We start from the raw sequence: 72,089 nt of genomic DNA on the forward strand, positions 1-72,089 counted from the left end.
TAACATCAAAGGCCATTCGTGCGGGATACTATTGGCCAACAGTAAGGGAAGACTGCACGAGGTACGCACAGCAGTGCAAGCAGTGTCAGCATTATGCTGACTGGCACAAGGCACCGCCAAATGAGCTCAGGTCGATTTACAGCCCTTGGCCTTTCCATACATGGGGAATCGACATCCTGGGGCCTTTTCCTTTGGCGATAAGCCAGATGAAGTACCTCGTGGTCGCCATAGAATACTTCACGAAGTAGATAGAAGCTAAGCCAGTGGCGTAGATCACGGCCCACAAGATCCAGCACTTCGTGTGGAAGAATATAGTGTGCCGCTTCGGGGTTCTGAAGCGCTTGGTGTCTGACAACGGCACACAGTTTGCAAGCTAACACCTGGGTAAGCTATGCTCATAGGTTGGAATAAAGCAGGTGTTCGCATCAGTTGAGCACCCCCAGACGAATGGGCAGGTCGAGTCTGCCAACAGAGTCCTGCTCAGAGGTCTGAAGAGAAGACTTGAGAAGGCCAAAGGAACCTAGGCAGAGGAGGTTCCTAGAATAGTGTAGGCTTACCACACCACCCCTAGTCCACCATCAGAGAGACACCCTTCAGCTTGGTGTATGGGTCGGACACGATGATTTCAGTAGAGATCCAAGAGAGCTCACCACGTTTCTAGAACTTCGTGGCTGAAGAATCCAACGAAGAAAGAAAGGTGAACCTGGACCTACTAGATGAAGTCAAGGAGGAAACAAGAATCAAAGCTGAAGCGTTGAAGAGAAGGGTGGAGTACAAGTACAACTCGAAGCTGAAGCCTCGCCAGTTCTAGGTCACCCACATGGTAATGCGGAAGGCCCACCCATATCAGCTAGAGAACAAGTTGTCCCCCAAGTGGACTGGTCCTTTCAGAGTGGCAGAGGCCTTTGGGAATGGAGCATACAGGCTTGAGACACTGGAAGGAGGCACGATTCCTCGTACATGGAATGCGGCTAACCTCAAGTTTTACTTTAGTTGAACAGTAACATTGTACATGGTTCTTAGAGGACGCTCTTTTTCCCTTATAAGGGTTTTTTAATGAGGTCACCCAATAAATTTCGATTAAAATATTTTCTCCAATTTTTGTTCAATTCAGATACGAACCTGTTCCCATGCGTTAGATGTCTCGAGTGTGGGAAAGGTAAGTTCGCAGAGAATACTTCCCCCCTCGAGTGAGAGCATTAAGGTCGAACGAAGTGGTTCACCAGTTAAATCCTCCTTCACCTTTGAGTGAAGACGAGGTCAGATACGAACTTGTTCCCTTGCGTTAGAGGTCTCGATTGTGGGAAAGGTATGTTCGCAGAGAACACTTGCCCCCTCGAGTGAGAGCGTTAAGGTCGAACGAAGTGGTTCACTAGGTAAATCCTCCTTCACCTTTAAGTGAAGACGAGGTCAAATACGAACATGTTCCCTTGCGTTAGAGGTCTCGAGAGGGGAAAGGTAGGTTCGTAGAGATCACCTCCCCCCCTCGAGTGAGAACGCCAAGGTCAAACGAAATAGTTCATCAATGAAATCCTCCTTCATGAGGTCAATACAAGTTAGTATGCAAACCCCTGATACCCAACGGAGAGTATGCGGTAGAATGGGGCAGGGAAGCGTGCTACCCAAGGTTCAAACGTTTGTCGAAAAACGTTGTTAGAAGCATCAGCGTAAAGTGCAACAGTTAATGACCAGAGACAAAGAACGCAAGTTAAGCGGAATAGAAGAGCAACATTCAAACAGATCAAGATCAAGGAAGTTGAAGCAATTAAAAAATTTGGGGCATCTAAACAAAAAATCAAATGATGCATTCATAGATAAAAGAGGAATTGTTCGTTGGGAAACCAAATACAGCTTATGATGGTGGCGCCCTGGGCACAATCTACCCATCCACAACACGATTCGATGTCGCGAAGGGTGAGGCGTCCATCTCAGGGTGCGCACAGGCAACCTAAGCAAGGGCGTCCTCGAACCCCGCAGCATATGCATCGGCCGCGTCCTCAATCAGCTCAGCGTCAGCTTTCTTGAAGTTTTCGGCTTGTTGGGTAAGCTCCGCCTCCACACGGCCAAGCTGCACCTCCCGGTTGGTGGCCCTTTCTTTAAGCTTTGCCATCTTGGCCTTCGTTGCCACTGCCTCTTCCTCAAGCTCCACCACTCTAGTGGGCAGAGGCAAGACCCTCGACTCAAGATCGGTGTAATCTTGACCTTTGTTGTAAAGCCTTTTCTTGGTCTCCCTTTCAGACTGGCGGAGGCTGCTCAGTTCCTACTCCAAAGCGGTTTCGCGATTGGTGAAGACTTCGACCAGTTGAGCCAGTTGTTCTTTCTTTTTCTCCTCCGCCAGAGTTAAGTCCTCTTTAGCCTTTGCCTCCACCAAGGGTAGTTGCTACTTCATTACCTCAGCCCTATTGATGTGAGCGTTTGCTTGGGCAAGGAGCTCGCCGAAGCCAAGGCCCAAGTGTTCCCTGGCCACATCCTCGTCCGCCTCCAGCGCTGCCCCTCATTGAAACCCTTTGAGGGCATGCTGAAGGATAGCAGGAAGCTCGGGTGCAGGTGAGGTTTGCCCAGGAGCACTCTCACCACCACCTTCGAGTGTGAGGAGGCCAAGAGGTGAAAAAGCACTTGGTGGGTGCTCCCCGAAAGAAGTAAGGCGGCCAGCAGTGGTAAAGTGAGAGGTCTTGATATGATTCCACTAGCCAAATAGAGATGATTCTTTGACATTCTATGGAATCAACTTGAGTTGGAGATAGCTTAGGCACTTTTAATAGAATTGGATCAAGGTTCTATGTTTCAAGAACTCACCAAAACTTGCACCAAACACCAAACTCACATGGAAGTTCCATCTATTGCCAATTGAACCGATTAAAATGTGTATAAAAACAAAAGCACCGTTTAAAAAGCTCAAGAACAGAATTGAACCGAACAAAACAACTGGAAATGAGGAAGAAACAAATGGAAACAGCCAAGGAGAAGATGAATCGAAGCAAATTCAGAAACAAACTAAAATACCGAATGAAAATGCTAGAAAAGTAAACTAAGACATGTTTTAGCTTCAAATGAACTAGGAGACGAAAGAAAGAAGAACTTATGGAGATGAAGGATTTGGTTTGATGATCACGCCACTTGGATGGTGAAGGCTCCAAGATAAGTGAGCTAGTGCCGCCACTTAAGAGAACCAAATGCACTCAAGATAAGACAAGGTGAAGGAGAAGACAAGTTCTCACAATTCTCTCTCAAATTGAGTAGAGTTTCTCTATTACCAATTTCAAATCTGAATTTTAAAAGAGCCCACACCTCTATTTATAGTGTGAGGGTGCTGGAAAATAGGTGGGAAAATTCAAATAAAACTCATTTGAAATTCCCACCAAAACCAAGTCACATGGGAGGTGTGACCTTTTTCTACTATGACACCTCCTAAAAACTACACCTACACCTATTCTCCTAAGTCACATGGACAATGTGACTTTCTTTTACATTTTCACACTCCTTTATTTAATATCCACACCTCCTACCACTATACAAGAGTAATTCACATGATGCTCTTTTATTTAATGCTTGGCCTTGCCCCTCATGGGATGGACTTGGGCTTTTTGGGCTTTGGCCTTCTTGAGCTTGGGCTTGGGCTTTGGGCTTGGGCCTCATCTTTATTTTATGTCTTCTTTTAATTTTGAGAAGACTAGAAGGAAGAACTTCAAATGTGAGGGTGAATGTCCTCTTCCTTCATTAATAAAAGCCTCCTTTATTTGATTCTCATCAGGTCTCAGCCACCATCGTCCTACGCCTTTTAAAGACAGGCCCTTCCGCGGAGTCCTCGTCAGACTCAATCTCCACCACCCTTTTGCTTTTCTCAAAAGGGGTTGGAGCAGGTCAACCCTACACGACAGCAAGGGGAACCGCAACGATGGGAGCAGAAAGAGCAGGGGAGGGTGCGGGGGTGGCAGAGTTGGGGGCAGGAGGAGCAGAGGCACCCGCGGCCCCAGGCGCCCCTTGGCGACGAGCAAGGGCATCAACTAGCCTCGCCCGTTTTTCCTCGCTCAGCACCATACCTACGCCGATGCCAGAATGTAATGGGTCAGCAAAGCAATATAGAATGCGAGAATAAACGTACAAGCATGAAGAGGCAGAATATATGAAGCATGTTAATAGGCGTAATAAAGTAAGACAAGGGAAGACCGGTACCAATGTAGCCCTTAAGAGCCCGGGCATCCTACTCATGTTTGATTAGCTGGACAGTGTTGAATACTGCCCCCAAACTTTAGAGAACCTCGCATACTTCGCGATCAGGGGGATAGTTCCTCCAAGGTCTTGGGTGTTTTAAGCTTGAATTCCCTCACCCAGTAAAGGGGGAACCCGTCCAAAAGGGTAAGGTCGTGAGCGGTGCAGCACACCCTAAAGAACTTCCCTTTGAAGCCCTTATAGGATTGCTGGAAGAGTGTGAAGAGGATTATCCCTACCACGCCACTAAAACTCACCCAGAGGTTCTTCCCGGGTACCATCAATATTATTACTACCAACAACACTGATGGTACCATCAGTATTATTACTACCAACAATACTGATGGTACCATCGTATTATTACTACCAACAACATTGATGGTAACATCAGTATTATTACTACCAAGAACACTGATGGTACCATCAGTATTATTACTACCAACAACAATGATGGTACCATGAGTATTATTACTACCAACAACACTGATGGTACCATCACTATTATTACTACAAACAACACTGATGGTACCATCAGAATTATTACTACCAACAACACTGATGGTACCATCGTATTATTATTACCAACTACACTGATGGTACCATCAGTATTACCACTACAAACAACACTGATGGTACCATCAGTATTATTACTACCAACAACACTGATGGTACCATCAATATTATTACTACCAAGAACACTGATGGTACCATCAGTATTATTACTACCAACAACACTGACGGTACCATCAGGATTATTACTACCAACATCACTGATGGTACCATCAGTATTACCACTACAAACAACACTAATGGTACCATCAGTATTATTACTACCAACAACACTGATGGTACCATTAGTATTATTACTACCAACAACACTGATTAACTTGCGGAAGCTTGTGGAAGAGATGAAGCAAGGCCTTCCTAGGAAGTATGGGTGCCTTGAAGGTGCATGAGAGTGGGGAATTGGGGAGGTTCGGCCAGCCCCTTTGAAGGATGAAGTGAAGATTAAAACCTAGATGCTAGGCAAAGAGTAGTCTATGGCACAAATTTGGCAGCATAAGAATACTCTATTCAATCTTGAAATACATGAGGTTGGCTCCTCCTTTTATAGGCTAAGGAGGACCTGAAATGATGAGCAAATGCAAACCAAATGAAATGCAAAAGAGTAGCACATGGAACACATGGCACATGGGTGCACATGGCCTCCTAACTTGCACATGGACGTCCTAGATTAGTGGAGAGCTTCTAGAAACCGTAGCTAATCTAGGTTAACTCCTCCTTAATCCTAATTTGCAGAAATTAACAAAGGTTCCCAAGGCTATGCTATTTACACCACAATTAAGACTAAGCTACACTTTGTTGGGCCTTCTTGGACGTCAACCTTCTTGGATGTCATCTCTCTTAGACGCTTCTTGTGTGGCCTAGACGCTTCTTGTGGGTGCCCTCTATGCAAGGTTGGTCCTAGACACTCTCTTGGTTGCCTTTCATACAAGGTTGGTCCTAGACGCTCTTTTGGGTGCGGGGGCCTCTTCCATCAGATGGTACCATCAGTATTATTACTACCGACAACACTCATGGTACCATCAGTATTATTACTCCCGAACACACTGATGATACCATCAGTATTATTACTCCCGACAACACTGATGGTACCACCAGTATTATTACTACCAACAACACTGATGTTACCATGAGTATTATTACTACCATCAACACTGATGGTACCATCAGTATTATTACTACCAACAACACTAATGGTACCATGAGTATTATTACTACCAACAACACTGATGGTACCATCAGTATTATTACTACCAACAACACTGATGGTACCATCAGTATTATTACTAGCAACAACACTGATGGTACCATCAATATTATTACTACCGACAACACTCATGGTACCATCAGTATTATTACTCTCGACAACACTGATGGTACCATCAGTATTATGACTACCAAGAACATTGATTGTACCATGAGTATTATTACTACCAACAACACTGATGGTACCATCAGTATTATTACTACCATCAACACTGATGGTACCATCAGTATTATTACTACCAACAACATTGATGGTACCATCGATATTGTTACTACCAACAACACTGATGGTACCATCAGTATTATTACTACCAACAACACTCATGGTACCGTCAGTAATATTACTCCCAAAAACACTGATGCTACCATCAGTATTATTACTACCAAGAACATTGATTGTACCATGAGTATTATTACTACCAACAACACTATTGGTACCATCAATATTATTACTACCAACAACACTGATGGTAGCATCAGTATTATTACTAGCAACAACACTGATGGTACCATCAATATTATTACTACCGACAACACTCATGGTACCATCAGTATTATTACTCTCGACAACACTGATGGTACCATCAGTATTATGACTACCCACAACACTGATGGTACCACCAGTATTATTACTACCAACAACACTGATGGTACCATCAGTATTATTACTACCATCAACACTGATGGTACCATCAGTATTATTACTACCAACAACACTGATGGTACCATCAGTATTATTACTACCAACAACATTGATGGTACCATCGATATTGTTACTACCAACAACACTGATGGTACCATCAGTATTATTACTACCAACAACACTGATGGTACCATTAGTATTATTACTACCAACAACATTGATGGTACCATCGATATTGTTACTACCAACAACACTGATGGTACCATCAGTATTATTACTACCAACAACACTCATGGTACCGTTAGTAATATTACTCCCAAAAACACTGATGCTACCATCAGTATTATTACTACCAAGAACACTGATTGTACCATGAGTATTATTACTACCAACAACACTATTGGTACCATCAGTATTATTACTACCAACAACATTAATGGTACCAACAGTATTATTACTACCAACAACACTGATAGAGGATTGTGGCTTAGAGTTGACCATGTTGGTACGTCGGAGAAGATCTTGAACATATTTGGTTTGAGAAAGATGAATGGAATGATCATCACAAGTGACCTCAACTCCTATAAAATAATGTAGAGGCTTGAGATCCTTCAAAGTAAGTGTTTGATAAAAATCTACACTAATAATTTACCCATGACTAAAATATCATTAACATAAATCAAGATAAAAATAATTTCAGCTGCATTAAATCATGTAAACAAAGAATTATCACCTTTAAAAAAAAATCCATTTAAAAAAGAGTGTTAAAAAGTTTTTGAAATCATGAGCAAGGAGCATGGTTAAGATACCATAGAACTTTGTTTAGACAATATACAAAATAAGGATAAGAAGTAATAAAACCTGGAGGTAAATATTATTTTTATAAAGTAAGAGAAAGTAAGTATATTTTTCGGTAAATAAAATGGTTGAGTGTATATTTGGATCTGCTATGGCTAATATTACGAAAGAGCAACCTTTTGTTGACCCAGATCACTCTCTATTCGTAATCGTCTTTTCTAAACCGAGAGTTAAGCATTGAAATCAAAGCAAAACCCACAAACACAGCAGCGGCTCCTCCAACAATTATTGCTGCCAACTTTTCCGTGTTGCCATTTCTTCTTGCCCCTGTATTCATAAATTTCGTATATAATTAATCACTAATCCTCTGTTTCTCTCCGTCTGTGAATATCAACTTAGAAAAAACTAACATCACTAGTAGTCTACTAGATAAAGAAATTAGAAAAAAAAAAGTGATATCAGACGAAGCAGCCGTTTTAATTTGTAACGATTTTTTTTTAAATTTAATATGACGTCACAATAAAATGAATTGTATTTGGAAGAAGGCACGAACCTATTTTTGCTCGAATTCATTTCTCACTTCAAATAAGAAAAATTTTGTTCATAAATTATACTTGGTTCAATAGATTTCTTTCCTAATGTTATTTTTTAATCATTCCGTTCCACTATTTTGCGGAATTTAAAAGGAGGGTGTTTTTTCTCTACCATCAAAGTTTTTCTTGCAGCCCATTAAATACATGAAGAAACTAAAATGTCCTCTCTAATTCGCTCTAATATGTTTCAGAAAATTTATTCCAAAAATATTTTTTGAATTTTTTTTTGGAAATTCTATTCTCTTTAGAAAAAGTTTTTCGAAATATATTTGATGAATTTTAGAAAAGGTGTTCCAAAAGCTTTCGAAAAAAATAATTCAAAAATCATTTAAAAAAAAGGATAAAATCGTTTTATGAAATTATTAGGGTACATAAAGCGTTCTGATAGGCTGGAGGAAGAATCACTCTTAAAAGAATTATATCAAATTTAAAGGTATTGAACCATTATATATTTTCTATAAATGATATTTTGGATTATTTATGCCTTCTATAAGTAATGTATAAAGGATATGTTATCTTGATGTATTTTCTTTAGGTCCTTCCATACCACACACAATATGTATATATATATAGACCTCATTTAATTTTTACTATATTAAATCTCATCTCATTTTAAGATCTTTGAAAGTAATTTTTTTTTTATAAATGAGACTTTAAAACACAAATAAATTTGATTTTTCGATGTGTGAGTAATCACCCGTAAGAACTTATCCGCGGTGTATTAAGCACGATCCCTAGAATACAACAGAAACTTCCAAAAATGTCTGAGAATCAGAACTAGCAAGTTACTCTTTAAAAGAGTAATAATCTAATAGAACTCAATATAATAGTAAAATAAAATAAAATAAAAGAGGAGAGAGAAAGTGAAAAAGGTGAGAGGAAGAAGAAATAGCTTCACGGTGCAGGTGGGTGAAGAAGATGAAAAAGGTGAAAATGAGAGATACATTTTCTGAAGTGGATGGTGATCTCTTTATATAGGGAGAGGAACAACAAAATTTGTTGCAACTTCCAGACCCACGTGCTTCCGTTCAACATCTCAACTACGGCAAGGTTTTAAAATCCCGAAAGACCAGACAGTGCGAGCGTGGAAGCGGACCAACGTTCTTTCGAATGATCAGGCAATGCTTTCCCGATCATGCGGCCACGATCCTGGGTGGAGAGGGCAACGAGCGCAACAATCTCGGTGTAGATACTGTCTTTACTGCTGCACTTCCGAGATCCGAGATCCGAGATCTCCTTTAACAGAATCTAAAAATCTAGGATTTTCCACGCACACTTTGATTTGTTCTACAACCCACTCTATTTTTCGTTTATTATTTTGCAATATCATATTTTGTTTTACAACAATTTTTTAGGTCAAACAATGAAATTTTTTTTTATAGTACAAAAACATTTAAAATATTTTTTTTATCATTTTAAGTATCTTGAAAGTTGTTCTAGAATAAATTTTCCTCTATGCTAGAGATTTTACCCTTTCCTTTAATACAAAATATTGTAAATAATAGATTTGATGTCTAAGATCTTTGTTAAAGATGTATAAATAAAGGTCTTTTTATTATTTATCTTTTAAATTTTTATTTACACTTTTTAAATCACTCACATCTTCTAAAATTACATTACACTACAAATCACCATTATTTTTATATGTAATTAATATTTTAACTTTTTTTATTATTTTAAAACAATATGGAGGCAAGTAGGGGTCATTATGCTGATAAAAAAAGTAGGGTCTTTTTTTCACTCACTTATAAGTAGGGTCTTAATTCCAATTGTTCATTGATGTAAATAATAGCCAACACCTTGAGTACATTGAAACCCTCATATTTAGTTGGACTTATTTCTAATATTTTGTTTTCCAAAAAAATATTGAATTAATACACATATAGAATAGTTAAAAATTATATATATAGAAGAAACAAAACAATAGCGAGAAATATTACAATCCAGAAAAATGAAATAATATATTCAATATTAAATATTTATGGAATAGATTGAGGCCAAATTTATGGTGGAAGTATATTTTTTTATTGTTTATCAATTAGAAATATTTTCTTACCTCGAGATTTAACACACTAAAATTTTGCATATCTAAAAATGTTTGCGTACATAGCTACATTTTATTTAAAATGATTAGGTTAAAGGTTCTAATAGAGAAAAAAAAATGTTAAATCATCCTAATCAATTTTGTAATTACAAAATTGATACTCTAACTATTTACTTCCATCCTAATTTATTTAAGTTTAACTTTATTTAAATATGGATATTTTAAACTTTAACTTTTTTTAAATGATCTCAAATTTTAATTTTTATACCTAAATACTTTAATTTAATTCCATCTCGATCGGTTCTTAAAATTTACTTCATTCATAAAAAGTGAGACAAGCTACTAAAACCAATCTCAGCCGTTTATTTATTTTAAATCTCTATAAATTTGTTGGTTTTATTTTTTAAATTACTTTTCACACCTTAAAAATAATAAAATATAATTATAAGAATAAAATAATTATTCTATTATTTTATTTTTTTAATTATTATCTTTATTATATTTTAATACATGAAAAAATAAAGACAAATATATCTGTTCATTAAAACCAACTACTTTACAACTATTTTTCTTAATAAAATATTTCATTATAATAAAATAATTATTTATGCGTCAATGTTGAAAAGAATAAGCCATATAAATGAATCATTATCCAAAAATGAATTGTAACACAGAAATAAAATAAAAAAACGAGTAGTGAATGATTGCCATTTAAAATACATATATAACTTAAATCTAATTTAAGGTAAATAATTGTAAGAACTACATATAAATTTTAAAGTTAAAAGTCAAGATAATTATATGTAAGTTAATAAAATTTAAGAATAAATTGGAACAAAATAAAAACTTATGATTTCTACTTACGAACAAAGTGAAACTTTATAAAGTGTCCGTTTGATTAATACATAAGGTTTAGGAGAAAAATAGTTAATGTTTTTATTAGACCTATTATTTTTTAGATTATATATATTTACCTGGATAAAATATTAAAAAAAAAATGAATGTGCGGTTTAGGGTTTAACAGTGTTACCTGGGAGAGAGTTACGAAGAATGTGGTAGCTTATGAAACACTTGTGAAGATATATTTGTGCCGAAAGGGAACTACCACATTCTTCCTTACCAACCATCACTGCATCGCTCACGCAATTGCTACAGTCACAAGTCTCCAAATCTCCTTCACACTGTGCCATTATTTTCACCGATTTATAATTCACTGTGTAGAACCCATCACTGTTAAGAATCCCACTTTCCAGTGTCACAAAAGCCTCCTCCATCAACTCTTTGAACTTCACATACTCCGCAACCGGTTTCCCACACTCTTTGTGAAGCAAATTGTTACTTCTAGATTCACCGGCTGTTTCCTCAGTCTCGTAGTGAAAGTAGCAACCGTCAAGTTGTACCCGTGCGGATATGGAATCACTGCACAAGGTGTTTGATATCTGTTGCAGTAAGTTCACGCAGCTGAAACATTCTTCTTTGCTGATATCATCTCTGCATTGGAAAAGGCCTGAAATGGCTGTGTCATCATTAACGGCCTCGGTGGTTCTGAAGAACCTATGTTGGGAGGATTGTGCAATGAGTTGTTGGAATAGAGAGCTGAGTGTTTGAGATAATTGGTGGTTGAACGTTTGGGCTGCACAGGTTTTGTAGACTAATGTGTTGTAATCGGAAAGTGGTTTGGAAGAAGGTAGGAAGAGGAAGAAAGTGAGAGTGAGGAGAATGGTGGAATGGGAAAAGTTCATTTCGGAAGTGATTTTCGGTATAGCATTTGGTGGTTTTGAGACAGTAACTTGGAGAATGGTGTGTTAATTATATGGTGGTGGGGGTTGGGATTTTGATTTGTTTTTCATTCCTAATCCTATCTACCAAACTCAGAAACACTGCATCAAGAAATTAACAAAACACGTCAAAGAATGGGAAATGGGGAAAAATGAAAACACCCCTACCTCAGTTTATTTTACTTTAAACCTTTTGTTACAAGTTATTCTATATACATTGAGCATGCCTACGTATTTCAGGTTGGAAATTTGAAGTTTGCTTGGTATGAAGTTGGTGCAAGTTTACTTTTAATTGTTGCATGCAAACTAACATGCTGCTCTTACTATTATTATTGGTCTTTACAATGTGTATTTTATCAAAAATGTTATGTCAAACAATGAGCAGCTTAGTAAAACAGATTAGTCCTTTATTTAATCCTTAACTTTATCTTTGATTTGCCAGTTGCCAGTTGCCTGAATCACGTCAGCAAACAATGAATAAATAATAAAGAACGTTCACAATTTATGTAGTGAAAAGGAAAATAGGTGAACTACATCCCATTTTTTATTTTTTTTCAAAAAAATAATTTAATGATTATTATGCATTGATAATGTGAAGCAATTTAAAACATCACTGATTATGAGTTAAGATAATTATTGTTAAACTAAATAAAATTGTCATAAATAGTAATTTCTTATCGGATGTGACACGGTAAAATAGTTTATATTTATCATAAGATGTATATTTTACCAATGATTTTTTTTTTAAATTTTATGTGGCTCACTATATCCCTCCTCTTCTCTTATCCGTTTTGTTAAGTATATATAGACTAACTATTAGAAATTATAAGTAAAATAAAATATATAAAAAGAGAATAAAATAAACAATAGGTAACAATGTATTTTACTAAAAGAAACAAAATTACAATACCCTTACATATTTACCGATACATAAGTATGACTTAAATATTTAATTTTTTTGTCATATATATATAAATATTTTTTATTTTAAATTATTTTAAATTTTTTTGAATTTATAATATTTTAATAAATATTAATTTTAGTTTTGAATAATTTTTTTTGGAGATGAAATTTAAATTTTTATATAATTAAAATAATTTAATTATTTAGTTGGTTTAGGGTTAAAAGTGAATTAATATAATTGAATATTTTTAATATTAAAATTATTTAAAGGAAATATTTGAAAAGGTTAAGAAAGAAATAAAAAAAATAGAAAAATAATAACTGAGTAAAGACAATAATATGCATTTAAAAGTAAGTAGAAATGAGTGAGGAAAGAAAATTTGACCAAATTTATAATGTCATTAAATTAAAATGGAGTACAAATGTTTTTGGATAAGTATACAATTGAAAGAAAAAATTATAATTTTGCAAATGTTATATAAAATAAATATTATACACATTTTATATTATAGATGTTAATTTGACATAAACTATTCAATATAAAATTTAATAGATGTATTTAAGAAGTAATTATTGTGGTAATATTTGAAAACAAACTTAAGAAAATAAAAAGGAAAGGTAAAATATTATTTTGGTAACTTATAACAAAATATGATAATCCCATATTATCTCTAATCTATAATGGAGCAATTTATTTTGAACCCGAGATTTCTCTCTAATGTCCATGGTACTTCAAAAGAGGTGACTTCTGAGAAATGAAGCACAAACTAATTTTAAAGATTTATCCACAAAGTTATAATACAAGCATTAACAGTGAGTGTGAGTCAACAATTTATTCTTAATTGTCAGATTAGTACAATACCTAAATTGTCTCAAGCTTCACCACATGTTCTCTACATGCAAATTAAATATATAGTCGAATAATTCTTTAATTATTGGACCTCATTTTCATTCCCTCATGTAGAAACATGTGACTAATCCAGAATACCAATGTGTTTTACCAGCCACCATGTACGACATAACATGCAATAATTGAAAATTTATCCTATATAATAATAGTAATAAAAGAAATAAACAAAAAGAAAACATGAATTCTTATACTCATTGAATCTTACCTCCAAATGAATCACATAATAATCTAGTAAGCTTTGAGTCACGAAATGACACATGTGCATTATTCCCTACAAGTGTGTTAATATACTTTCCCAATGCACTTAAAGGATGGATTGATAGATTTAACTTCTTGTAATGTATGTCCTTTACTTCCTATTAAGTCAACAAAAAATGAAACAATATTCTCATCAAGAAAATATTGTACCACGCAAAACAATTCTGATTGCATAAATAATAGGTCATTTACATTTGGTAATTTTATGTGTGAATTACATCAATCAACACTTAGAACGATTTCATATGATTTCAAAGCATTTGTATATCAAGATATGTTAAATGTAAAGGAAAAAGATGGGAGCCAAACATGGATTGTTTCGTGAAAGTAAAGCCTCTGATAATTTCGTGAAAGTAAAGCCTAAACAGATGAATATGGAGAGATCACAAAACCTCACTTTTGGAATTTGATTTTGGTTTTGGAATTTTATTTTGGGTTGATGCATATTTTTGGAATTGCAGATGGATTGTGGTCTCGGATTTGGAATTTGGTTTGGGATTGCTGACACTTGTGAAAGGTAAATTTAAATTGAAGTTTCAGTTTTTATCTACATTTGAAATTTTGTTTGGTTTATTATTGTTGTGTGGTTTATCATTGTTGATCGAGTTGTTTTGGTTTATGGTTGCCGCTTTGTTGAACTTTTTTTATGGTTGTCGGTTTGTTGAAGTTCAACTAAAAAGAATTAGACAAATTCTTCCTCCACCTAACTTTTTTAACCTTTTTTAACCTGCACCCTACACACATTTAAATTTCTAAAAATGCTCTACATTATGGAATTGAAAATTCAGAAATGGAAATAATACATTCCGAATAAACAAATATAGAAAAGATTATTGTGTTCCAGAAATAAAAATTTAGAATAAAATTTAAAAATTAAAATCACATTCCCAAAAAATAATTATGCAATACAAAAATTTGTTCTGGAAAAGTATCCAAAACATATTCAAAAAAAGGAGATTTGGAAATATATTTTGCTTTAGACCCGATTTTATTGAAGGGCATTTTCATTTTATACTGAATTCGGGTGCAAAAATATGATACAGAAGTAATTGCCAAAGAATTAAGGTGTATGTATGGACGTAAAAGAAACTTGTTTGGTCATGAAACCTATTAAAACTAAAATGATCCTTGGTGCTGGAAAACTAAAAGAAACCTGTTTGGCTGGAAAACTCCAACAAAATGATCAGGATTATTAAATTCTTTTTCAACATGTAATATTTAATGCTTTTATTAACAAAATCCTTGGTATAAATTAAATTGATTTGTATTTCAAAAGCAAGATTGCAATAACTTAATATAAAGATTTTAATCTAACGCAAGACAATCATTTTTAAATTTTACTTAAACGTATTTTAAAAACTAAGCTTAATTTGAATTTTCTACAATGAAGCATATTGAAATTTTGAAAATATATTTTGTAACTGTTAACATTGCGAAACATACTATCCTGAACTTTGAAAACTGAAAGTAATTTAAGTCCATTAACAAAAACAAATGTTTTGAAAAATAGGCCTACTGGAACATTAAAAAAAGTTCAGTGCAGGAACTTATTTTAGAAATTCAAATTATATATATATATATATATATATATATATATATATATATATATTAAAAGAAATTAAAAGCTGTTTGATCTATAAAATAAAAAAGAGTGTCAGATAGCAAAAGTGCTGGACCAATTGAATGAGCCAGACTTTAAAGGCTTCTTTTTCCTGCACCCCTACATTTTTCTTCCTGCACTCCCACAATTTTCTAAATCCCGAAATTGGCCTTAATCTTTTATTTGAAAAAGGACACCGTGGTTACTGGAAATAGGGATATGTAAGTATGCTACGGATTCAGCAATCCAGAACTGAATATATATATTTTTTTTTCTGGATGAGGGGTGTTTTGGAAACAATTTTTGTATAAATTATTGATTTATGGATTGCTAAATCCGGAAGCCTAATTCTATTACGGATTCATGGATCTGAAATGCTTTTTTTTTAAATTACGGATTTTTGAATCTGGAATGCATATTTCTGTTATGGATTGGTGGATCCGGAAAGCTTTTTTTGAATGATGGATTTTTAAATGTGAAATGCATATTTTGAATTACGGATTGGTGGATCCAAAATTTTACCGGAAGTGCCAATCCAAAATTTTTCCAGATTCCATAATCCATAATACAAAAAATAAATACAATTCAAGTGCATTTTAGGGTTTTTAAAAAATAAGAGGGACAATTTAGTCTTTGCAAAACATTATGGGGGTGCAGGAAGAAAATTTAGGGGTGCAGGAAGAAACTGCCGACTTTAAAACGCAGTGCATAATAAGCGTGGTGCTAGAATGAGCCCAGACTTTTGAAAACGTGGTACAAATATATGGACTCTTTCTTCCTGCACCTCCATATCTTCTTCTGGCACCTCCATACACAACATGAAAATACATTTTTATCCTTCTTGTGCCACCCCCATAGAATAACTTTCGGATTATGTAATCCGGAAATGCATTTGAAAAAAGACTTCCGGATTACATAATCCAGAAGTTAAAAAAGACTTCCGGATTATATAATCCGGAAAGTAATCATGCATCTGAAAAAAGACTTCTGGATTATATAATCTGGAAGCTAATTACAAATTTGAAAAATGACTTCCGAATTATGTAATCCGGAATATTACAGAGGGGTATTTTTGGAAATATGAAAATCTATGGAGGTGAGAGAAGAAGGTATGGAGGTGCAGGAAGAAGCAGCCAAATATATGAAGTATGGTGCAGTTGGGAGTGGGAATATCAAAGAGAGAGAGGGCGTATGAAAGGTATAGGTTTAGTTGTGAAAATTCAAGTTAGAAATTATTTTCGTTAATTCTAACCTAACTCACATTTTTTTATTGGATTGAGCTGGTTGACCTAAGGGATTAGGTGAACTTATTAGTTTTATGGCAAATTCTCCATGTACCATATCAATTTCAACCGCTACCAATTTTGTCATTAAAATAACAATTTTTTTTACAAAATGATGAAAATGACCTTAAATAAAAGAAGGATGTGTATAAAAAAAAATACTTCTAGAACCCTTTTTTGAAATATATTTTCAAATTTAGAATTCTGGAAATTCTTTTCCAGAATACATTTTTAAATTTTGTATTATGAATTTTTTTCTAGAATATATTTTTGGATTTGGATTTTTTGAACATATTTTTTAATTTTATAAATTCTTTTTTAAAATGAATTTTCATATTTTGTGTTTTAAATTTTCTTTTCATAATGTATTTTTTACATTTTGGATTTTTTTTCTCAACAAAATTTTAACTTTTAAATTATATTTTTTGAATTCTGGATTTTCAAATCTCCGAAATAGAGAATAATTTTGAAAGTTTTAAAAGATGATAGGCTGCAGGTTAAAATGGTGCAGAAAGAACTTGTCTAATTTATTTATTTGTACTATCTTATAATTAATAAAATCACAAATGAAAATTTAATAATATATGTTTCTCTACCATCCATTTCATGGAGTACTTTTTTAAATTTTAATTTTAGTACTTTATCTATTATGAAAGTTGACATATTTTATTATCATTAGAAAAATTATTTTTATTTGATATTGTTATATAAACAGTAAAATAATATGAAATAAAACACTTCTTTGTATATTAGTTTATAGTGATTTAATTTTTTTATTAATTCCTTATGTAACAAAACATTTTGTTGCAATAATTACAACTTTCATATTTTAAAAAATGAAGTGGGACTAGTCTTAGTTTTAACATAAGACCTAATTTTAAAACTCAATGTATCAAACATATAATGTATAAATAATAATGTATAAATTACGGTGTATGAATATGAATTACGTGCACATTAAATAAAATTAGAGAGATGTTTATACGTACACGTTAAATAAATTTATGATGTATGAATTACATACATGTTAAATAAAATTAGAGACGTGTTTATACGTACACATTAAATAAAATTACGATGTATGAATTAGAAATTGAATTTAAGATACAGGGTCCTCAATGGATATGCGATATGTAGTGAATTTGTATTATATTTGACTCGAATATTATTGTATATTATTTGTTTAGGATTTACAAATACAAACTTGTTACAATAACCCGATAGTTAATTACATGAATTAGTATGTCTTAATTATTTACATACTAAGTTTGAACAACAAAGTTCAAACGTGATTGATGCAATGCATTGGACACTGATATCCACATGATTCATGTATTAGGTCGTATGTAGGGTATAAGTATATTAATGAGTGTTGATAATTTCACCATCAACATGCATAACAATGGATCGAGATTGGATGATGAAATGCTTGATTCTTCAAGAAGATTGAGGCAACCTTTCATAGATGACGTTCATGATTTTGTTTCTTAGGCAATGAATCAAGTTTCATACATACTAGATGAAGGGATAAGGGGTCTTGTGTGAAATGTGGTTGTGAGAAAATTTTCAAACCTTTTCATGTCAGGAGTCATCTACTTCAACAAGACTTTCAACCCAACTACATGGAATAGACTTATCATGGAGAAGCGAGGATAAATAAGGTTAATTTAAGAATTAATTACCTTATTCGTCCCTACATTTAGGGTCCTTGTGTTTTTTAAAATGTATCCAAGTTGGTCCTTTCTGTTAAGTCCCAGCTTACGGCTTCAAGTGATGCTTATGTGGCAAAGAGAGTTGCTTATGTGGAGTGGAGGAGAAGAAGAAGCCGAAGGAGTGTCATCCATTCCTCGCCTCAAAGTGTCGCGACCAGTCGGAGGCTGACAAGGGGCGCCAATAGATCATACGTGAGATCGGACGAAAGGTGGCAGAGATTCAGAACGAGGGTCTGGGTGAGCACTGGTTGCGAGACCTCAACAACGAGATCAATAAGCTGATTCGAGAGAAGTCTCACTAGGAGTGTCGCATCATGGAGCCCGACGGGCACAATCATGCGAAGTACTCGACCAAGCCGACGAACCTCGACGACAACATCGCCGATGTCCCCATGTAAATTAAAACATGAATAAACGTACAATTGAACACATACAATAATGTTCACATATAGATCTTATCATATCATGATTCTCACATATATCCATACAATCAAGAAGGAATAGGCACTTACCTTGATCCATGAGTAATCCTACTTGAGCAATTACTTTATCTCATTTGTCCCAATCTATCTCTTAGAAATTCCTTTCTTGTCACACACTTTCGTGATGGTTAACAGTGAGACAACTATTATTTGCAGAGACAAAACCCTATTGACCTTAATTCCCAATCTCCACCATATGCAGGTTTTTATTAGGTATCATCAGATATATATTTCTCACGTTAACCAATGGGTCCTTTAATTCTATTATTATTATTTGTACCGCCCCGATAGTCGGAAGTGATGACGTGGCATCAAGCTACAGTATAGGCGTGTTGACAAGGCGCCAGGTTGGCAGAAGGGAAGGAAGTCGGGGGGCTCGTGAAGTCGCCAATTGTTAAGTTGGCGTGTTCCGATCTCCAGCATACCAGAATCGGCGATCACCGGGTTAAAGATGAAGTCGCCAGATGTAGACTCAGGCGACCTAGTGATTGGAGATCGCCAGAGCAAGCACATCGCCAGAGATGAAGGTGGTGCAGATTATGAAGGCGGCTGGCGAGACCACAGGGAAGGTGTATGAGGGCATCCTAACTCGCCAGTTCCAGTAGAGATCGCACTCCCAAGTTAGCTATGTACTGGGCAGCACCATGCATAAATAACTTAGCCAAAAAGAGAGTCAGAAGCAGCGCCCAAGTCAAGGAGGCTCCAGATGATGGCACGTGTACGGTTGGATGCGAGCCACGTGTCCAAGTCTGTAACTGCCAGGAGAGAGAAAGTAACCAGGTATATAAGAGTTCTCAACGAACTTTCTGAGGTACGCACGTTCAGAATACATTCTTTACGCTTGCGAGTTATAGAGCTTACTGTGAGAGAGGATTTGCACGGTTCTTGTTCTCTTAGTATTTGGTGATTCGGTCACTGACTTGAGCGTTGGAGTGCGATCGGCCGCAGCGGCGCCGCTCTGTTTCTTTGCAGGTTCTTGAGGTGAATCTCGAAGAGGAACGGAGGCTTGAAGCGGTGCGCACGTCGATCCTTTGACGAGGCAGTTTCCAGCGTTCCGGTCAACAGGCAGGATCATCAGGCGCCCACCGTGGGGCCGTGTAAAACTTGCTCCCATCCACAACGTGAGTTCTTGGAGGTTTTCGAAGTTTTCTGCGTGGTTGTGTGCCGGTGCAACCACCGCTCGCTGTTTGCTTGAAATTTGTTCGGTGAATTCGCGTTTTACACCGTTCGTTTGGGTTTTCGATCGGTGGAGTGAGGTTTTTTCTGCTGTTTCCGCGCGATTTGTTCGGTGGAGTTGAGTTCTTTCGCTCGTTTGGTTGTCCGTGGGAAGAAGCAGTGGTTTCTGGTGGAGTTGCAAGTTTCTTTGAAGGTTTGCGGTGTTCTTGAGTTTTCTCGCGGAGTTTCGCACAGTTTTTCCGATTGATCGCTGACTCAATCGTAGCTTAAGTAAGTGTTGTTCGCCGCATTCTGTGATTCGCTGAGTTTCATGAGAAAAATGAGAAGCAATCGCTCAAGTCCAGTTGCGCCCGTCGCTGCTGAAGGCGCCGCTGCCATGACCATGGCGCAGATGGCAGAGATGATGCGTTCGTTGCAGGCAACTGTGGAAGCCTCACGCATAGAGCAGGCGAGAATGCATGAGGACCTGGTCGCCTCTCGCGCCAGGAATGAGGAGCTCAGCAAGGTGACTGAGGAGCTGCGTCAAGCTCTTCAGGAGCAGCAAGGGCGTTCTTCTGCTGAAGAGGTGGCGCCGTCATCGCCACCTCGTGTTTTCCCTATGCCTTTTGTTCAGGCGATTACTGACACGCCTATTCCTACGAGCGTGGTTCCGGTTAAGGCTGTCTTTACCGGCGTGGAGGATCCAGAGGCTCATCTAACCACGTTCCATACACAGATGATGCTGTCGGGAGGGTCAGACGCCGTGTATTGCAAGATGTTTGTGAGCACGCTCCAGGGAACGGCGTTGGAGTGGTTTGTGAGCCTACCTAACGGTCACATAACCAGTTTTCAGCAGTTCTCGAAGGTTTTCGTCGAGCAATACATCGTGAACAAGGCACCGCCCAGGGTGTCTTATGATCTGTTTGATATAAGGCAGTACCAGGGAGAGTCCCTCAGAGACTACCTGAATTGCTTTGGAGCGCAGATGGTCAGATCGCCGGCCAAGGATGAAGAAATGCTGGTCTATGCATTCAAGAAGGGCGTGCTGCCAGGACCATTCTGCGAGGCCTTGATCAGGGCTCACCCTGCAACGTTTGCTGAGGTCAGGCGACTTGCGGTGGCTCACATCGCCGACGAGAGTGAGGTCGCCGAGAAGAGAGGGAGCGTGGCTCCCGCTAGGCCACGCGCCCAGACCAGGATCCAGCCGCAAAGGGTGCTGGAGACAGCGGCGGCGGCCAGGAAGGACCAGAGGACTCGCCATCCTTATGATAGGAGGAACAAGGGGAGGGGCCAGGGACGCCAGCAGCCAGCACGCCGGGAATACAATCGCCCGCCTAAGCACAAGTTTGTTATGGGATTGGCGGACCTGATCGCCATTCCCAATATATCTGCTAGGTTGAAAGCGCCTGAGAAGGTGGGCGACAAGGTGCTGGGACCAAAGCCAGACGCCTGGTGCGAGTTTCACCAGGGCTTTGGCCACACTCTGGACTCGTGTTTGTCCTTAGGGTATCAGCTCGATGATCTGGTTAAGAGCGGGTTCCTAAACGACTATCTGCTGGATAGGAGGACGGGGGGAGCGTCGAGTTCCCAGCCGGCAGGTGGAGAAGCCCAACAACACGAGATGCCTATCCACGGGGAAATCCACACCATTGCAGGAGGCTTCTCAGGTGGTGGATGCACCGCATCGCAGAGGAAGAAGTACGCGCGGTCGGTGATGACGGTGGATATGTTCGAAGATCACTCGCCGGAGGTGGACATTACGTTCACCAAGCAGGATCTTCGGGACGTTGTGCCCCATGACAACGATCCCATAGTCATCTCGTTGATTACGGCGGGAAGGAAGGTCCAAAGAGTTCTGGTGGACCAGGGAAGTTCGGCAGACGTGATGTTCTGGCCGACTTTCACGCAGTTGGAGTTGCCCCTTGACCAGCTAAGGCCCTATGGAGGGTGCCTGTATGGGTTCGCTGGTGACCAGGTGGAGGTCAGGGGGTATATTGAGTTGAGAACCACGTTTACAGATGAGGCTGGTTCAAGGACGGAGAAAATCAAGTACCTCATCGTAAACGCTCCTTCAGCATACAACATCCTGTTGGGAAGGCCCACGCTTAACAGGATAGGCGCCATTCCGTCGACCCGGCACATGAAGGTAAAGTTGCCGTCTATGGAAGGGGTGGTGATCATGATCTAGTCTGATCAGAAAGAGGCAAAAAAGTGCTATGAGAATAGCCTGAAAAACAAGAGATCCGTGAGTTATGTAACAACCACCCCACCTCCCGGTGTGAAGCCCATATCGACGGTAACAGAAGAGACCGCCGGAAGGGACGTGGAGATGGTGGACGCTGAGCTAGTGGAGGGAGACGCTGGTCTGGAGGAGGAAGAGGCGCGGAATCGCCCTGAGGAAGCGAGAGAGCAGGGAATCGCCAGGGCGGTGATCGCCAGAGAATCCAGGCCAAAACCTGTCGAGCAGTGGCTCGAGAGAGAGGTCGGGGGAAAGATCTTCAAGCTGGGAAGATCTCTGGAGGTCGAGCTCCAGGACCAGATCGCCAAGGTGATTGAGCGGCATCTGGACGCGTTTGCATGGTCCGCTTCGGACATGCCCGGGATTGATCCCGACTTCTTGTGCCATCATCTGGCGATGGACAACTTGGTGAGACCAGTGCGACAAAGAAGAAGAAAGTTCAACGAGGAGAGGAGGCAGGCGATTAGAGATGAAACACAGAAACTCCTCGCTGCAGGCCACATCAGGGAAGTTCAGTATCCTGAATGGTTGGCAAATGTCGTGCTGGTGAAGAAGAGTAATGGGAAATGGCGCATGTGCGTCGATTTCACCGCCCTGGTGGATAGTGCTGCGGGGTGTAAGTTGCTGAGTTTCCTGGATGCCTTCTCGGGGTATAATCAGATCAAGATGCATCCCATGGATGAAGAAAAGACAGCCTTCATGACGGAGAGGTCATGCTATTGCTACAAGGTGATGCTGTTTGGGCTGAAGAACGCGGGGGCCACGTACCAGAGGCTGATGGATCGAGTACTTGCACCGATGCTGGGGAGGAACGTGCAAGCGTACGTCGATGACATGGTCGTGACCTCGCCGGAAAAGAGCAAGCACGTTGCCGACTTGGAGGAGTTGTTCACAACGATCGCCAAGTTTAGATTGAAGCTGAATCCAGAGAAATGCATTTTCGGCGTGGAGGCTGGGAAGTTTTTGGGTTTCCTCTTAACTGAAAGAGGTATAGAGGCCAACCCCGACAAGTGTGCCGCCATCTTGGCGATGAGGAGCCCAGCTACGGTGAAAGAAGTCCAGCAGCTAACAGGACGGATGACAGCCCTGTCTCGCTTCGTGTCAGCTAGCGGAGAGAAGGGCCATCCCTACTTTCAATGCCTGAGGCGCAACAATAAATTTGTTTGGACGAAAGAGTGCGAGGAAGCTTTCGTCAAGCTGAAGGAGTACCTGGCGAGCCCGCCGGTTCTGTGCAAACCGCTGGTGGGAACCCCTCTCAGGTTGTATTTTGCTGTAACTGAGAGGGCGGTGAGTGCGGTGCTCGCCCAAGATCAATGTCAGGCTCAGAAGCCTATTTATTTTGTGAGCAAGGTGTTGCAGGGCCCCGAAACGAGATATCAGGCCCTGGAGAAGGCTGCGCTGGCTGTGGTATTTTCGGCGAGGAGGTTGCGCCACTACTTCCATAGCTTCACAATACTGGTGATGACTGACCTGCCCATCCAGAAGGTCTTGAAGAAGCCTGACGTTGCAGGAAGGATGGTGAAGTGGGCAGTGGAATTGCCGGAGTTTGATATCAAATATGAGCCCCGAGGCTCGATTAAGGGGCAAATCTTTGCAGATTTCGTGGTCGAGCTCTCATCTGAGGCAACGTGAGTTGAAGGGGTTGATTTCCGTTGGGTACTTTCGGTGGATGGATCGTCGAACCAGCAGGGTAGCGGTGCTGGAGTCATTTTAGAAGGGCCCAACGGCGTGCTGATCGAGCAATCTTTGAGATTTGCCTTCAAAGCTAGTAACAATCAAGCAGAGTATGAGGCGCTGATCGCCGGAATTTTGCTGGCCAAGGAGATGGGAGCTAGGGTGCTGATGGCTAAGAGTGACTCGCTGCTAGTCACAGGGCAAGTAACAGGCGAGTTCCAGGCTAAAGATCCACAAAGGGCGGCCTATCTGGAATATGTGCAGGAATTGAAGAGTTCCTTTGCCTCCTTTGAAGTAGTGCATGTGCCCAGAGAGCAGAATGCCCGAGCTGACTTGCTAGCTAAGCTCGCCAGTTCAGGCAAGGGGGGTAGGCAGAGGACGGTGATTCAAGAAACTCTGAAGACGCCGAGAGCATTTGTGGAAGATCACCTGGTCCTTCAGATAAGCAAGTCGACGGAGAAAGCAGCGAGAAGCCATAAGTCCCTGACGCAAGAAACTCTGAGATCGCCAAGAATTAGAGCATGTCGGGGAGAGAAGGTGAACGTGATGCAGGTCTGCGCTACACATGAGCCAGACACTTGGATAACACAGTACAAGCGGTGCCTGGCGGATGGCCTTCTCCCACTGGATCCGGCTGAGGCTAGGAAGGTAAAGAAGAATTCTAGCAAGTACACCCTGATTGATGGCGATCTGTACAGGTTTGGGTTCACCCACCCGCTCCTGGAATGTATACATGGCGAGAAGTGCACGAGAATCATGGCAGAGCTCCACGAAGGTATATGCGGAAGCCACGTCGGGGGTCGAGCTCTGGCCGCGAGGACTCTCCGTGCAGGGTACTATTGGCCATCGATGAGAGAAGACTGCAAGAAGTATGCCCAATGTTGCAAACAATGCCAACAGCACGCCGATTGGCATAAGGCGCCTCCCGAGGAGTTGAAGTCGATCTACAGCCCTTGGCCGTTTCATACCTGGGGAATCGACATCCTGGGACCTTTCCCGCTGGCGATCAGGCAGATGAAGTACTTGGTGGTGGCGATTGAATATTTCACCAAGTGGATCGAAGCAGAACCAGTGGCCCAGATCACCGCACACAAGATCGAAGGTTTCGTGTGGAAAAACATCGTGTGCCGGTTTGGAGTGCCTAAACGCCTGGTGTCGGATAATGGGACTCAGTTTGCAAGCCACCTGTTGAAGAAGCTTTGCGAAGGGGTGGGAATTCAACAAGTGTTTGCATCCGTCGAGCACCCTCAGTCAAATGGCCAGGTGGAGTCAGCTAATCGGGTGTTGCTGAGAGGTTTGAAAAGAAGGCTAGAAAAAGCCAAGGGAAGCTGGGCTGAGGAGGTGCCTCGTATAGTCTGGGCATACCATACCACCGAGCAGTCAGGAACCCATGAGACCCCGTTCAGCCTAGTCTATGGGTGTGATGCGATGATTCCAGTGGAGATTCAGGAGAGCTCGCCGAGATTCTTGAACTTTGTAGAGGAAGACTCGAATGAAGAGAGAAGGTTGAACCTGGATCTACTGGATGAGGTTAGAGAGGAAGCGAGATTGAAGGTTGAGGCGGTAAAGAGGAGGGTTGAATGAAGATATAACTCGAAGGTGATGCCAAGGCAGTTTAGAGAAGGCGACCTGGTGATGAGGAAGGCCCACCAGTACGAGATGGAGAATAAACTGTCGCCCAAGTGGACTGGACCGTTCAGAATAACCGAGGCGCTCGGGAACGGCGCCTACCGCTTGGAGACGCTGGAAGGAAGGGCGATTCCTCGCACTTGGAACGCCCCGCACCTGAAGTTGTACTATAGTTAAGAGCTTTGTAAGTAAAGACAAACACAAAAGTTATATTACAATGTCTCTCTCTGATGAAACAGTTTGAAGGGGGCACTCTTTTTTCCCTAAGGAGGGTTTTTAATGAGGCCACCCAATAAAAGAAGAGTTTACGAAGTATAAGGCGTTTTCAGATGGCATGTTTGCTGTTTTCCAAAAAGGTTTTGAAGAAAGACCTTGTCACTCATACGTGATTTAAGGCGAGTAAAGATATATTGCATGCTTTCTAAAAAGTTTTAAGTCCTCGTCGTTTTTCGGTGATTGGAGGCATCAGTTAAAGTTTTTAAGTCCTCATCGTCTTTCGGCGATCGGAGGCACCAGTTAAAAGACCTCAACGCCCGCGCGCGTTCTGAGGCAGGTAAAAGACCTCCTCGCCGTCGAGCGAGTGCAGGTGAGAAAGAGTGAAAAGTCCTCAGTGTTTCTGGGGGCGAGAAGATGTAACCCCTGGGGCAATGTAGAGGCACCAGTGAAAAGTCCTCAGTGTTTCTGGGGGCGAGAAGATGCAACCCCTGGGGCAATGTAGAGGCACCAGTGAAAAGTCCTCAGTGTTTCTGGGGGCGAGAAGATGTAGCCCCTGGGGCAATGTAGAGGCAAGAAAAAGTCCTCCGTGTTTCTGGGGGCGAGAAGATGTAACCCCTGGAGCAATGTAGAGGCACGATTCAAAGACCTTCTCGCCTATGAGCGAGTTCAGGCGAGTAAAAGACCTTCTCGCCTATGAGCGAGTTCAGGCGAGTTAAAGACCTTCTCGCCTATGAGCGAGTTCAGGCAAGATAAAATCCTTCTCGTCTCGAACGAGTTCAGGTATGGTGTATAGGGTGGAAGAAGTTCTGAGGGTGGCTAAGGCAGGTTCGAAGAGAACGCCTAGCCACCCGGTCTCTTGCTCTGAAGCACAAGGAGGTGGAGAAGGATCCGAAAGGCACCTCTACCCCCAGATGAAAGAGCAATGGCCAAGGAGTGAAGGCAGGAAGAAGCTGGTGTTGCCAAGAGTCTCTGGCGATCAGGAAACGAACAAGCAATGGAGAGAAGTCAAAAACCCGCTTTGATGAAGCAGATCGGGTGTAGCGGTGTTATAAAGCCAGGGGTTGAGTTAAAGTCCATTGCTTAAGGTATCATTTTACGCTAAGGTTTATTGCCTTAAGTTACGAGTTGATCAATGTGATTATTATTCGAAGTTGAGATGGTTCGAAACAGCCAAGTACAAGATCGTGCCTACGAGATTACTAAGTTATTTCGTTGAAAGTAAATCATGCAAGGAAAGTTAAAGGTAAACAAAGGGATTACAAGAAGAAATGCGAAAGTAACTTCATTAAGCAAAGTATCAGTTCAAGAAAATACACGCCAACTCGGTAAATACATGTCCAAGAAAATGTGAGTTTATTACAAAAGTATATGCAAGGAAAAGGCACGAAAGTAGCAGATGGAGAGAATCGTTTAATCTTCAGCAGGGACCACCTTTCCATCCACTACCTCGTTGTCAAGAGACACCATGCTGAGGTCCAGGTCGGGGAACAAACAGGCAAATTGTTCCCGCGCAGCTTCGAATCCGGCAGCCAGAATTTGAGCAGAGTTCAGCTTGAGTTCTTCAATCTGCTTCTGAAGTTCCTCAATCCGCTTATTGAGATCTTCAGTTTGCTCTTTCAGCTCCTTATTCTGTTGCTCCAGCTCTTCAACCTGTTTCTTGAGTTGTTCATTGGTCTCTTGAGCCTGGAGAAGGTCTTCAGCAACCTTCTTGGATTCCGCTTGTGCTTGGGCCAATTCAGCAGCTACCTTTCCTTTCTCTTTGTTGGCCTCGGCAAGATCAGCTATGGCGTCGTCCCTCGCCTTTTCCACCTGTCCAAGGAGTTTCTCCCGGTCGGCTGACCTTTGCTCTAGTTTCTTCACCTTGACGGCGTCAGTTTTTATAAGAGCCTCCAGGTCAGCCACCTTGACGCGATAGGGCACAATCTTGCTCTCCAGTTCAATCTTTTCTTGAGCAAGTAGTTGCACCTTGTGGCGAAGGTCAGTGGCCTCCTTGCGCGCCAGCCTGAGCTCGGTGCTCATTGCGTCCTCCACTCGGGAGTGTTCGATTTCCGCGAGCGTCAGGTTGAAGGACAACTTCTCCACCTCGACCCTTATAGTGCTGTTTTCAGTTTTGAGGTTGAAGAGGTCGTCCTGGAGTTTCCTGGTGGAGCCCTCCACAGCTCTGGTTATGACGGCGGGGATGTCATCTGCTATCGTCTTCAGCTTAGCAGGTAGAGGCCCCCACATCCTTGTAACCTCGAGAGGGAGGTTTGTTGCATGTAGAGGCGCTATGGGAGCCTGTTGTTGGTTCTCGTCGCCACCTTCCTTAGCAGGTTCTTCAGTAGGCGCTTTTTGGCGTGGCGACGGAATCGGGGATTCGGTGATCAGAATCGGAGAGGTATGAGCAACCTCATCCCCGATTGGAGCAGCCTCCGCAGGTGAAGCATTTGAAGGGGGACCCCCTCCAGCTGATACGTATGGTGTGGAGGCGCTCGGGGGGTCCTCCATGAAATTTGGCTCTTGGGCCTCAATTGCAGGTGGCGCAGTGGCCAGCGGGATCGCTTGGACTGGGGAAGCAGGAGCTTGTGGGGGTGGCGATGATGGAGGAGGGGCAGGCGTGGATGGTGGCGTTGACGTAGGAAGAGGGGGTGGTGCAGGTGGTGAAGAAGGTTCCACCCTCTTCCTCTTTGTGACAAGGCCGTCTTCAGTGGCCTCGTCGTCCTCCTCTTCCTCTTCGTGGATCACTTGAGGAGCTTTCCTTTTGGGCCTCTTGAGGACTAGTTTCTTGCGTTGGGCGGGTTCCTTAGGTCGCGATCGCCCGTGGACGATGGCTGTCTCCACCACCGAGTTGGGTACTGTTTGAGAACCCGTCGCCAACCCGTGGGTTCGGGCGAGCGCCCTCAATTCCGCAAGCATACCCTTGCCCAACATGTTATCTGCATGAGACGAACATGCATGGGTTAACTCAAGGAGAAGATAAGTGCATAAGGCAGTATGCAGCAAAGCAGATGATTGGTGCAGGAAAAATAAAAAACCAAAGTCTTGCGCATAACGCACAAGACGCCCAGAAACAGTCAAATAGAAGCAGTATTAAAACAACAGTTTAAATGTTCTAACCTATTCGAATTTCGAGTTGGTCCTCGTAGAATTCGAAGCAGATTAGGGTGGTGGTAAGGAAAGTAATGTTGGCATCCGCGACCCTTTTCCAGAAAAGGCAGAGATCTCGGTCCAACGCTCCCATGCTGTCAGGACTTCTAGGTCTCCTGAAGCAGCTCTTGGACTCTTTCTTCCCCTTGTCCACCCAGTACAAGGGGAAGCCGTCGAGTAGGGAGGCGTCCTTGTCGTTAGGGCGCATTTGAACGAATTTCCCTTTCCAATCTTTATAGGATTGCTGGAAGATAGCAAAGATGGACCTCCCAGCAATCCCATTCAAGCTAACCCATAGGCGGTCTCCCGGGTGCTTGGCTTCGAAGAGAAATAAAAACACGTCTACGGATGCGGGCAACCCCAGGTGGTCGCACATCACTTGGAATGCTCGAACAAACGCCCAACTGTTGGGGTGAAGCTGGGCGGTGGCAATGTTGAGCTCGGTAAGGAGTTCCCTCTCGAATCGGGTAAAGGGAAACTTCAGTTTCACCTTCTTGAATAGTGTTGTGTAAACGAAGCAGAAGGGCCCGTCAGCACTCACCTTGTCATCAGCACAAACGGGCAGATCGGGGGAGCAAGGCAGCACTATCATTTTCTCATCGTGCTCCTTATGAAACGTTTGGTTGGGCTCATCCCCCTTAGTCAGTCGCAAAACTGCCCCAGCAGTGTTCACGGAAGACGTTTCCTTCAACAGGGTCGAGTTGGCCCAGGGATACAGGGTTTTGAAGTCCGGCAAGGGGACGGGGGCTCCGCCGGCGATAGGTAGAGTCGCCTGGGCCAGGTTAGGGCGGGAAGACGCAGGCCTCTCAGCCTGGGAGGATGAAGCGCCACGAACTCGTGGTGGGTCGTGTGCTTGTGAAGGGGGGTTTCGTGATGAAGGAGGAGGATTCGGGGTGATCTTTGTGTGAGTCATTGTTGCAGCTGCAAAGGAAGAAGAAAAGGAAAAATGATCAGGGGTTACAGAGGCTGACTCGATCATGGAAGAAAGGTGAAAAACGAACGAACGTAGGTTCGTTGCGATGATTGACGAAGCCCTAAGTTACGTAGAAGGAGAAATGGAAAAAGCAACCCACAGCGTATGCACCAGGCAGTTACAGGATGATGCGAATCGGTTAAAATGCAAGAAAAACCAGCAGAAGAAGGAAAGTAGGTACCTTTTGATGATCAGGAAGACGATGAAGGTTGATGATGATTTGGAATGTTGAAGAGCGCTAAGAGAGTTTTTGCAGGAGAAGGTGAGAGCGTTTGAAGATACGAAGAAAAGTGATGGAACAGTGTGGAGCGAAAATGGGTTTAAGGGTTTTTTCGAAATGGGTTTGGGAAGCGCAAACGGTAACTGAAGGTAACCGTTGATGAAGCCACGTGTCGAGCGATGGACGAGGGGTTTGGTGGAGCGTCAGAGCAGCAGAAGGTACAACCGCTTGGGATTCTGCGTCAGTGCCACGTAGATCGGTGTTGACGTGACTCTTTCAGTCTTTTCGCTGGACAAGTCTTCGCTTAAGACTGGGGGGCTTGTGTACCGCCCTGGTAGTCGGAAGTGATGACGTGGCATCAAGCTACAGTATAGGCGTGTTGACAAGGTGCCAGGTTGGCAGAAGGGAAGGAAGTCGGGGGGCTCGTGAAGTCGCCAATTGTTAAGTTGGCGTGTTCCGATCTCCAGCATACCAGAATCGGCGATCACCGGGTTAAAGATGAAGTCGCCAGATGTAGACTCAGGCGACCTAGTGATTGGAGATCGCCAGAGCAAGCACATCGCCAGAGATGAAGGTGGTGCAGATTATGAAGGCGGCTGGCGAGACCACAGGGAAGGTGTATGAGGGCATCCTAACTCGCCAGTTCCAGTAGAGATCGCACTCCCAAGTTAGCTATGTACTGGGCAGCACCATGCATAAATAACTTAGCCAAAAAGAGAGTCAGAAGCAGCGCCCAAGTCAAGGAGGCTCCAGATGATGGCACGTGTACGGTTGGATGCGAGCCACGTGTCCAAGTCTGTAACTGCCAGGAGAGAGAAAGTAACCAGGTATATAAGAGTTCTCAACGAACTTTCTGAGGTACGCACGTTCAGAATACATTCTTTACGCTTGCGAGTTATAGAGCTTACTGTGAGAGAGGATTTGCACGGTTCTTGTTCTCTTAGTATTTGGTGATTCGGTCACTGACTTGAGCGTTGGAGTGCGATCGGCCGCAGCGGCGCCGCTCTGTTTCTTTGCAGGTTCTTGAGGTGAATCTCGAAGAGGAACGGAGGCTTGAAGCGGTGCGCACGTCGATCCTTTGACGAGGCAGTTTCCAGCGTTCCGGTCAACAGGCAGGATCATTATTAAATCATATTCGGGCCCACAATCCAAACTCAAAGTCATGTGAGTCACTTTATAGAAATTAATTTACATAATTTCTTACATTCTCCCACTTGACTCATATGAGTTATAATACTTTCATGATTTAATAATTGCATAAATGCGCATTTAAAAGGCCTTACATAAATTAGTTCTATCATTAATCAAAATCAAGGATACAGAAATAATAAGAGTCATGGTGGTTACATGCCATTTCAATCAACACATTTCCTTCCATGTACTACTATATCATTATTTCTCCTTAATATGACTTTATAATGAGAAATCCATAATAGGTTCAAATATAATGTCATTTTTCATCAATAACAACATAATTTGTTTTCCACAACATAATTTACATGCATATACATAAAGTAGAAAACATAAATTTCAAAAACTTTATTTATCAATGAGCTCAGAGCGTCAAATAAGCGTTAATAACAACATTCATCATTCACTAGTAGACATAATGCCCATATTTACAACATGACCAGTAAATGTTTTGGGCGGTAACCCTTTTGTTAAAGGGTCAGCAATCATAAGATCAGTGCTAATATGTTCTATTGACACTCTATGTTTTTGAACTTCTTCTTTAACGACAAAGTATTTCAATTCCATATGTTTAGCACCTTTGGAATACTTGTTGTTTTTAGAAAAGAAGACGGCTGCGGAGTTATCACAATAAATTCTCAGCGGCTTGGCAATGTTGTCAACAATTCCAAGTCCTGAAACAAAAATCCACAACCAATTAGCCTAAACTGTGGCCTCAAAGCATGACACAAATTCAGCCTCCATGGTGGATGCAACAATGACTATCTGCTTCGCACTTTTCCATGAAATCGCTCCTCCGGCTAAAAGATACACATAACCAAATGTAGACTTTCGTGTATCCACACAGCCAGCAAAATCTGAATTTGTATATCCAATCACCTTAAGATGATAAGATCTTTTATAAGTAAGCATGTGATCCTTCGTTCCTTGCAAGTATCTTAAAATTTTCTTTGCAGCTTTCCAATGATCCCATCCTGGATTACTCTAGTATCTACCAAGCATACCAACTGCAAAACTAATATCTGGTCGTGTACAAGTTTGAGCAAAACTCCCAACAATAGATGCATAAGGTATATTCTCCATCTGTTTCCGTTCCAAATCATTCTTTGGACATTGCATGAGAATAAATTTGTCTCCTTTCTGTATTGGAAAAGGAGATGTTGAACATTTATCCATTCTGAATCTCTCTAAAACTTTATTAATATATGCTTTCTGAGACAAACCTAACAGTCCTTATGATTTATCACGAAATATTTCTATTCCTATCACATAGTATGCCTCACCCATATCTTTCATCTCAAAGTTATTAGAGAGAAACTTCTTAGTCTCACTTAATAGACCAAGATCATTAGTTGCAAGCAAGATATCATCAACATACAAAATCGGGAATATAATCCCACTGACCTTCAGATACATACACCGATCAACGATGTTTTCCTTAAATCCAAAGGACACAATAGTATCATTGAACTTAAGATACCATTGTCTAGAAGCATGTTTAAGCCTATATATTGATTTCTTAAGTTTACACACCATGTGTTCCTTTCCTTCTTCAATAAACCTCACTAGTTGGTCCAGATAAACATCCTTTTCTAAATCCCCATTCAAAAAGGTAGTTTTGACATCCATCTAATGCAACTCAAGATCATAATGAGCTACTAACGTCATGATAATTCTAAAGGAATCTTTCTTAGAAACAAGTGAAAATGTTTCCTTATAATCAATGTCATCCTTTTGAGTAAAACCTTTAGCAACAAGTCGGGCCTTGTAACGTTCGATATTGCCACGAAAGTCACACTTAGTCTTAAAGACCCATTTACACCCATTTATAATTCTATAAGGTCCCATACATCATTTTGTGTCATTGATTTAAGCTCATCTTTCATGGCATCTAACCACTTATAAGAATTATCATCATTGATGGCGTCTGAAAATGAAATTGGATCATTATCAATACTTAAGTCATTTTCTGACCCTTTTAGATAAACCACATAATCATTCGAAATAGATGACCTTCTTTCTCTTTGAGATCTTTTTAATTCTATTTCTTGTGGTTGTTCTACTACAGGTTCATTGTTAACCTCGTGATCATTAATTTGTTGTTCTTCATCATCGTTGAGTGGTTCAACTACATTAGGAACAACAATACTTGAAGTTGAAGTACTAGTCAAAGGAACTTGTACTCTGACTTCCTTAATCTCCACATTTCGTGAAGTATCACTCCCACTGGTTTCACCATTTTCAATGAACCGTGCATTTACAGATTCTACAATTCTTTTGCTATGGGTAGGACAGTAAAACATATACCCTTTTGGCTTTGCTGGATAACCAATGAAGTATCCACTGATTATTCTTGCATCCAATTCCTTTTCTTGTGGGTTGTATATTATAACTTCTACCTGACATCCCCAAACATACTGGTGTCTCAAACTGGGTTTCCTTCATGTCCACAATTCAAAAGGTGTATTTTGAACTGCCTTACTAGGAACCCTGTTCAACAGATACATGGCAGTTTTTAAAGCATACATCCACAATGAAACAAATACAGTTGACTTACTTAACATGCTCCTAACCATATCCATTAAGGTTTGATTACGCCTTTCTGAAACACCATTTTGTTTTGGTGTACCTGACATTGTGTATTGAGCACAAATACCACGTCTCTCAAGGAACTTAGCAAACAGACCAGGATGTTGTCCACTTCCATCATACTTTCTGTAATATTCACCACCTCTATCTGACCTGGCAATTTTCACCTTTCTGTCTAATTGCCTTTCCTCTTCATTTACATAAACTTCCAAGGCATTCACTGCTTGAGATTTTTCATGTAGTGAATAAACATAACCATAACGTGAAAAATCATCAATAAAGGTGATAAAATACCTTTCTTTATTGAAAGAATTTACATCAAAAGGTCCACATATATTAGTGTGTATAATTTCAAGAAGCTGAGTACTTCTTGTGACTCCCTTATTTGTGTGTTTTGTTTGTTTGCCTTTAATGCAATCCACACATACATTCAGATCAGTAAAATCCAAACTTGGAAGTATTTCATTCTTTACTAATCTTTCCATCCATTCTTTGGAAATATGTCCCAAACGTTTGTGCCACAAAAAAACATATAAATTATCAAGATTCAATCTATATAATCCATCATAAAGAGTACTCGATCCAATCAAATAGGTACGCTGATATATACTGAAACATCCATTCCCAAATTTAAAAGAGTATCTGACAACATCAAGTTTAGACAATGAAACTAAATTCCTAGATATACTAGGTACATAAAAAGTATCCATCAAGTCTAAATAAAATTCTGTGTCGAGGATTAAACGATAAGTCTCGACTACTTCCACTAGAACCTTCTCTCTATTTCCCATGAAGACAAACTTTTCATTTGGCTTTATGGTTCGGGTTGAAAGGAATCATTGCATCATGTTAGAAACATGAGTTGTGCATCCAGAATCAATCCACCAAGAATTATGTGGAACTTTAATTAAGTTTGATTCAAAACATACATAATAAGCATTCATGGTGGTTGATGTACTCATTAATGTCTCTGCAAGAGACTTATCATCTTTTTCGGAGCGCTTTTCCACAAATTTCATAAACTCTTTTGCATTCTCAGTTTTGGGAAGAGCAGACTTAATATTGTTTGCTATGCTCATTCACATAAACATCAGGCTAAGTCTATTTGACTTTTTCCAAGCCCTATAATGAGCTTTCTCCTCATTTCTACTATCATCAGAAATAGCAGCAGGTTTCTCGATTCGAATGGCCAAATCAAGATCCAATACACCTAAGTGAAATTGAACTTTTTCACTCCAGTGAGAAAAATTTAGACCATTAAAGATTGGAACAAACATAGCTTGCGAATGTAAGGCTACATGAACAGATACTGCAATCACACATGCTTAACATTAATACTTCGAGTCATAAACTAAACATACAATACAAATTCAGAAAACATTCTATGTATACTAATGTTCTCCTTTGGGAGATTCATTAATACACAAAATATAATGATGCTAATAGTATTAACTTTATTTGGCAAGATATATGCATTAACTAGAAACACTTGTTATCTTTGGATATACAAGCAAAACTAATAACACATACTCACTACCAACAATCATATTCATTAATTATAAGGACAACTAATCAACCTTTAGGTGATCAAAAGATGTCTTATAATAATGAATTTCCATTTATCCATATTTAAATAATTTAGCATCCATTCTATAGGTAATTGAAATAAAATTTATTAGTAATTTGAAATTAAATAAAACTTAAAGATTTGATCACTTCGGTGATTAACAAATCTATCATACAAATAATTTCAGAAATTATATCATTAACTGGAATAAAATTCATCCATAATTTGGAATTAAAAAAAACATAAAGATTTGATCACTTTGGTGACAAATCTATCATACAAATAATTCCAAAATTTCAATTCAAAATTGAATGCATAAAGCGGAAAAATAATTTTTCATTCCTGACTTTCAATCAATTAATTAAACTTTAATATAATGCAAATTAAATTACATTATAACATAATAAAACTTTAATTAAAATTTGATAAAATCATTAATAAAATAAATGACGTAAAGTGCATGAATGAATTCATGTGTTTCATTAATTGAATTCTTTTCATAAATGCATTTCATTATTTTATATTATAATATAATAAAATTTGGAAAGGACTTTAAAAACATTAATAAAATTGATAACGTAAAGTTGAGGGAATTAATAACGTAAGGTGAAGATAATTCATACATGGATTTAATTATATTATATTGCATCATCCACGCCAAGGCTGATACTTCCAAAAAAAAAAAAAAAAAAAAAACTGATGACATAAGGTGTGGCGAATTAATTCATACATGCATGAGCCAAGCGCACCATCATTCACTGTATTGCAAACCTAGAACCATTCTTTTGGAAGACAATCATGCAACCAAAAGCATATGTTTCTGCATTAGCGTAAAGGGTTCACTTTCCCTCTTCAACCCCAACGCCGCACCAGGCCGTTCAGGGAGACCACCACCGCGCCTCTAGCCACGAACCATCACGCCGGCCACTGTGCGAAAAATCGCGCGAACCACCGCGCCGCACCAGACTTCAACTCCAATGTCGCCGCGCCCTAAGCCACGTTCAACGCACCCTGGGCTCAACTCAATCCTTACAGATCCACGATCACCGCACGAACCACTCTGTTCCTTGATGACAACCAGGTCGTGACCACCTACGTTGTCGGCTGCAAATATGGGTGGTGACGGAGAGGTGCGCGCCGACAATGAGAGAGGTTCCACGAGCGACGGTGTCTTGCGGTTTTGCGCTGACAGCGACTCCGATAATGGGTTCGGGTACAGGGTGTAAACGCCGTTAATGCGTTAGGTGCAGATTAGGTTCTGTTATTGAGGAATGGAAACTTTAATCCATAAACCCTAATTTTAAAATTAGGGTTCTTCAATTGGGATTAATTAAATTGGGAACAAAATTAGGGTTCTTAAAATTATGGAAAAACATTAATGGAGAATCACAAAATGAGCAACCAGGCTTTGATACCACATGTAAATTAAAACATGAATAAACGTACAATTGAACACATACAATAATGTTCACATATAGATCTTATCATATCATGATTCTCACATATATCCATACAATCAAGAAGGAATAGGCATTTACCTTGATCCATGAGTGATCCTACTTGAGCAATTACTTTATCTCCCTTTGTCCCAATCTATCTCTTAGAAATTCCTTTCTTGTCACACACTTTCGTGATGGTTAACAGTGAGACAATTATTATTTGCATCAAATGTAGGTTTTCATTAGGTATCATCAGATATATATTTCTCATGTTAACCAGTGGGCCCTTTAATTCTATTATTATTATTAAATCATATTTGGACCCACAACCCAAACTCAAAGTCATGTGACTCACTTTATAGAAATTAATTTACATAATTTCTTACACCCCAACCTAGGCGACCGTGGCCCTAACTACCGCTACTTCGGCGTAGTGAAGAAGCTTCTGGTAAAGGAGCTTTCCGAGAAGCCCCAAAGCTCCGCAAGTTGCACACACGGTATGACATTTATAAGCGAATTGATGCGAGTTATTATGGTTACCGTGATCAAGAAAATGGTGTGCTGGAGCGGCTGGAGGGCCCGACGGAGGAGGCGATGCGGGAGGTGGCGGAGGAGTGGAGGAGGTTAGACGAAGTGAGGAGGGAGGCAAGGAAGGGGGTGAAAAGTGGGGAGGTGGCTGAGGTATTGAAGGTGGCGAGAGAGATGCTGAGGGAGGATGAGGAGGTTGTGGAGGAGGAGAGGGAGATGGAGTGAGAGAAAGAGGAGAACAGGGAGTTTATTTGGACCGATTGTTTGTTTGGAATCCTAACAGAAACAATTTTGTTTGTTAAAAGAGCTTTAATTGATTTCATAACTGAATATGCTCATGCTTTAAATGCTTTGACCAAGATTTGAATACTATAAATAGTTTGTTAATGTTTTATAACAAATAACAAGAAAGAAAAACAGATTTGAGTTTTTCAAAGATTTTTTTGAAGCATTTGAGTTTGAACTTGAGCTTTGGTTATTCAAGAGAGAAGTGGAATAGGATTACTCTGTATTGATTTCACTTGATTCTGTAACAGTGTAATTCATTCTGTGATTTGTGTACATTCTGGTGTTGTAAAGCCAAGAAGGGTTGTGTGCTCTTAAGGTTGTCAAGATCAACATTCTTGGTGGTGTATGTGCTGAGCCAAAGGAAGTGTGTGTCTTGAGGGGATCAAGGTCACTTCTTTGGTGGTGTGTGTATGTAATATGGTTTTGATTACCTAGTGGATTCCCTAGTGGTTTCTGGGAAACTGGATGTAGCTCTTGGGTTAAGAGTGAACTAGTATAAACTGTTTGTGCAATTCTCTTTTCCTTAAACTCTTTAATTTCAGTTGCTGTTATATTACTGGTATAAACATCTGATTGTTTCTGCGAAATAACTGATTGTTTTTCTGTTTTGAGCTTTGTTCTTGGTAAACTGAATTCCTAAATCTGGTTTCTTGCAAAGAATTTCATTCTATCTTAAAAAGTTTGCGAAAAACCTCTTTAAACCATTCACCCCCCCTCTAGTTTAAAGCCATTCATTCTAACAATAGGCATCAAGAGCTTGGTACTTGAAAAATACTCAAGTTTGATCCTAAAACCTTTTTCCAATGGCTGAAAAACTACCTTTTGGAGAGGGTGCATCAATCAACAGACCACCTCTTTTCTGTGGTTTGAATTACCAATTCTGGAAAGTTAGGATGAAAATCTTTGTTGAATCCCTTGACAAAGGAATTTGGGATGCAATTGAAAATGGTCCTTTTATTCCAAAATTTGAAAAAGATGGATCTTCCATTGAAAAACCTTGGTCTCAATGGACTGATTCTGAAAACAAGAAGGCCAAATTTGATTGTATCGCTAAGAACATCAGAACATCTGCCTTGAATTTGGATGACTTTTTCAGGATTTCTCAATGCTCTTCGGCCAAGGAGATGTGGGACACTTTGGAGGTGACTCATGAAGGAACCAATGATGTGAAGAGAGCTAGAAAGCTTACTCTAATTCAGGAATATGAAATGTTTAGAATGCTTAAAGGTGAGTCAATTGCTGAAGTACAAAAAAGGTTCACCCACATCATCAACCACCTTTTGAGCCTTGGGAAAACCTTTGATAAAGAAGAGATAAACATCAAGATCCTTAAGTGTCTTGATAGATCATGGCAAACAAAGGTGACAACAACTTTTGAGTCAAAAGATTTAACATCCTTGACAACGGCTTCTTTATTTGGTAAGCTTAGAGAACATGAGTTAGAAATGAATAGACTCAATGTTCAAGAAAGTGAATACAAGCATGTGAGAAGCATTGCCTTGAAAGCTGCCAAGAACAAAAGCAGGCAAGAATCAAGTGATGAAAGTGAAGAAGAAAACCTTAGTTTGTTGTCCAAGAAGTTTAGTAGATTTTTGAAGAGAAATCGCAACAAAGAAGCCAACAAAGAAAGGTATGGCAATAAGAAAACTAGTGATTTCAATTCTAACAACTATACTTGCTTTGGTTGTGGTGAACAAGGGCACATTAAAGCAGATTGCCAAAACAAAGAAAGCAATGAAAAGAAATCAAGCCACAAGGAGAAAAAGGGAAAGTCAAGAAGAGCATACATAGCTTGGAATGAGAATGAAGTCTCCTCATCAAGCTCATCATCAAGTGAAGAAGAAAAAGCAAACATATGCTTGATTGTAGAAGGAGATGATGAATCATGTAGCTCAAGTGATGTAAGTTCATGTGCTTCCCTAAATGTTGAAAATTATAGTAAATTGCTTGAAGCTTTTCAAGAAACACATGAAGAAGCTAACCGATTGGTTCTCTCAAACAATCGTTTGAAAGGGCTTAACAACTGGCTTGAAAATAGAGTTAAGGCACTTGAAGAAAAGCTGGAAAAATCAAAAAGTGATTTTGAAAATCTGGATAATCATTGCAAAAACTCTTCTTGCAAGTGTGACACTCTCATTTGTGAAAATTGTGAAAATCTTGAAAAGAAAGTACACTATCTTGTTAGTACTGTGGATAAGCTTTCAAAAGGAAAATCCAACTTTGAGAATGTCTTGACATCTCAAAATTGTGTTTTTGGAAGAGCTGGATTAGGTTTTAATCCACAGAACAAGCAAGATAACTTTTCAAAGAATTTTTCAAAACTGCCAGTAAAACAACCGATTGTTAAGTCGAAACAACCGATTGTTACATGCTTTTATTGCATGAAGAAAGGCCATTCTGTCTGATTATGCAAAATAAGGAAATATTCTGTTCCCAGAGGTTTTATGAAATGGATTCCCAAAGGTTGTGAGGTTTCAAATGATAAAAATAAATCAAATGGACTCACATTTGTAAGGGGACCAAACCTTGTTGCTTGAATTCGTGTTTATGCAGGGAATCTAGAAGAAAATGAGGCTATAAGTCATCTGATCATGTTCTTGGAAGGAAGAGATTAACACTGGAACTGAATCAATGTTATGTACCAGTCCAAGTCTTTTCAAAAGTCAAAAGAAGCTTCTTGATCACAAACAAATTACTCATAGAAGGGACCTCATAAAAGGATAAGACCTTTCTTAACTCTGCCTTTGATTTGTTAATTACTATTTCATGCTTAAAAACTCTTTCTCTGAATAATTACATCTGTTTTTGAATCATTCTCTGTTAATACTTGAAAAACTCAATCTGTCTAAAAGCTGCAAAAAAACAACCGATTGTTTCCTCATAATATGAATGGATAATAAATGAGAAAAAACATTAATTATTGACAATTCATCATAAATAAGTAAACCTTTCACGATTCATTAGATTAATTGTATTTTCTTATCTTTTAATTAAATTATTAATATATTATTACAATAAAATTATTTAGACCTCATGATTGCCACGTGGATGGGAACACAACTAAGGCATAAATACCTCTCTCTGCCACTTAAACACCCCTCTCTGTCACATAAGTATCACTTGACGCCATAAGTTTGGACTTAACGGAAAGGACCAATTTGGATACATTTTAAAAAACATAGGAACCAAATTGATTTTTTAAAAAACCACTGTACTAAATTGAATATTGACCCTAAATGTAGGGATGAATAAGGTAATTAATTCTTAATTTAAACATTGCATCCACCAGTTATGATAACATCAGGCATAATGATGACTTCGGGATCATTAATAGAAATGGTGAACAATGCATACATGTAAGAAATTGATATAAGAAGTCGTTATAAGAACTTGGACAATCATATCGAAAATGAAGAACAACAAGCTAATGCAAAAGCGCAAAAGTTTTATGATATGTCAATATTTGCAAATCAATCCATTTATGATGGAGCAACTGAGTCTAAATTATCGATAGCCATAAGGCTTTTGGGTGCTAGAGCCAATTGGCGCACAACTGAATAGTGTTTAGACTATTTCATTAAAATGTTACTTGATCAAACTTGAAGCGTCTTTGTCATTGATTGATCAAATTGTAAGAACAAACTTTAAATATTATTAAAGTAGCTAACAAACTACACAACCTACAATAATTTAATTCAAATTATGTACACTTAAACTTACTCAAGGAAGACTTTGACCTCATTGCAATTGATGAGAATATGAATATGGGAAGAACGTGTTCTTTATCACTGAACCAATAGTTTTTGTTAGAACCACTTAAACGTCCATATTTATTCAAAACCGACATTGTGTATTGGACTTCCTCATTTGAATTTGTTCAAGGATAATTTCTCAAACTTTTATTTGACAACAAGCTGAGACATTGTGAAATAATGAGAGCATAAATATGTTATCTCTCGGTGTAGGTAGAATGCACATATAGATCGATCTACCCGTGCCAAATTACCCACCGATCTCTTTGCATTTCCCATCATCTTAAAGTAAAGCAGATATGTTCTGCACACCTTGTTAAACATTGAAATAATTAAGATAATGTATACCTTTCAAAAGGATACATCTATTGGTACTGGATAGGACAACCAAGTGTTTCTTCCATAGGATGATGAATGACATAGTGTTCCATTGAATCAAAGAAAGTTGGTGGAAATATTCTTTCTAACTTACATACGATGATTGGTATGTTTTATTCCATTTTGACAAGATTATTCATCCTCAATGTATTAGAACATATGTCTTTAAAGAATCGACTTAAGCCAACAAGGGCACTCCATGAAACGTGATATTCACGACTTTCCATGTCATGCATATTTCCCTTGTCTTGGTTTTCACACCTTGCAATGTTAGAGGCATAATCATCTGGCATCTTCAACTCACTAATCCATTTATAAATTGACTTAACATCTTTATTTGAGAATGTGTAGTTGGTCTTTGACTTTGCTAACTTTCCATTTTGTAATTGAACCAACTTCACGTCTCCACAGCCACACAATTCAGCAACATCCATTTCGACCTTTTATTTGTCCTTTGTTTTACCCTTAATGTCCATTACAGTGTTGAAGACATTATAAAAAAAAAAATTCTATGTGCATAACATCAAGGTTGTGTCTTAACAAATTGTCCTTCCAATATGCCAAATCCCAAAATATTGCTCTTTTGTTCCAATTATGATATTCTTCATACCCAGGCAAAGTGTCAAATGGACCATCTGTCAATTTTAGAAAGTCAGGAATAAACTTTGATAATTGATTTATGTTTAAGAAATAAGGTAGGACATCCATTTTATCTCTGTTTTTTATGAATCTCCTCTTACTCCTCCTGAAAAGATGATTGGGTGGCAAAAATCGTCGATGACAGTCAAACCAACAACTCCTATACTTTCATGTTTTTAGTATGAATGCTTTTGTGTCCTCCATACAATGAGGACAAACTAATTTCCCTTTGGTCCCCCACCCAGACAACATCGCATATGCTGAAAAATCATTGTCCACATCAAACAAGCTCGCATGATGAAGTTCTCTTTTGTTGACATGTCATAAGTGAAGACACCCTCACTCCATAATTGTTGGAGGTCATCAATAAGTGGTTGCAAGTATACATCTATTTTTCTTTTTTTGGATTAGTAGGACTAGGTATGAAACAACTTAGAAAGATGCAGGACTGATAGTGACATCAATTTTATAAACTAGACTGGCTAGTTTATACTGTCTAAAAAGTCAAACTAATATGTAATGGTGATTTGTGTTCTGTATATGGTACTCGAATATCTATTATTTGAAGAAAAAGTCAAGGAACATAAAAGAAATATCATCAACTTATATTATTATTTAAATGTGTGTAAATAAATTATAAGGTGTGAATACAATAAAAGATGAGTTCCAAATTCAATGAAAGATGAATGAGAATATAATAGAGGTCCATCGGAAATTACGTTCTGATATAAACAAAAGAATAATAAAACATATTCTATAACAATATAACAACATATACATATCTTTTGTTTATATAATTTTATTCTTTAAATAATCTTTTTTTAAAATTTAAATAACTACTCACAATAAAAATTATCTACAATAAAATTAAAAAAATTATTTATTTTATAATTACTTTTAATAAATATATTCTTACAATTTAAAAAAAAATATTTAATAATATTTAATATTATAGACAAATAATAACAACAATATTTTTATAATATAAGTTAAGTTTATAATTTTTTTCACAAAGTAGCTAAACTCCTAATTTGTTGGAGTATTTGATTTATCTATAAGAAGAGGTGAACCAACTTTCCACTCTATCAATCTATTTAATTGTAAAGAAAAGGTTTGACATGAAAGGGATTGAAGATTCTTTACTCATTCATGTCTAGTTCAAAATAAACTAAGTGAGAAAAATTGAATGCAGTAAGTGTTCTGGCAGTTGACTAAATATGCCTTTGTGCGTCTACGTCACTCTCACGCATAAAAATAGTGTACCTTGCTAAGTTTGTTGCTTTCCTTTATATAAACTGAAACTAGGGTTTCCTATTTACCCAAAATGGGCTTTCTGAGGGGGTGGGCCCAGCACTGTCGTTACCTACTCTTAGGATAACCTAGCGCGTGGATTCCCTAACTGGAGTGCAACCTCTGATGGGGTGACCACCTGGATGCCTCTTCGTGCACCTGATCTCTGGGGTCACCCGCCTTAGGAGCGCCCTAGCTGTCACGTGCCATGCATGTAGCTCGTCCCTGGAACATGGACCTTGAAGGTCGTATCCTTTCCAGTGACTTTATACTCGTGTTACGCCTGAACGCATCATCCACTCCACACGCATGGACTCTCGTGACCTAGGCTCTTCCCTTACTGATAATTGGTGTGGGGTTTGGGATCCACCTCTCGTAGCCCAGCTCTGCTGTTCGGATCTCGATGTCTGACCTCTCCACACTGTCTAGCGGCACGTCAGTACATCCTGGTGACCGATGGCTGACCATCTTTGGTTCCTTGTTGCACGTGCTTCGCGAGATATTGGCCTACGTTGCTCGTAGGACCCCGCTTACGTGGCCACAATATCACCAGTGGTCAACGATGCCCGAGGACTGGTCGGTACAGTAAGCAAATATAAATACACTTAAACTAAATTAATAATAAATAGAGTAACTTCAACTATAAATTGGCTTATAGATCACAAGTTGAGTTGCATGTACAAAGTTTTTACTTCATCAAACTTTAAAAGATTGTTATAGACTAATATAAACATTTTGTCCTTGAAATAGATGAAAAAGAAGAAAAAGAAAAAATGGTTAATTGCTTGTTTGTTCATGCAGAAAGTGAAAGAAAGAACTCATTCATACGAAACCTAGGAAACAAAAAGAGAAATATCCAAGCATGCATTAAACGTCGTCTATAAAATTTGACACATCAACACTCTTTTTAAGCACTCCTCATTTTTAAACACCTTTAAACATTTACATATAATTAAGATTTACAAATATAAGATAAATTTTAGTTTCATTATACAATACTGATATAAAAAGATATACACATCCCATTTTTTTACTTGAAGTGTATAGAATTTTGAATTTTATTATTTTTTTGACAAATTATACTTTTATCTATCTATATTAATAAGTTATATACCAAATTTAAAAAGAAGTTAGATATTTATTCACATCTCAATCAAATAAATATTTTGTCAAAATTGAAGGACTCATATGTATATTTAAAATATAAATAATTTTCATTCGACGATGGCGTTACTGAAATGGCAAGAGAAAGATAGGGTTAAGGAGGGACGATGGAGATGGAAGAGGGAAGAAGAACTTCGGAGCAGAGAGGCAAATAATAAGGTAGCTACACCGACAAAGAATTCATGGGTAGAACACTCCTCTACGTTTTTCCTTTCAAATTGTCCAGACATTCATGGAGAGTACGATATGTTTAGGATATTCCAAACATGGGCCAGAGTGAAAGAAGTTTTCATTTCCAGGCGTCTGAATAGGTGGGGAAGGAGGTTTGGATTTGTCAGAGTTTTTCCTATTTCAAATGAAGTTAGACTGGAGAAGTAGTTAGACCAGATTTATATTGGTAGTCTCAAACTACATGTCAACCTCCCAAAATATAGGAGAGCAGAGGATGAAAAGAAGTATGAGAAGACAAAATCTGTTTGAAATTAATATAGTCGTGCTAGCAGCCTGCGGGGTAAGATGAAACTGAAGGACAAGGTGGTATGGCGTGAAAACTCTAGTAGATCTAACCGAAGGGGCAATAACCTGCAACCTAAACTCTCTTATGCTGAAGCGGTTCATAAATCATCCCAGGATCTATGGAAAGGCCCTATCATCGAAACAACGTTAAACACCCCGTCTTGGCTGGTAATCAATGCAGTTGGAAGGATGTCCCCGGAAGTCTCCTTTAAAACCTTGAGGGAAGAGTTTGTTAAAGGGGGTATGAGCAGGGTCAAACTGAGATATATGGGAGATAACCTAGTCCTCTTAACACCAAACTATGGAGAACGATTGGAAGAAATCATTAAGCTCAATAATGAATGGTTTGGTTCTCTGTTAGAAACTATTGAACCTTGGACCGAATCATATGTTGCAGGCTATAAAACTGTCTGGGTTAGGTGTCATGGACTACCACTACCATTATGGAATAAAGATTGTTTTTCGAAAGTGGTTAGAGAAGTAGCATCCTTGGTAGAAGTTGATGAATCAACCCTGTCGTGGGAAAATCTGGAGTATGCTCGTCTGCAAGTGCGGTTGCTTAAATCTTGTAAAGCGGAAATGATGAAGAGTCTTAGGATAAATGGAAAAGTTTATAACGTAACCATTGTAGAGGAGGTATTCAACCAAGAGAGAGGAGAATGTACATGCATTCAAGATCACTTTGCTTCGTCTGATAGTATTTCATCATCAGAAACTGTAGTGGAGGAAACCTTCTTCTCTGGGAGGTCAATCGAGGAAGGAGATGACTACAATCACGGTGGTTTGCGGCGAAACGCGGTACCCGAGGTGGAAGAGCAGATCCAACCCTTGGTTGAGACAAAATGGGAGCTTTTGGAGGAAAGGGCTCAAAGTGATAAGGGGTGTCAGATTAAAGGTGATTTTTCTTTCACAAATGAGGTAAAACATGTGCAAGGTGTGTCTGAAGGAGGGGAAACTTTATTTGTTGCAAACCAAGTCAAAGATGCATGTAAGGTGATCCAACAATCACTGTTTAACCTAATGGAAGGGGTTCAGGTGTGTAATTCCATTTCTATTGGGCCTAAGCAAGGTGCAACCCAAGTAGAAAAGAGAGGTGCGTTTAGTAAAGAAGCAAGTGCGGGGGGCCCAATCACGGGAAGTAATGGGAAAGCAGTTGAACAACGTTGTGCAACAGAACAGTTCGTAGCCATGTCGTCCTCCCCATTAACCAACATACGATCGAGGGAGGTTGGTTATAGTGAGCACCTAAGAGCGAGGAAGCCGCTAGAGTCCGACTCCGGTGTGTACCCATGTTGTGCAATTCATCAATGTAGCAAGGAAGAGGGCTCATTGTCGGGTAGTTCAGACCCACAATCCAATGAAAAATCTAGGCGGAGTAAGGAGGTGAATGCAGAAGGGTCAATCGATGCGCCGAAGGTATCAGTTCAGATGGAAATGGCCAGTAAAACCTCATCGGAAATTCGTAGGCTGCGGGATCACGTTTTGCCAATCGCTCAACCGAAATGGAGATCAAATGGGGGTGTTGGATCCCTTCACCAAGGGGTAAACTCTTCTTCCATGTTAAGTCATTGCTCCTTCGCAGAATCGTCTACCAACATTAACCTGTGTAATAATCAGCTTAAGAATGAAGAAAAGGTTGTTGAATATGGGATTTGGGTCAAAACCTAGGTGTGCAATGTTCAGGGGAAGAGGGGAACGTGGTTGGAGAATTGGACTGTATGGAGGTAAGGGACAATGATGTCAAAAAGGGGTCTCGGGTGGGAAGATTAAAGGAGTTACCATGATAATTGTCAACCTCAACATTAGAGGTTTGGGAGGGGGTGAAAGCACGGTATCTGAACTATATTGTGTCAAAGGAGGGTGCTGAATTTCTTTGTTTGCAGGAAACGAAAACTTCATCATTTATAGACGTTAGATGTTACTCGTTAATCATAGATTATTGGACTATAATAATAAATAAATTCATTGTTTTAATTCAGATTCATATAATTGAGTTTATTTGGTCCTTTATTATTATTTCTGTTAATTTTGTATATTTAACCTAAGTTACTTCTTTTGGATCAAAACAGGAAAGAATATCTGATATAAAGAATTAGAGAATTAAATATGCAAATATCTGAGAAAAGGAATTGAATGCAAATTTCTGCCAGGATATTCTCTACAACTTCTACAATTAAAATTCCTCCGCAAAATCCTTCAAAAATAGAGAAAATATACTTTGAAGATATTATTCGAGAAAATATTCTGCAATATCTCTCACATCAATGTTGGAATCAATTACAATCAATGCATAAATTTGAAGAAAATTGGAAATAATATTTTTGGGAGAAAAACAAGAATAAAATATGAGACTATTTGGGAATGAAGATATATGTTTAATAATTTGAAACAGGAAAGAAAACATTTGATAATTGTAAAACAATATCATAAGGCAGATTTTAATCTGATTTGGTGCAAGGAAAAAAAGATTATAAAAGAGACTTCAAGGGAAGGAAGAAAGGGCTTTTTGGATCGCATTTTAGAGGAGCAAACACATTCTAGACCTAGTTTTCTTTTCTTCTTAATAATACTTTTGTTTTGCTTCCGCATGAAAGGCTAAACCATTTTGGTTGATTACCTTGTAATTCCCCATTGAGTTATGAGGTTTTGGTTAATAAAAGTTTCATTTTTTTAAATTCTCTATAGCAATTGTTTTAATAGTCTAATCTCCTGGAAAACTGGTTTTTGTGAGAGGTTGTACTTGAACGCATGATTGAGAGTCTTCCTTACCTTAAACTTTGGTTTCTTAGTTAGTTCGCGTTGTTCTAATTAATTTCTTGGGCGCTTGATTCAAGAGAGAGGAAATAAGCATTCCCATGGAGTATAAGCATGGAACAAAGTGGGTATTGATTAAATTAGTAGACGCATTCTTTATTGGTGAGTTTCAGTTGAATTAGATTGGTGCATGTTCAATTTGTTTTAGCTTTGTTTGAGGATTAAGAAAGGAATAATCTTTAGAGAACCTGTGAGGAATTCAATGGTGGAATAACTTGGGAGTCAACTTGCATTCTTTACTGTTTTAAATCATCATCTATATTTTCTTGCTTAACAATCACAATTCCCTTTTATTATTATTGTTGTTGCTAATCCTTATTGCTTACAGATAAGTTTTGAATTTTGTTCACTGGACTCACTATTGGATTCTTTGGGAGACGACTTGGGTGATCTGACCACTTTTATATTATCATCTTTCAAACATTGGACAAGTCTACGCTTGAATCGTATTAATTTGATAGCAAAACGACTGTTTTCAGTTGGGTTCTTAATGAAGGGATTAATGGGGCAGGGAGCGTAGTAACAATGTGGCATAAAGAAGCCTTTTCTTATGGCAACCACATAGTAGGAACTGGTTTTATCGCAATTGTGGGGTATCATCTTAAAGCAAAACGTCATTGTGCTCTAGTATTGAAATTGTGTGTTAAAGATTGGGGTCCTAAACCATTCAGATCCTTTGATGTGTGGCTTAAGGAACCGGGCTTTAAGGCTATGGTAAAGGACAATTGGGATTCGTATGAGGTGCAAGGTAATAGCATGTCCATTCTCAAAGATAAGCTGAAATTCTTGAAGGCTGATCTTAAAGAGTGGAACAGAAATGTTTTTGGCTGTGTGGAATCTAATAAAAGACGTATTCTATCCGAAATTGAGGAGCTGGATGGAAAGGATGACGATGAAGGTTTAGAGGAAAACGAGAGGATGAGAAGGATGGAACTGCTCAGTCAATTGGGGATGGTTGACAAAAAGTTAGATTCAATCTACTGACAAAAAGCAAGAGTGAATTGGATCAAGCACGGAGACATGAACTCTAAATTCTTCCACAGTGGAATTAGATGAAGAAGACTTAAGAATGAGGTCAAAGGTGTAGAGGTGGATTCCCAAAGGTGTGAGGATCCGCAAATAGTACGTAGGGAAGCAAAATTGCTGTTGAAAAGAGGTTCATGGCTACACAGGACGTGGGTGTAAATCTGGGATCAATGGAGTTGAAATCCCTTACCTTGGAGGTGAGTAGGAATATGATCGTTAGCTTCTCTGAGGAAGAAGTGAAAGACGTTGTGTGGCAATGTGGAGGGTCAAAGAGCCCAGGCCCGGACGGGTTCAACTTTAATTTCATTCAGAGCTGTTGGGATGTGATTAAATCAAACGTAATGGCAACTATGAATTTTTTTCATGTTACAGGGTCATTCCCAAAAGGTTGTAATGCGTCCTTCATTGCTCTTGTTCCCAAGGTAAATGGACCCTTCTTTGCTTGATCAGTGCAGACCCATATCACTTGTTGGAGTTATCTATAAGATCATTACCAAAATCCTGTCATGTTGTATGAAGAAAATCATGCCTTTGATCATTGACGATTTCTAGTCAGCTTTCCTAAGCGACAAAGGACTTAAGGACAACGTTGTTATGGCAAACGAAGTTCTCGAGGAAACTAGGAGGAAGACGAAGAGTGGGGTATGTTTCAAAGTGGACTTTGAAAAGGCGTATGATTCTGCAAGGTGGAGTTTTTGCTTGATATGCTGCGGAGGTTGGGTTTTCATGACAAATGGATATTGTGGGTTAAAGGGTTTCTAGCTTCGTCATCTGTATCGGTGTTGGTCAACGGAAGCCCCTTCGAGGAATTCAAACCTTCTAGGGGGTTGAGACAGGATCCATTGGCTCCTTTCTTGTTCTTAGTGGTGGCTGAAGGTTTAGTAGGGATGGTGAGACAAGCTTTGAGAAAGGATATGCTCAAGGGAGTAAAGGTGGGAAGGAACAACATTGAGTGCTACCTACTACAGTTTGCAGATGACACACTTTTCATGTGTGAAGATTCTTTTGATAATATTTTTGCAATCAAGGTCATCCTTTGGTGCTATGAAATGGTTTCAGGTTTAAAAGTCAACTTCCACAAATCTAAGTTGGCAGGAATCGGTGTGGATAGTTTTGTCATGAATACATACGCGAAGACTTTAAATTGTAATACCATGAGGATCCCCTTCCAATATCTGGGGGTAGAAGTGGGAGGAAATCCAAGGAAGAAACAGTTTTGGGAACCGGTAGTAAGGAAAATTGAAGCTAGACTTAGTTCATGGAAAGGGAGATTCCTATCCATGGCAGGTCGGATTTGTCTACTAAAATCGGTGTTCACTGCCATACCATTGTTTTACCTTTCTATATTCAAAGCCCCGGTAGCAGTGTGTAACAAAATCAGCAGTGTACCGACCAGGTCATCGGGTGTGATGACGTGTCCAGCAAGTGACGGTGTGGGGCGTGCTCAGCAGGACACGTGGACAAGAGAAAGAGGGATGGTTCAGAAGTGTACATGGTCGCCGTTTGGGGAAGTGGCGTTCTGCGGTGCACATGATCGCCGTTCGAGGAAGTGGCGTTCTGCGGTGCAAATAGTCGGTTGTCGCTGGATTTCTGTGTCATCGACGTGTTGAATAATGGAAGATCAGGTGGTCTGACATCACCACAAGGAGAACATCGCCGAATCTCCCGGTAAGCTTAGTTAAAGCTGCTGGAAGCTCAGAAGAGTCAGTTCAAGCGTGTAGGTTCAGTAAGATGATTGTTGCGCCGGCATGAGGCGTGAAGGTCGTGTGGGTTGAAGGGAACAACTTGCCCATCAGCGAAATGATTCCCAGAGTGGACATCCGTTGGTGGCAAGGTTTCCTCAGCTGGAACATGCATGGTGTAGCAACGAGGAAGGTGCCACTTGCGACAAGCGATATCACAGAGATGGTGCACTTCGCTGCATCCGATACTTGCCTTGTCGGGTGGTGTTCCAGAACGTATTGCATGCTAGGTTACTCCTTGAGTAGAGGACTTAGCCGCGCGGCTGGTTACTACACAGGTATAACGCACGAGTTATCCCAACCCAGATGACGACACGTGTAGGGTTGGATGCTACCTGCTACCCCAACCCAGATGACAACACGTGTAGGGTTAGATGCAATATGGAAATGGCGCTCGAATTACCCTAGCTCAGATGATGACATGTGTAGGGCTGGATGCTACCTGCTACCCCAGCCCAGATGGCGACACGTGCAGGGTTGGATGCGAGTCACGCGTCCAAAAGCATAACGGCCTGGAGCGAGAAAAAACCTAGCTATAAAGGTAAACTTAACAGAATTTGCAGAGGTACGTTTTTCATTACGACTCATTGATAGGGTTGTGTGCACCTTAGTACGGTTCTACAGAGTATATTTTCTCTCAGTTTTTGGGTGTTCTTGTTACTGACTTGAGCGTCGGAGTGCCACCGGCCGTAGAGGCGCCATCTTGTGCTTTCAGGTTCTCAGAGAGACTATCTGTGGTGTGGACTTGAAGGGCACGTGGTGTCAAGCTGGTGAGGAGGATCGTGACGAGGCAACGCTCTTGCGCTAGGTCAACCAGCAGGATCAAGCAGCATTCAAAGAAAATTTCTTTGGGATTGGGGAAGACAAAACAAATTGATCTCTTGGGTTAGTTGGGACAATGTTTGTAAGCCCCTAAAGGAAGAAGGTTTGGGAGTGAAGGAGACTATGAATTTTAATTTAACTCTTTTGGCAAAATGGAAATGACGGCTTATGTCTGGTGAGGGAGGAAAATGGAAAGAAATTCTTGTATCCAAATACGGTACAAAACCATATATAAGACAGGCTAGGTTAAATTACCAATCTTGGTGGTGGAGGGATCTAGCCAAGATATGTGGTGACGAGGTTGAAGAAGGATGGTTCCAAAAGGCTACTGCTTGGAAAGTAGGCAACGGGGCCACAGTGAGATTTTGGGAGGATGTGTGGATACAATCCATTAGTATGAAAACACTGCATCCCAGACTCTACTCTTTGTCTTGCGATCAAGGTAAGTTAGTGGGGGAGGTAGGAAGATGGGAAGAGGATAGATGGCGGTGGGGGTTGAATTGGAGAAGGGACAAGTACGAATGATAGTGTAATTTGGAGACATATTTGCTATCTATACTTAGTACGGGGAGTATGTGTAAGGAAGCCCAGGACCATCTCCTTTGGAGGGGGACCCGAAAGGTATTTTTCGGTTAAATCAACCTACTATATTTTGGCCAACCATCAACAAGTTGGCATAAGGGAAGGTGTGTTTTGTAGTTTATGGCAAGCAAAAAACCATGCCAAAAGTGTTTGTCACTGCTTGGAGAGTACTTTTGGATAAAATTCCAACTAGAGTTAATCTTATAAAAAGGGGTGTGTTGGTGAATTCGCCTTTATGTGCATTATGCAATATGTTAGAAGAATCCTATCAACACCTCTTCCTTGACTATGTTTTTGCACAGCGAGTTTGGTCAAGGTGCTACCGTTGGATCGGTATTTTGGGGGCCCAAAACAGGGGTATTAAGAATCATATGGAGAATTTCCACTTAATCTATCTCTCTAATAAACAAAACCAGGTGTGGCTAAGATTGTGGGCGGCAATTGTTAGTTGCATTTGAAAACAGAGAGGGTACCAAGCTTTAGGCTTCTAGGTTTTTGTATACGGGTTGAGATACCTTTCAAGTATCCTGTAAATTTAATTTATTCAGTAAAAAAAATAAATCTGTAAAAAATGACATGAACTTGAATAAGTAGAGTTTATATTTCATCTTATACTTTATTTATTTTTTAACTTGTTTTATTTTTTGAACAACATAAAATGTCCGTTTAACTTTTTTCCGTAAATCTATTAATTATAAACTGTAATAAATTATATATACATGTATAAAATATTATAATTTTAATCACTCTTATTAAATTTTTATCTTCTATACTTTACCTTTCTTATTTAAAAATATATTTCAAGTTTTTTCAATATTCCATTTTTTAATTTGATTGAAATTAAAACGTATATATATTTTTATTTAAATTTAGTTATAATTTGCACCATATATTAACACCTACGATTAAACATTGTTTTTTTTTAATAAACGATTAAACATTGTTTTTTTTTAATAAACGATTAAACATTGTGTATGAAATTATCTAATTCTCTTTCATCAATATAGCCTGTTCATATTACTTAAATCTTATTTGGAAATAATTATATGTAAAATATATTAAATAATATGCATTTTACCTATTAAAAATGATACGATACTTAAAAGTTAAATATTAATATAATTTATTGAAAAAATATAATTAAAATCATACAAAACCTTCCTTTCCAGTAAAAAAATCATTTTAATCTTTCTTCCAAATATTAAATTTGACTTAGAATAAGACTCTCCTTATCAGAACTTTAGTTTGTATTTCAGAAAGAAAAATTAAAAAGTATTTATATCTATTGTATCTTATATTTTAATTACACATGTGGAAAACAAAAATGCATAAATATAAAATTATTAAGTAATACAAGTTTTTTAAAAAATATATATATAAATGTGTAAAAAATTAACATAGTTTTTGAAAGTACTACGTTAAAAATATGACCAGAATATTTTTATTCCTATTATTTTTCTATTTCATGAACTATGTGTAGAAGTTAAAAGAGTAAAACTAAAGAAATATTTAAAAAAAATTGCATTTGTATCGATTGGTACTGGATGAGCCAGGTTTGGTGACTAACTGACCGAGTCAAAGAACACCTCAAGTTACGCAATAAATAACAGTAACGACAACTACAATAATACTAAATGAAACTATGCAACTTGAAAAGTTGCATAGTGAAGAATATTTGTTGAATACCTTAGCACAAACAAATAAAAAAAAATATCTATAAAATGCATCCCTATATGTGCCCCATAATAATGGTGACACAAATAATGCATCCATATATGCGCCACCCTCATTATGGTGATATATTTAGGGATGCATTTTAAATATAGATCAATCCCACAAAGAGTACTCACTCAATTCTCATACTCACTTATATACTCATAATTTCTTTTGTTCCCACTGACTTAAGTGTTTCTACAGGTGGATCTCTCATCATTGTCTTCAAAGACATCAACAATCATATCTTGAGATCACAACCCGTCTTGCTAGGAAAACCACATTCTCTTACCTCGGAAGATCTACGTTCTTTTCTTGTAAGAACAATAAAGAAGTAGAAATTGAAGAAAAAAGAAAAAAAAAAGTTACCTAACACAAAACTCAGTAAGTTAGATTATTGGTCAAATTTTGCAATGAAGGAAGAAAATAATTTTAGAGCTTTGAATTTAAAGAGTAGGAAAAAGGAGAAATGAAGATGAGAGAATGAAAAACAAAATAAGTTTTTTTTTTTTTCTATTTTGAAAAAGAAAAAGAAATAAATTTTTCATATTTTTTTTATAAATTTTTCATGTTAGACATCACTATTCAATTTCACATCTCAGCTAGGTTGATACTTCAAGTAACAACAATCATCTGCCATCACATGAAAAAAATATTATTAAAAGAAAAAAGAAAGAAAATACAAAAAAGTATGGGGATTAAACCAAAACTCGTATGTTAATAAAAACGATATATAGGTAAACTAACTCTTTTTGTTTTCAACTTTTTTCTAGATCCTTTTAAAATTTATATCACACTCTTACATTATCATGAAAAAATAAGTCCCTACAATTTACATTATTTTGGTAGGTAAAAAGATTCTAATTTGTCAAAAGGGTGCTTGGGAAACATATCTTCAAACATTTTGTATCAACTTGTATCAACTTCTAATTAGTAGAATTACTCCCAAGTGAGAACATGAGTGACTAATTTTAATTTAGTTTTGTTATATTTTTACATTGTGCATCAATTGTACCATGACATAGGTTAAGTAAGTCAAGTCATAATTGAATTATGATACTTATATTTATGCACTTAAGTAGAAAAAGTATCTCTAACATAATCATCGTAACATTTAGCTTGATGATAAACATCAATTCAACAATTGATATTAGATTGAAGTTTGATTCTCAATGTAGAAATTGCTAGGAAGAGATTCTTTTAGATTGCATCAATTATCCTATGGTGTAAGTTTGATGAAGAAGAACACATATGTTTGGAATAAATTAATTTTAATTAGACATCTTTAAAAAAAATATTTTACAATATTGGTTGTGTTATTATAATTTGTAAAATATTGAGATTATAATAAATTAATTTAGGTTAATCTGTGTAAGGAAATAATATTTGTGTAATTTAGTTAGATAATGATATAATTTACTAAAATAACTTTATTTTGTGAGTAATTTATATTAGGAATAGTTTTGTGAAGTTCAAATTGACATCTTTATATTATAATTTATCACATAAAATCTTTTCAATTTTTATATAATATTTGCTTAGTGAAAAAAAAAAATACAAACACACTAATCTCTTTATGAAGTGAGCCTTGGGTTCTATATTGAATAAAACTTTCTCAAGTTTTACCTATTTTGTTTCTACATAGTACCGTTTTTACATGATAGATTTTAATGAAAAAAAATAATACAATATTTTTACATGTTTTCCTCAATGATGGAAAAATAGACAAAACACTCTGAGAGAGGAGATAAAATTTATATTTCTTACCCCTCCTAAAATCATTTAGAACAACTGAGGGGATTCTCTCTGCCTAACTATTAGGAACTAAAAAATTCAGTATTATTTACGGATTTTTACCCACGGATCTGAGTCTGTAGGTAAATTCAGCATTACCTACGGATATTACCTACGAACAACATTATCTATGGACATTACCCACAGATTTTGAATCCGTAGGTAAATTCAACATTACCTACCAACTATTACTCACAAATCTTATTACCTACCAACTTTTACTTACGGATCTCTATTACCTACCAACTATTACCCACGAATCTCTATTATCTACGAACTATCACCCACGAATTTCCATTACCTACCAACTATTATTATAATAATTATATACATAATATTAAAAATATTAATATATATGAAAAATTATAAAATCATAATTAATATTCATAAATAATAATAATCATATTAATAATATTAATAATAATAATAATAATAATAATAATAATAATATTAGTAATAATAACATTAATAATATAAATACTATTAATAAAAATATATATAAAATTAACATTATTTCTAATATTAACACTATTTATAATATTAATAATATTAACACTATTTATAATATTTAAAAATATTAATAATATTTAATAATATTTAATAATATTAATAGTATTTAATAATATTAATAATATTTAATAATATTTATAATATTTAATTATATTTATAATATTTAATTATATTTATAATACTAATAATATTTAATAATATTAATAATATTTAATAATATTTATAATACTAATAATATTTAATAATATTAATAATATTTAATAATATTTATAATATTAATAATATTTAATAATATTAATAATATTTAATAATATTAATAATATTTAATAATATTAATAATATTTAATAATATTAATAATATTTAATAATATTAATAATATTTAATAATATTAATAATATTTAATAATATTAATAATATTTAATAATATTAATAATATTTAATAATATTAATAATATTTAATAATATTAATAATATTTAATAATATTTAATAATATTAATAATATTTAATAATATTAATAATATTTAATAATATTAATAATATTTAATAATATTTGTACCGACCCGTCCATGGGCATTGACCAAAGTCAACACTTGGTAGGACCCATTGAGGGCACAGGGAGACGAGAAGGAAGATGGTCAGGCCTCGAGCGTTGACCAACCTCGGGCGTTGACTGTGTCCGAACCAAGGGGTACTTACATCCGATGGGCGCTACCTCCCGATACCCACGGGTAGGAACGATCGTGGAGGAGGCAGCGCCATAGGACGCGCCCATAGATAGGAAGGGCCACCCCCCGATACCCGCGGGATGGAGTGACCGTGGAGGGGGCAGCGCGATAAGAGGCCTCGGTAAGGGCGTGGAGGCCTCGGGCCTCGGCATCTCATAAGAGTAATAAAGAGAAGAGAAAGATGGTTTCAAAGCCATACTCCCAGTACCAGCAGGGAGAGGCCTGACTCGTGAAGTACCCATGCATGAGGTGTAAAGACGCGGCAGTGCACGCCACCTTTGAAGAACCACTGGGACATATACGACCTGGGAGAGGACCACGTCCCAGAGGGTAATCTACACGCATGGTACGAGAGGAAGGCAGAGATAATCCCAGGGCGAGTGACTAGAGGCTGGGGCGCATGAGTTGGCACCCAGGTAGTCACCCCTCACGCCAGATGCACTTCAAGGAAGGGAGGCTTACGCGCTGGGATTTCTCTAAGTTGGGTTACAGCGTCGTAAGGCCTCTACCCAGAGTTGCGCTTAAGTCCTAGGTGACACGTGGCAGAAGCACTGAAATCCAAGGTATATAAGCTTTTCTGAAAGCTTAGTAAGGTACGTTTGAATCATTTGTACACTTACACACTGTACGCACGAGTGATTTGAGCACAAGAGAGAAGTTAGTTAGAAAACAGTTACGCACCTTCAAAACACTACAGTTGCGGTGTTCCGATACGGAGGGTGCACGGTGTTTTACTACTATACTGACTTGAGCGTCGGAGTGTAAACAGCCGTGAGGGCGCCCTTTGTTCTCTCTGTTTCAGGTACTCACAACAGCGAAGGGTGGAGATTTGGAACAAAGATGAAGGAGTCCTTGATACGCGAGTCTTAGCTACGCACGAAGCACAATCTGGTCAACTGGAACGAACAATATTAATAATATTAATAATATTTTACAATATTAATAATATTTAAAATTTAATAATATTAATAATATTTAATAGTATTTCATAATATTTTATAATATTTTATAATATTAATAATATTTAATAATATTAATAATTTTTATTTTATTAATTATATTAATATTGATAATCATATTCATAATTATAATAATAATCATAACATGACAACAAAACTTGACTGGTGTAATGGTTAAAACTTCTATGGACATTCTTCAAGGGACTTGGCTTCGAGTCCCACTTGCCTACTGACTTGGAGTCAGTGGGTATTACCTACATACCAATTCCAACCCAACCTGCCCTTCCAAAATAACGGTAAGAATTGATATTGATGGCATTGAACTCTTCTCTTTTGTGGTTTTTGGGTGGTTTGTTGATGGATCAAGGCCCTCCTAGGAGGTGTGGCTGCCTTGGAGGTACATGAAGAGTAGGGAATTTAGGGAGGTTTGGCCAACCCCTTTGAAAGGTGAAAGGATTGAAGATTAAGACCTAAATTCTAGGCAAGGGAGTAAAGTATGACTCAAGTTTGGCAGCATAAAAATACTCAATTTAATCTTAAAATTACATGAGGTAGGCTCCTCCTTTTTATAGCCTAAGGAGGACCGTAAATGGCAAAGTAAATGAGAAGCAAATGTAACCTAAATGACATGCAAATGAGAGGCACATGGAGCACATGGCCTCCTAACCTTCACATGGTCGGTCCTAGATTAGTGGTAGGTTCTAGAAAACCGTAGCTAATCTAGGTTAATCCTTTCTTAATCCTAATTTGCAGAATTTAAACAAAGGTTCACAATGCTAGGCTATTTGCACCACAATTAAAACTAGGCTACACTTGATGGGTCTTCTTGGAGACATATGCTTGATCCAAATCTTCTTCCACTCTCTTGGACATGGACCTTGTGATTGGTCCTAGACGCTCTTGCCCTTGTCCTAGACGCTCTTGCCTTGATCCTAGACGCTCTTGCCTTTGTCCTAGACGCTCTTGTCCTTGCCTTTCATGGAAGGTTGTGCTTGGGGCGTCTTCCATCAGATATGGTGCAGGAAAAAATTGCCCTAATAAAATGTGCTTTTTTTTCTTATAGCCCTGAAGGTCCAATTTTAATGGAGGAGAGTATTGTTTTTTCCTCCACCTCCATATATTCTTCTGTAACTCCATACGAAACATGAAAATATTTTTTTTTATCCTTTTTGTGTTATCCCATAGAGTAGCTTTTGGATTATGTATTCTAGACACGCATTTGAAAAAAGACATTCGGATTACATAATTTGGAAGCTAAAAAATACTTTCAGATTATGTAATCCGAAAATTAATCATGCATATGAAAAAATGTTTTTTGATTATATAATCTGAAAGTTAATTACGAATTTGAAAAAAGACTTCCAGATTACATAATCCAGAATATTACAGAAAGATATTTTTGAAAATATAAAAATTTATGAAAGTGAGAAAAGAATATATGGAGGTGGAAGAAGAAACCGTTGGAGGAGAGTTATGAGACAAATTTGGAGGAGTTTCTCCTTGAATCGCAACAAATTTCTCCCTCTACTACATTATTTTTGAAAAAAATTGTTTTATCTATTTTAAAATAGTTTCTGAATTTCTTATTCCAAAACATCAAAATGTTTTCGGAACATATTTTTCAAAATCATAAAATATATTTTCAGAAAACATGTTATATATGTTATGGAATGTATTTTTCAGAATAAAATTTTCAGTTATGAAAAAACGAAAAATCAAATAAGATATTTTGATCATTTCACTTAATTGATGGGATGCAGGAGGGTGGAGGAAGAAACACCCCATGTTTGAACTATTTAGTAAATAGTTTATATGTTTAAATGATTAAAAAAATCAAAATCAAAATTGATAACACCTAATTTAGTATTTGGAATACTTTTAACATAAAATAAATAAAACAGGAGATGTAATTAGACGTTTAATGTAGCTTAAAAATTTAAGTAATTTTTTTCTTTTAACGTGACTAACTATCTTATATATTTCAAACACTGAAAAACTCAACTAATGACCTGTTGTTTTCACAAAACAACTGGTTGTTTATACCATCAGATTTGGAAACCAAAGATAAAACAGTTTAATGAGTGTAGGGATAGAAAAATTCACACAAGATGTTTAAACTGGTTCGCTCTTAACCAAGAGTTACATGTAGTCCTCAGCTAACCACTGAGAATTCACTATGTAATCAAACCTAGATTAGAAACCACACACCAAAAGTGATGATCTTGAACCCCTCAAGAACACACCACTTTTGACAAACCACACAGTTTCCATAAACACCTTCTGAAACTGCACCAAACGAGGATGCTGAATAAATGAAGAGATATCTCGTGCTAAAAAGTTTCTTTTTTATAATAAAGTCCATGAACTGCTAGAGAATTTGAAGGTCTATTACAGAAGTTTCATCCTAAACAGCCCTTTTATTTATATTTAGTAATTATTTCCTCCATCGGATCAAAATGACAAAAATACCTTTAAATAAAAGAAGGGTGTATATCAGAATATTTCTTAATTCTTGTCCAACAGCAAGTTTACGAGAAATATTTTTTTAATTGTCAGAATCTTTTTCTGAAATATATTTTTGAATTTTTTTTTTGGAATTGATTTTTTAAAATAAAATATATTTCTGGATTTTTTTAAAAAATGTACTTTTTATGTTTTCAAATTAATTTTTCAGAATAAGATTTTGAATTTTATATTAAAGTTTCATTCTGAAACATAAAAATTATTCCAAAATTATTTTCAGAATGTATTTTTTGAATTCTGAATATTCATTTCTAGAATAGAAGACAACTTAGAAATTTAAAAAGCAATGAAATGTAAGTGACAATTTATTATAAGGTGTAGGAAGAATTTGTCATTATATTATTTTTATATATAAATCTTTAGGTGGAGAATCTGCAGACTAATATTGCATGTAGTTTTAATTTCTATAACTTGCATAAACAAGCTTTTCCATTCCGAGTTATACAAAGTAAATTATTCCCTCTAGTCTTTAATATAATTAAGACACTTAAAAAACACACACTACAATAAAATAACAATTTAGCCACTGAATTCAGCGACTGAAAATAAGTGGTCGCAATTTGCGACCGAAATAGTTACTGAATATTCTTAGTGTCAAATCTGCGATCGAAATAGCGACCGAATGAATTGTTAATGATGTTAGTTAGTTTTGCGACCGAATGAGCGACCGAACATGAGAGTGACAAAATCATCGGTCGCTAAAGTGGTGGCTGTTTTGAATAAATTGGGAAAGATATATCTGCTACCGAATTAGCGACCCAATATGTTTATATTTTAGCCATCGATTTTATTTCGGTTGCTAAATATAATTGTTTATTTTCTGCCACCGAATTAGCCACTATATATGTTTATTTTTTAGTCACCGATTTTTTTTTTTGTCGCTAAATATAATTGTTTATTTTTGTCACCGAATCAGCCACCAAATATATCTATTTTTTAGTTACCGAATTTTTTTTGTCGCTAAATGTAATTGTTTATTTTAATAATAATAATAATAATATTTATTTTTTATAATTAAAATTAAAAGAAAAAAATCCAAATTTTTTCCCACTTTTGTTTTCTCCCGCTTGTCTCATTCTTCATTTTTCCCATTTTATCTCTTGTCATATTTAGTTGCCATTGTTTCAGCTTCCCGCTTCTCTCATTCTTCCTTTTTCCACTTTTCTTCATTTTTCTTAAACAAAAATGTTACTCTGATAGAAAGAAAATGAGAATGAACAACTTGGCGCACGGCACAACGATCTTCGACGGTGTTGCTTTGCATTGCCTTCAACTCTATCTTTGTCATTTTCTAGGTTAGTATGTGATTTATGCGTTTTGATACGATTTATGCATTTATATTCTAAGTGAAAATTATATATAAAATAGATTTTGTGTTTTTGCATTTTTTGTTTTGAAACCAAATAGACTTTTCTTGTTGCGTTGCGTGTTTTAATGGTGAGGTTGAAGGTTGGAGAGGTGGTGGACGCGAGTACGGTAGTGTTGTTTTCAATGTGAGTGACGAAGGAGAGGGATTTGTGCACCTCTAATCTTGTTTGTAATTAGTGTATTTGCATCTGAGTGTTGGTTCGCTGCATAATTGATTCAATCCTGGGACTGTTGAAACAGAGCACTAATTTCGGTGCAAATTTTAGTATTTGATTCGATGAATTGGTTCATTCTTGAATGTTGTAGGTTTTAGAAACCTGCAGCAACTGGTGTTTGTTTGTTTTTTTATTAGTGTGAAAACCATTAGTTATTTGGTGCAGTTTTCACTTTTCATTTTCCTATAATGCTTGCTGGAATTGACAATTCAATTGATTTGTTGAATAGTATAGGAAGTTCAGAAACTTGATACTGTACCGCCCTGGTAGTCGGAAGTGATGACGTGGCATCAAGCTATTGTATAGGCGTGTTGATGGGACGCCTGGCTGGCAGAAGGGAAGGAAGTCGGGGGCTCATGTAGTCGCCAGTTATTAAGTTGGCGTGCTCCGATCTCCAGCACACCAGAACCGGCGGTCACCGGGTTAAAGATGAAGTCGCCAGATGTAAACCCAGGCGACCAAGTGATTAGAGATCGCCGAAACAAGGACATCGCCGAAGATGAAGGCAGATAGACATTTCCCAGCTGGCCAGAGGATGAGGTCGGGGGACAGCTTGCTTGAGCATACACGGTGAAACAGGTGGTGCAGATCATGAAGGCGGCCGGCGAGACCACAGGGAAGGTGTCTACGAAGGCACCCTAACTCGCCAATCCAGAAGGGATCGCGCTCCAAGAAAACTATGCACTGAGTAGTATCATGCATAAGTAACTTAGCCAAAGGAGAGTCAGAAGTAGCGCCCAAGTCAAGGATGCTCCAGATGATGGCACGTGTACAGCTGGATGCGAGCCACGTGTCCAGATGTGTAACTGCCAGGAGAGAGAAAGTGTCCAGGTATATAAGAGTTTCCAACGAACTTCTGAGGTATGCACGTTCAGATTGTCTTCTTTACGCTTGCGAGTTCTTGAGTATACTGAGAGAGAACTGGTTCACGGTTCCTTAGAGTTCTTAAGTGTTACTCTTAGTAATTGGTGGTTCAGTCACTGACTTGGGCGTTGGAGTGCGATCGGCCGCAGCGACGTCGTTTCGTCTTTTGCAGGTTCTTGAGGTGGATCGCGGCGAAGGACGGAGGCAAACACGGCGCATACGTCGATCCAAGTTTGACGAGGCAAAACTCCAGCGTTTTGGTCAACAGGCAGGATCATCAGGCGCCCACCGTGGGGCCGTGTAAAACCTGTTCCCATCCACAGCGTGAGTTCTTGAAGGTTTCTGCAGTTTCTGTGTGGTTGTTCGCTGTTCGTCTAGGTTTTGTTCGGTGGTTTCGCGTTTTCCACCGTTCGTTTGGGTTTTTGTTCGGTGAGGTGAAGTTTTCTGCTGCTTACGCGAGTTTTGTTCGATGAGATCTAAGTTCTTTGGCTCGTTTGGTTTTTCGTGGAAGAAGCGTTGGCTTTTGGTGGAGTTGCGGGTTTCTATGGAGGTTTCCTGTGCTCTTGAGGTTTCTTTCGAAGTTTCGCGAAGTTCTGACCGATTGATCGCGGAATCGATCGCCGCTGAAGGAGGTGTTGTTCATTTCACTCTGTGATTCGTCAAGTTTTCATGAGAAAAATGAGAAGCAACCGTTCAAGTCCAGTTGCGCCCGTTGCTGCTGAAGGCGCCATGACTATGGCGCAGATGGTGGAAATCATGCGTTCGCTGCAGGCGAATGTGGAAGCCTCGTGCATAGAGCAGGCGAGAATGCACAAGGACCTGGTCGCCTCTCGGGCCAGGAATGATGAGCTTAGCAGAGTGACTGAAGAACTGCGTCAAGCTCTTCAGGAGCAGCGAGGGCGCCCAGTCGCTGAAGAGGTCGCGCCGTCGACGCCGCCTCGCGTTTTTCCTATGCCTTTCGCTCAGGCGATTACCGACACGCCCATCCCTGCGAGTGTGGTACCTGTGAAGGCTGTTTTTACCGGCGTGGAGGATCCTGAGGCACATCTCACCACGTTCCATAGGCAGATGATGCTGTCAGGAGGATCAGACGCCGTGTGCAAGATGTTTGTGAGCACACTCCAGGGAACGACGCTGGAATGGTTTGTGAGCCTGCCTACAGGTCACATAACCAACTTCCAACAGTTTTCAAAGATCTTTGTCGAGCAGTACATCATGAACAAGGCACCGCCCAGGGTGTCTTATGATTTGTTCGACATAAGGCAGTACCAGGGAGAGTCCCTCAGGGACTACCTGAATCGTTTTGGGGCGCAGATGGTCCGCTCGCCAGCCAAAGATGAAGAGATGCTGGTCTACGCATTCAAGAAGGGCGTGCTGTCGGGACCATTCTGCAAGGCATTGATCAGGGCTCACCCTGCCACATTTGCTGAGGTCAGGCGACTTGCGGTGGTCCACATCGCCGATGAAAGTGAGGTCGCCGAGAAGAGGGGAAGCGTGGCTCCCGCTAGGCCACGTGCCCAGACCAGGATCCAGCCACAGAGGGTGCTGGAGACAGCGGCGGCCAGGAGGGATCAGAGGACTCGCCATCCTTATGATCCAAGGAAGAACAAGGGCAGGGGCCCAGGGCGCCCGCAACTAGCACGCCGGGAGTACAATCGCCCGCCAAAGCACAAGTTTGTCATGGGATTGGCGGACCTGATCGCCATTCCCAATATATCAGCTAGGTTGAAAGCGCCCGAGAAGGTGGGCGACAAGGTGCTGGGACCAAAGCCAGACGCCTGGTGTGAGTTTCACCAGGGCTTTGGCCACACCGTGGATTTGTGCTTGGCTTTAGGATACCAGCTCGACGATCTGGTCAAGAGCGGGTTCCTAAACGACTACTTGCTGGACAGAAGGACGGGGGGCGCGTCGAGCTCCCAACCAGCAGGTGGAGAGGCTCAGCAGCACGAGATGCCTACACACGGGGAAATCCACACCATTGCGGGGGGTTTCTCGGGTGGTGGATGCACCGCGTCACAAAGGAAGAAGTACGCGAGGTCCGTGATGACGGTGGATATGTTTGAAGACCACTCGCCGGATGTGGACATTACGTTCACAAAGCAAGATCTTCGGGACGTTGTGCCTCATGACAACGACCCCATAGTCATCTCGCTGATCACAACAGGAAGGAAGGTCCACAGGGTTCTGGTGGACCAAGGAAGCTCGGTAGACGTGATGTTCTGGCCAACTTTCACGCAGTTGGAGTTACCCCTTGACCAGCTGAGGCCCTATGGAGGGTGTTTGTATGGTTTCGCTGGTGACCAGGTGGAGGTCAGGGGGTACATCGAGTTGAGGACTACGTTTACAGATGAGGCGGGTTCGAGAACAGAAAAAATCAAATACCTTGTCGTAAACGCCCCTTCAGCATACAACATTCTGCTGGAAAGACCCACGCTCAACAGAATAGGCGTTATACCGTCGACCCGGCACATGAAGGTGAAGTTGCCGTCTTTGGAGGGGGTGGTGATCACCATCAAATCCGACCAGAAAGAAGCGAAGAAGTACTATGAGAATAGCCTGAAGAACAAGATGTCGGTGAGTTACGTGACAACCACCCCGCCTCCTGGCGTGAAGCCCAGATCGACGATAATAGAAGAGACCGCCGGAAGAGATGTGGTGATGGTGGATGCTGAGCTTGGGGAGGGGAACGCCGGTTTAGAGGAAGAAGAGGCAAGGAATCGCCCTGAGGAAGCGAGGGAGCTGGGAATCGCCAGGGCGGTGATCGCCAGAGAAACCAGGCCAAAACCCGTCGAGCAGTGGCTCGAGAGAGAGATCGGAGGAAAGATCTTCAAGCTGGGAAGATCTCTGGAGGTCGAGCTCCAGGACCAGATCGCCAAGGTGATAGAGCGGCATCTGGATGCGTTTGCATGGTCCGCTTCGGACATGCCCGGGATCGATCCCGACTTCTTGTGCCATCATTTGGCGATGGACAACTTGGTGAGACCAGTGCGGCAGAGGAGAAGAAAGTTCAACGAGGAGAGGAGGCAGGCGATTAGAGACGAAACCCAGAAGCTCCTCGCTGCAGGCCACATCAGGGAAGTCCAGTACCCTGAATGGTTGGCAAATGTCGTACTGGTGAAGAAGAGTAATGGGAAATGGCGCATGTGCGTCGATTTCACTGATCTGAATAAGGCTTGCCCAAAGGACTCATATCCTTTACCAAGCATAGACGCCCTGGTGGATAGTGCTGCAGGGTGTAAGTTGTTGAGTTTTCTGGATGCCTTCTCGGGGTACAACCAGATAAAGATGCATCCCATGGATGAAGAGAAGACTGCCTTCATGACCGAGAGATCGTGCTACTGCTACAAGGTGATGTCTTTTGGGCTGAAGAACGTGGGGGCCACGTACCAGAGGTTGATGGACCGAGTACTTGCACCAATGCTGGGAAGAAATGTGCAAGCGTACGTGGATGACATGGTCGTGACCTCGCCGGAGAAAAGCAAGCATGTTGCAGACTTGGAGGAATTGTTCACCACGATCGCCAAGTTCAGGTTAAAACTGAATCCCGAGAAGTGCATCTTTGGCGTGGAGGCTGGGAAATTTTTGGGTTTCCTCTTGACTGAGAGAGGAATAGAAGCCAACCCTGATAAGTGTGCCGCCATCTTGGCGATGAGGAGCCCGGCTACCGTGAAGGAAGTACAGCAGCTTACCGGTCGGATGGCCGCCCTGTCTCGTTTCGTGTCAGCTAGTGGAGAGAAGGGCTATCCGTATTTCCAGTGCTTAAGGCAGAATAACAAGTTTGCATGGACGAAGGAGTGTGAGGAAGCCTTCGTCAAGCTTAAGGAGTATCTGGCGAGCCCACCGGTTTTGTGCAAACCGCTGGTGGGAACCCCTCTCAGGTTGTATTTTGCTGTAACTGAGAGGGCGGTGAGTGCGATGCTCGCCCAGGACCAAGATCAGGCTCAAAAGCCTATTTATTTTGTTAGTAAGGTACTGCAGGGCCCCGAAACGAGGTATCAGGCCCTGGAGAAGGCTGCACTGGCAGTAGTCTTTTCGGCGAGGAGGTTACGCCACTATTTCCATAGCTTCACGATACTAGTGATGACCGACTTGCCCATCCAGAAGGTTTTGAAGAAGCCTGACGTTGCTGGGAGGATGGTGAAGTGGGCAGTGGAGCTGTCGGAGTTTGATATTAAGTATGAGCCCCGAGGTCCGATTAAGGGGCAGATCTTCGCAGATTTCATGGTCGAGCTCTCATCTGAGGCGACACGAGTTGAGGGGGATGACTTTCGTTGGGTGCTTTCAGTGGATGGATCGTCGAACCAGCAGGGTAGCGGTGCTGGGGTCATCTTGGAGGGACCCAACGGCGTGCTGATCGAACAATCCCTGAGGTTTTCCTTCAAAGCCAGCAACAATCAAGCAGAATATGAGGCGCTGATCGCCGGTATCTTGCTGGCTAAAGAGATGGGAGCTAGGGTGCTGATGGCTAAAAGTGACTCGCTGTTAGTCACGGGACAAGTAACAGGCGAGTTCCAGGCTAAAGATCCACAAATGGCGGCTTACCTGGAGTATGTACAGGAATTGAAGAGTTCCTTTGCCTCCTTTGAAGTGGTGCATGTGCCTAGAGAGCATAATGCCCGAGCTGACTTGCTGGCTAAGCTCGCCAGTTCAGGCAAGGGGGGTAGGCAGAGGACGGTGATTCAAGAAACTCTGAAGACGCCGAGAGCATTTGTAGCAGATCACCTGGTTCTTCAGATAAGCAAATCGACGGAGAAAGCGGTGAGGAGTCACAGATCCCTGACTCAAGAGACCTTGAGGTAGCCAAGAATAAGAGCATGTCGGGGAGAGAAGGTGAACATGACGCAGGTCTGCACGACCCATGAGCCAGACACCTGGGTAACTCAGTACAAGCGGTGCTTGGCGGATGGCCTTCTCCCGCTGGATCCGATGGAGGCTAGGAAGATAAAGAAGAATTCTAGCAAGTTTACAACGATTGATGGCGAGTTGTACAGGTTTGGGTTCACTCACCCACTCCTGGAATGTGTGCACGGGGAAAAATGTACAAGAATTATGGCAGAGCTCCATGAAGGGATATGCGGAAGCCATGTCGGGGGTCGAGCTCTGGCCGCAAGGACTCTCCGTGCAGGTTACTATTGGCCAACAATGAGAGAAGATTGCAAGAGGTATGCGCAGTGCTGCAAACAATGCCAGCAGCACGCCGATTGGCACAAGGCGCCTCCTGAGGAGTTGAAGTCGATTTACAGCCCTTGGCCGTTTCATACATGGGGAATCGACATCTTGGGACCATTCCCGCTGGCGATCAGGCAGATGAAGTACTTGGTGGTGGCGATTGAATATTTCACCAAGTGGATCGAAGCAGAACCAGTGGCCCAGATCACCGCACAGAAGATCGAAGGTTTCGTGTGGAAGAACATTGTGTGCCGGTTTGGTGTGCCCAAGCGCCTGGTGTCGGACAATGGGACTCAGTTTGCAAGTCACCTGTTGAAGAAGCTGTGCGAAGGGGTGGGAATTCAACAAGTGTTTGCATCCGTCGAGCACCCTCAGACGAATGGCCAAGTAGAGTCAGCCAATCGGGTGTTGCTAAGAGGTTTGAAGAGAAGACTAGAGAAAGCCAAAGGAAGTTGGGTTGAGGAGGTACCCCGTATAGTCTGGGCGTACCACACCACCGAGCAGTCAGGAACCCATGAGACCCCGTTCAGCTTGGTCTATGGATGCGACGCAATGATTCCAGTAGAGATCCAGGAGAGCTCGCCGAGATTCCAAAACTTCGTGGAGGAAGACTCGAATGAGGAGAGAAGGTTGAACCTAGACCTACTGGATGAGGTCAGGGAAGAGGCGAGATTAAAAGCTGAGGCGGTGAAGAGAAGGATTGAACGAAGATATAACTCGAAGGTGATGCCAAGACAGTTCAGAGAGGGCGACCTGGTGATGAGGAAAGGCCACCAGTACGAGATGGAGAATAAGCTGTCGCCTAAGTGGACGGGACCGTTCAGAATAACCGAGGCGCTCGGGAACGGCGCCTACCGCTTAGAAACATTGGAAGGAGGGGCGATTCCTCGCACTTGGAACGCCACACACCTCAAGTTATATTACAGTTAAGAACTTTGTAAGTAAAGACGAACACGAAGTTATATTACAATGTTTCTGTTAAAACAGTTTGGAGGGGGCACTCTTTTTTCCCTAAGGAGGGTTTTTAATGAGGCCACCCAATAAAGAAGAGTTTTCGAAGTTTAAGGTGTTTCAGATTGCCTGCTTGCTGTTTTCCAAAAGTTTTGAAGAAAGACCTTGTCACTTATATGTGATTTAAGGCAAGTTGAAGTTATGTTGCATGCTTTCTAAAAAGTTTCTAAGTCCCCATCGTCTTTCGGCGATTGGCGGCATCAGTTAAAGTTAGAGTCCTCATCGTCTTTCGGCGATCGGAGGCACCAGTTAAAAGACCTCAACGCCCTCGCGCGTTCTAAAGCGAGATAAAGACCTCCTCGCCGTCGAGCGAGTGCAGGCGAGGAAGAGTAAAAAGTCCTCAGTGCTTCCAGAGGAGAGAAGATGTGCCTCTGGGGCAATGTAGAGGCACCAGTGAAAAGTCCTCAGTGTTTCTGGGGGAGAGGAGATGTAACCCCTGGGAAAATGTAGAGGCACGAGATAAAGACCTTCTCGCCGATGAGCGAGTTCAGGCGAGTTAAAGACCTTCTCACCGATGAGCGAGTTCAGGCAAGATAAAATCCTTCTCGTCTCGAACGAGTTCAGGTATGGTGTAAAGGGCGGAAGAAGTTTGGAGGGTGGCTAAGGTAGGTTCGAAGAGAACGCCTAGCCACCCGGTCTCTTGTTCTGAAGCTCAGGGAGGTAGAGAAGGATCCGAAAGGCGCCTCTACCCCAGATAAAGGAACAATGGCCAAGTTGTGAAGGCAGGAGGAAGCTGATATCGCCAAGAGTCTTTGGCGACCAGGAGAAATTCAAGCAATAGCGAGAAAGTCAAGACCCATTTTGATAAGGCAGATCAGATGAGCGGCGTCTTAAGCCATTAGTTGAGTTGAAGTTCGTTATTTGAAAAGCGATTTTACGCTAAGGTTCATTACCTTGAGGTTACAAGTTGTTAGAGTGTTATTGTTCGAAAGCTGATGGTTCGTAGCGGGTAGTATATAATTGCGCTTACGAAGTTACTAAGTTAATTTCTTTGAAGTAAATTATACAAGAAGAGATAAAGCAGACAGAGAAATTATAAGAAGAAGTACAAAGACTTTATCATAAGGTATAATCAGTTCAAGATACATGTACAAGAAAAGAGAAAGTTTATTACAAGGTAGGTATATCTAAAGGAGAAAGCATAAGAATCGTGGATGGAGGGAAGCAATCAGTCTTCAGAAGGAACAACCTTCCCGTCCACCACCTCGTTGTTGAGAGACACCATGGAAAGATCCAAGTCGGGGTACAGGCAGGCGAACTGTTCCCGAGCGGCCTCGAATCCAGCAGCGAGAATCTAGGCAGAGCTCAGCTCAAGTTCTTCAATCTGTTTCTTTAGCCCCTCGTTCTGCTGCTTCAGCTCTTTAGCTTGTTTCTTGATTTCTTCAATTGTTTCCCGAGCTTGAAGAAGGTCTTCAGTAACCTTCTTGGATTCCGCCTGCACCTGGGCCAGCTCTGCGGCGATCTTCCCGTTTTCTTCGTTGGCTTCGGCGAGCTTGGCCATGGTGTCGTCTCTCTCCTTCTCCACCTTCCCCAAGAAGACCTCCCGATCAGCTGACCTTTTCTCGAGGTTCTTTACCTTGGCGGCGTCTGCTTTGATCAACGCCTCCAGGTCAGCCACTTTGACGCGATAGGGTACCAGCTTGCTCTCCAGCTCGATCTTCTCTTGAGCCAAGAGCTGCACCTTATGGCGTAGATCAGTGGCCTCCTTGCGTGCCACCCGGAGCTCAGTGCTCATAGCATCTTCCACTCGGGAGTGATCGATCTCGGCGAGCGTTAGATTGCAGGATAACCTCTCCGCCTCAATCCTTATGGTGCGATTCTCCGCTCGGAGTGTGAAGATGTCATCCTGGAGCTTCTTGGTGGAACTTTCCACAGCTTTGGATATGATGGAGGGGAAATCCTCCGCCATCATCTTCAGTTTTGCTGAGAAGGGCTCCCACACCCTTTTGACCTCAAGAGAGAGGTTTGCTTGTGGAGGCACCGGGGGGGCTTGTTGTTGGTTCTCGTCGCCACCTTCTTGAGTTGGTTGTGGAGTGAGTGCTTCTTGGCGTAGTGGCGACGTCGGGGATTCAGTGATGAGGATAGGCGAATTATGAGCACCCTCATCCCCGACTGGTGCAGCATTTGCGGTTGAGGCGTTTGAAGGAGGACCCCCTCCAGCTGATACATAGGGCGTGGAGGCGCTCGGGGGGTTCTCCATAAAGTTGGGCTCGGCAGCCTCAACCACAGGAAGTGCAGACGCCAGAGGAACTGCTTGGACTGGCGAGGTGGGAGCTGGGGCAGGAAGCAGTGTTGGAGGTGGAGCTGGTGTGGAAGGTGGTGTTGATGTTGGAAGAGGAGGTGGAACAGATGGTGAAGAAGGCGCCACCCTCTTCCTCTTGGTGATAAGGCCATCTCCAGTCGCCTCATCGTCTTCTTCGTCATCCTCTTGGACCACCTGAGGGGTTTTCCTCTTTGGCTTCCTGAGGATGAGCTTTTTGCGCTGATTGGCGGGCTGGGCCTCGGAAGGAGCTGGGCCTTTGGGGGGCGATCTGCCCTGTGCAGCGGCGATCTCCACCACTGAGTTTGGCATGGTTTGGGAACCCGACGCCAACCCATGGGTTCGGGCGAGTGCCCTCAACTCAGCCAGCTTTC

At 39.8% G+C, this 72,089-nt stretch overlaps 1 protein-coding gene and 1 pseudogene across 1 annotated transcript; one reads left to right on the forward strand and one right to left on the reverse strand.

The window, feature by feature from the left end:
• Positions 1–7,506: 7,506 nt before the first annotated feature.
• On the reverse strand, positions 7,507–11,891 carry LOC137828330 (plasmodesmata-located protein 2). Its single transcript, XM_068634850.2, has 2 exons — positions 11,148–11,891; positions 7,507–7,807 (listed from the first exon to the last, which is right to left on the reverse strand). The coding sequence occupies exons 1-2, from the start codon at positions 11,857–11,859 to the stop codon at positions 7,680–7,682; spliced, it is 840 nt and encodes a 279-aa protein (XP_068490951.1). The 5' UTR covers positions 11,860–11,891; the 3' UTR covers positions 7,507–7,679.
• Positions 11,892–14,275: 2,384 nt separating this feature from the next.
• Positions 14,276–41,438, forward strand: LOC137829144 (uncharacterized; annotated as a pseudogene).
• The last annotated feature ends 30,651 nt before the right edge of the window (positions 41,439–72,089 follow it).

This window comes from Phaseolus vulgaris, chromosome 7 (assembly GCF_051622355.1).
Source record: "Phaseolus vulgaris cultivar YP4 chromosome 7, ASM5162235v1, whole genome shotgun sequence".
In the NCBI taxonomy this organism is placed as follows: domain Eukaryota; kingdom Viridiplantae; phylum Streptophyta; class Magnoliopsida; order Fabales; family Fabaceae; genus Phaseolus; species Phaseolus vulgaris.

Coding starts and splice junctions, on each gene's coding strand:
- LOC137828330 (XM_068634850.2), bottom strand. CDS start 11,859: ATGAACTTTTCCCATTCCACCATTCTCCTCACTCTCACTTTCTTCCTC. Junction 7,808..11,147: donor TCTTCGTAACTCTCTCCCAG/GTAACACTGTTA, acceptor TTATGAATACAG/GGGCAAGAAGAAATGGCAAC.